At 43.7% G+C, this 72,089-nt stretch overlaps 2 protein-coding genes, 1 non-coding gene and 1 pseudogene across 3 annotated transcripts; 2 read left to right on the top strand and 2 right to left on the bottom strand.

The window, feature by feature from the left end:
• Positions 1 to 4,113: 4,113 nt before the first annotated feature.
• Positions 4,114 to 4,253, bottom strand: LOC124658535. Its single transcript, XR_006989260.1, has one exon. It is a non-coding gene; the product is annotated as a small nucleolar RNA Z247 (small nucleolar RNA).
• Positions 4,254 to 5,530: 1,277 nt separating this feature from the next.
• LOC124657385 (cytosolic sulfotransferase 5-like) lies at positions 5,531 to 6,827 on the top strand. The gene has a single exon (XM_047195945.1). It carries the CDS (start codon positions 5,558 to 5,560, stop codon positions 6,719 to 6,721), a length of 1,164 nt encoding a protein of 387 aa, XP_047051901.1. The 5' UTR covers positions 5,531 to 5,557; the 3' UTR covers positions 6,722 to 6,827.
• An 11,965-nt stretch (positions 6,828 to 18,792) lies between these two features.
• Positions 18,793 to 28,631, top strand: LOC124652816 (annotated as a pseudogene).
• A 1,539-nt stretch (positions 28,632 to 30,170) lies between these two features.
• LOC124655642 lies at positions 30,171 to 47,744 on the bottom strand. The gene is made up of 2 exons (XM_047194505.1): positions 45,925 to 47,744; positions 30,171 to 32,160 (listed from the first exon to the last, which is right to left on the bottom strand). The coding sequence occupies exons 1-2, from the start codon at positions 47,742 to 47,744 to the stop codon at positions 30,441 to 30,443; spliced, it is 3,540 nt and encodes a 1,179-aa protein (XP_047050461.1). The 3' UTR covers positions 30,171 to 30,440.
• Between the last annotated feature and the right edge of the window lie 24,345 nt (positions 47,745 to 72,089).

A 72,089-nucleotide genomic window follows, 5' to 3' on the forward strand; every position in this document is an offset into this window, starting at 1 on the left:
TTCTTTTCGGAAATTCAATCTCCCTTCTCTATTTACTTTGTTTGTGGCTTCCTCCTCAGAAACTTCTATTGAGCAGCAGCAGCAGATAAGAACAATTGGCGGGGCTTCAAAATTCTCATCTCTTTCTTTTCCATAGCTAGCGCCGATGAACCTCATCCGCACGTCCTCCTTGACCAGCAACAATTGATGGAAGATGGTAGCATGATGATGAGAGAGGCGCATGGTGGTGCTTGTAAAAACTGATTATGCGGCGGATACCTCAAACACGCCCGCGTGGTTTCCTTTTATATTGGACATAGGTTACAACGTTTCCTTGTTAGACAAGGACTTTACATATACCGACTATTACAGGAGATATAATACAATACGTTTTAACACTCCCCCTCAATCATAACTTATCTAAGTTAACACTACGTCTAAAAGCCTCTAACTTACTAGTAGAGAGTGACTTGGTATAAACCTTATGTCCAAAAGCTTCCGAGCTACTCTTTCACGAACAAAGTGATAATCGACTTCAATATGCTTCGTCCTTGCATGAAACACAGGATTAGCTGAAAGGTATGTAGCTCCAATATTATCACACCACAAACATGCAGCTCTTGACTGTGGTACTCCAAGTTCCTTCAACAAGGTTTGTACCCAAATAACTTCAGCAGTGGCGTTCGCTAAAACTTTATATTCAGTTTCTGTACTTGAGCGAGAAACTGTTTCTTGTTTCCTCGCACTCCATGAGATTAAATTTGACCCAAAGAAAACAGCAAAGCCACCTGTGGACCTTCGATCATCTGGACATCCTGCCCAATCTGCATCAGAAAATGCACTGACAAGAATTGATTCGGACTTACTCAACCGTAAGCCAACAGAGATGGTCCCTCTCAAATACCGCAGAATCCGCGTAACTGTCGTCTAGTAGGTGCATGCAAAAACTGACAGTCTTTATTTACTGAATAAGCAATATCAGGCCGTGTGAGAGTAATATACTATAATGCACCTACAATACTCCTGTAGCGAGTAGAATCTTCACTACTCAAAGCATCACCATCAATTAGGGACAACTTGTCAGAAGTTGACAGAGGAGTATCAACAGTTTTACACATCTTCATGTTCACACGAGCAAGTAAATCATTAGCATATTTTTCATGAGAAAGAATAATACCATCATGAACTTGTTTCACTTCAATGCCCCAAAAGAAGTTCAACTCGCCTAAATCCTTCAACGCAAAAGCCATACCAAGATCATGAAGGAGAGCATCAACAACTGTATCTAAGGAGCTAACTACAACAATATCGTCCACATAAATGAGCATAAAGATAGTTACTCCCCTTTGTTGTAGAAAAACAACGAAGTATCAGCTTTAGATGCAGAAAAACCAAGCTCATGTAATTTGGAGCTAAGACGAGCATACCAGGCACGAGGAGCCTGCTTTAATCCATAAAGTGCTTTATCAAGCTTGCGAATATAGTCTGATCGAGACTCATCAATGTAGCCAGGGGGTTGCCGCATATATACCTCTACTTCCAGAACACCATGCAAAAAAAACGTTCTTCACATCAAGTTGCCCGAGCTTCCAATTCCTTGACATCGCCAAAGAAAAAACGAGTCGAATAGTAGCATCCTTGACCACTGGACTAAAGGTATCCTCATAACCGATACCATAGGGCTGCTTAAAACCTTTCGCCACTAGCCGGGCCTTATATCTATCAAGAGTACCATCAGCTTTCCGCTTTACCTTATACACCCATTTGCAGTCAATAACATTTCTCCCAGAATCAACAAGAACAAGATGCCATGTATTATTACGCAAAAGAGCAGAAAACTCCTCATCCATAGCGGCCTTCCAACGAGGATCACCCAACGCCTCCTGAACATTATTTGGCTCACCAGTAGAGCACAAATTAGCAAACCAAATTTTATCATACACCCATTTGTACACGACTACAACATGGTAGGCATAGAAGATCCCGAACTGGGACTGTCAACAGCAGAAGGAGCAGACGCTGCCACAGAAGATCCCGTCGAGGATGGTGAACACGAATTCGACACAGACGATCCGGTCTCCAGGGAATATTCGCTCCTGGCCGCATAAACAGCAGGCCATCCCGTCGCTGGCTCGGAACCACGCACGCGCGCGGGAGAGGAACCTGAACCGCGCGGCGCCACGTGCGGAGAAGCCAGCAAATCAGCAGCCATGCCTGATTCAACCTGTGGCGCACGATCCGAAGACGATCGCGCGGCAGATACGTCCAGGCTGTCTCCAAAATCCCCACCAACCGAATCTGAAGCCAAAAAATCATCTGTTTCCTGCACCAAGGACTCATCAGCTGGATAATTAGTAGGATTAGCATCATCATTAGCCCGTTCATTAGTACCCCCAAACATAGGACGCAAATTGTAAGGGAGGAGAGATATTTCTGCACGTAATTGGGCACCGGCATTTGGATGAAGAGTAGCAAACGGAAAGACCGACTCATCGAAAACAACATCACGTGAGATGTAAACGCGACCAGTGGATATGTCAAGACAATGATAGCCTTTATGTTGACCACTATAACCAAGAAAACCACATTGCTTAGAGCGGAACTGTAGTTTGCGGGAATTATAAGGACGAAGGTTAGGCCAACAGGCACACCCAAAAATTCGTAAAAATGAATAATCACGCTTATTATTGAAGAGACGCTGGATAGGGGTCTGATTCGCAATAACCTTGATAGGAAGACGATTAATCAAAAAAACTGCCGTTTGAAATGCCTCATCCCAAAATTTAAAAGATAGACCAACCTCGACAATATGTCTATGTTTTCGTTCAACGGCTCCATTTTGTTGATGAGCATGAGGACATGAAACATGATGAGAGATACCCACACGTTGGAAAAAGGAGTTGTGTTTATGATACTCACCACCCCAATCAGATTGAAGAGCCAATATTTTCTTATCAAAGAGTCGTTCTACGTGATGCTGAAAATCATGGAATCTCTGAAACACATCAGATTATTTTTTAGCATATCCAAGTGAACTTGTTGTAATCATCAATAAAACTGACATAATATTTACTCCTTCCAACTGAGGCACAGGCAGGACCCCATACATCAGAAAACACAAGTTCTAAAGGAGCAGACGATGTACTAGAAGACTTAGGATAGGGTAACTGATGGCTCTTGGCCTTTTGACACGCATCACAAACTAACTCATTATTGGACTCACTAAAGGGAATTTTATTGTCTCGAAGAATTTGGTGAACGACAACGGAGGACGGATGTCCAAGATGCCTATGTCAATGTGACGAGGACTGGACACCAAAAGCTTGCTTCCTTGACGACCAGGATGGAGACGACATAGGATAGAGACCACCCACGCATCTACCTTGAAGAATAATTTTCCTCGTGTCCTGATCCTTAATAGAAAAAAATTTAGGCCAATATTCAAGGAATGCATGATTATCTTGTGCAAGATGATGAATAGAAACAAGACTTTTGGTGGCATCGGGAACATGTAGGATGTTATTGAGACGAAAATTATGTTTGGGGGTATAATATAACGAGTTACCAATGTGATGTATGTCCATACCTTTACCATTAGACCCATGAATTTGATCTTCACCATTGTAGCGATCTCGCATAGTTAATTTATCCAGCTCTCCCGTGATATGATTAGTGGCGCCCGTATCAGTGTACCAATTAGTATCCACGCCATATGATCCTGTTGCCGCATTAACAGAGCGTCCAAGACCTTGAATTTTTTTATTGAACCTCTTCCAGCAGCAATATGCAGGATGACCATCCCTGCCACAAATTTGTCAGGTAATCTGCGGTTGACGGTCATTGGTGCGGCCTCCACCTTGACGTTGTTGGTAGCCTCCTGAATTATTGCCTTAATAGCCACCATAATTACCGCCATAATTGCCGCCACCTCCTTGACCATTATTGTTGCCATAGTGGTTGTTTCCACCGTGATTTTGTGTACGGCCTCCACCACCATAATTTCCGCGCCCACCACCATAACTTCCCCAACCTCCCTTATTTCGGTTTCCATAATTACCGCGGGATGCAGCATTAACGGAAGATTCACCACCATTGCCGCTGCCAGGATTTTGGCTATCAAGGCGAGACTCATACGCAAGAAACTGCGAGTAAAGATCACCAAGACTCACGGTCTGATGAGCCTTGATCAAGGCCGTCGTGGCTGCCACAAAGCCATTGTATTCGTCGTCCAAACCAGCAAGCACGTAAGAGGCAACATCATCATCATCTTGACACTTGCCGGCTGTAGCCATCTCATCGGTGAGGGACCTGATGCGATCAAAATAAGCCGCACCTGAGGAGAAATTCTCTCTCTTGGTTTGATTGAGCTGGGTACGCAGATGTACTACGCGAGCTTTGGATTGTGACCAGAACATCTCTATCACCGCCTTCCACACGGCCGCGGAGCTGGTCAAGCCGACCAATTGTGTGAGCACCTCTCTCGTCATGTTCCGGAGGAGGTAGGCGAGCACGGACTGATCTTGAGCAATCCACCGTGCATATTCAGGGTTTGGGAACGGAACTTCCTTCCCGTCCTTATCCTTCGTCAAGATTTCCTTCGCCGGTTCCGCAGCAGACCCACCAAGGTATCCCATAAGTTGGGCACCTCGGATCTCCTGCAAGACCTGATATTGCCAGATCAAGTAGTTTTTCCTCGAAAGCTTCTCAGACACGATTCCGTTGAGAGAGCCGCCCATCATCGCCATGGGCATCGAGGAGGAAGACGAAGAGAAACTCATGGCGTTTGCAGATGCGATTTAGGAAGCCTCACTTCTGATACCATGTAAAAACTGATTATGCGGCGGATACCTCAAAAAGGCCCGCGGATACCTCAAAAAGGCCCGCGTGGTTTCCTTTTATATTGGACACAGGTTACAGCGTTTCGTTGTTAGACAAGGACTTTACATATACCGACTATTACAGGAGATATAATACAATACGTTTTAACAGTGCTCACAGCCTGACCAGGCGGCGGCCACGAGTGATCAGCTCCGGCGACAGCGGCCACCACGAGCGATCAGCTCCGGCGATGGTGGCCTGCAGGCCGCCATGAGTTACCAGCGCTCGAGCAACGTCGGCTGCCATGAGGTATCAGCTCCAGCGACGTCGGCATCACACGTTCGGAGAGACTAGACATGTATTTCTGCGGTATTTTTACGATTATTTTTTACCAATAAAAGGGATAAATGTGAAGGAAAGAAAAGGAGCCGTCCGATGGTTGTGAAACGGCACGGCGCACGGATGGGCGCAAGGCCGCGCGCGCAGGCAAGCCCCGTCCCGGTTAAATATGCTGTTACTAGGTAAATGTTGCTCGAGAAATTGTGTTAATCAGAGAGATCCCAGCTTCCAATTGGTGCAATCCACAGAATCTTATCCTTTCATGCATGAAATTACTAGTTCGACAGCTGCATGTGCAAGAAACGGACCAGCGACACTGGCCTGGATCTGAAATTCTGAATTGAAACAGGAACATATAACGGACCACGGTGCAGTACGTATTGGATCTGACATCTGATAGCTAGGCCTTAAATAACTCATTATGCAGAGGCAAGTTTCAAGAAGCCAGCTAGAGGAAGCAAACACCAACCGCGCGTGCACGGTAACAGACAGCAGCTTGCCACCGACGGCCATGGTTGGTGGTCTAGAAGAAGGCGTGTCTAGCTCCGGCCACGTCGGCCCCATGCCGTTCAAGGACTTGGCCGGCGTCCAGGAGCAGGACGACGAGCAGGACATGTCCACCCCACGTGAAGACGATGAGTACGCCGGAATCATCTCCGCACTGCCGAGCGCCACCAACCGATTCAGGGGGCTGTGTCAGTACCAGGGCGCGTGGATGCTCCACCGGACCGTTGCCGGCGTGATCTCCGTTCAGCGGCGCTTCGTCCCGCGCCCCGGCGGAGGCGACGTGCTCCTGGCCAGCCCGCCCAAGTGCGGCACCACCTGGGTGAAGGCGCTGTCCTTCGCCACCATGGCACGCGCCGCGTACCCGCCCTCCGCCGGCGACCACCCGCTCCTGCGCCTCAATCCGCACGACTGCGTCCCATCGATGGAGGACCTCTTCGGCGCCGGCCGAGAGGCACAGATGGAGGTCCTGCCGTCCCCGAGGCTCATGCACACGCACATGCACCACCCCCTCCTGCCGCCCTCCCTCGCCCACAACCCCGACTGCAAAATTGTATACGTGTGCAGGGAGCCCAAGGATATGATGGTTTCCCTGTGGCATTTCACCAAGGCCATAGTGACCTCGGGAGGCCGTACGTACTCGTTCTCCGACGTCTTGGAGTGGACATGCGAGGGCAAGAGCCCCTACGGCCCCTTCTGGGACCACCTCCTCGGCTACTGGAGAGCCAGCAAAGCCACTCCTGAGAGGGTTCTCTTCTTGAAGTACGAGGAGATGCTGGCCGATCAAGTCGGCACAATCCGGGAGCTCGCACGGTTCCTCGGGGTACCGTTCACCACAGCCGAGGAGGCCGCCGGCTTGCCGTTGGACATCGCCAAGCTGTGCAGCATCGATACCATGAGAGGCCTCGATGCAAACAAGACGGGGAAGAGCTGGCAGTTCTTCAAGTTCCCCAATGAATCTTTCTTCAGGAAAGGGGTCGTGGGGGACTGGGTGAACCATATGACGCCGGAGATGGCACGCAAAGTCGACGCCATCGTCGAGGAAAAGCTCCGGGGGTCGGGACTCACCTTCACGTCCTGATTCCATCCCACTTGGCAAACTCAGGGTGGTTATATCCACTTTCTATATATATGTATCGACTTTTCTTGGTTATTTCGGTAAGCTTATGGGTGACATCAGCCTTCTCTTATGTTTGCCGTGTTGGATTTTTACTCAGTTGGAAGAGAGAAAAAATAAATAAAGAAAGAAGGTTGTCTTCTCTAAGCTAAGGGTTGATGTCTTGTGAAATAAGTGAAGGTTGTTTCCTCCATTATACCATTTGTCTTCACTTAGCAACACAATTTCCTGCTAAATTTAATTATTCTTATTTATTGCTAGGGATGAGAATAAAAGATAATGTATTGTACATTTATACTTATTATTTTCTCTACATGATGTGGGCAGGTAAGAGAATGCATCATTTTCTACCATTATACATGCCCTTATGTCTTTCTGTTGCGTTGGACCTCACTTTCTCTTTGGCATGCTGGGAGGTGTCGTCAAGGTCTCTACCACAAACATTTGAGTGAGGTCAACAATGTTTAGAGGTATCCTAGCAAAGGATCCATGTATTTTCATTAAGTATATTTGCTCGGCTGCATGAATGTTGAACTTTTTTTCATCCTTAGTGGAAAATTAATGCTTGTTAGTAAAACTGCTGAAAAGGGATATAAAACTTCTCGTAAAAATATGGGTCATGCCCTAAATGCTTGTAAACTTATTGGTTTCTGTCCTGCTGCTTGAAAACGCTAGCTATCATGCGGGGATCGCGTCCTGCGCCTCCCCGCTCGCCACACGTGCGTGAGTCATTTTCTAGAGAACCAACGTTTATATATGCCCAACCGATTTTTCCTCCATACGTTCTTCCTCACTCCGTTCTCTTCTCCCCCCACGAACACTACCTCCAGTCCTCCATCGGCCAGGCACGCGCATAACCAAATCTTCTGGCGAACGTCCTTGTTCCACACCGCCACACTCCACCACGTGGTGCTCTGCTCCTCCACCCGGCGCATGCGCCAGGTATCTCCTTTTGACCTCTCTCTCTCTCTCTCTCTCTCTCTCTCTCGCTCTCTCATGGACGACAACATGGAGGTGCAACGCCTATTCCACCAGTGACGACACTGCATACTTGGAGCATCCACTAGTCTGCCCTGCCAGCGGCCGGTGAGGTGGCATGCAATCAATGTTTGAGGAGTGTCTACTTCAAAGGGGAGGCCTGCACATAATGAGGGTGAGCGCAAGCTTGCCACGCCGCTGCCGGCCGACTATGACCAAGAGATTGACACTTTGTATCCGATGAGGGAAAGCTTGAAGCTGAGCTTGGTACTGGAAAAAGCTCACCATGAATCGAGCAATGGGTGGAAACATATAGATACAAGTGAGCAGAAGCAAGCATTATGATAAATTTTTTTGGTACCACAAAGAGGATCGACCGCCGCTACACTGTTCTTCCCACCAGGCACGCACGCACACACTTCCTGAACTTACATATATATATTGCTCGAGCTAATAACATATTTGGTCCTACAACTTGCTCATCATGTGATGATTTGGTCCTACAACTTGCAAAACCTGCTGCCAATTCCTACAACTTGCTAGTCATGTGAAATTTTGTTCCTCAGTCAAACAAAAGCTGACACGTGGCATAACCGATTTTGCAGATACACCCCTAATATTCTTAACTAGCACATAGGGACCTTGGTGCCATCTTAGATGCGGGTCCCACCTGTCAGTGTAGACAGCGAAAATAAAATTTAATGTGTGCAATGGTGAGGGATCACACTCTTGACCACGGGCTAAGCATTAGCTCACGTTTGCCACTACACCATGGATAGTATACATGATATAACTAGGAGGCTGCTCTATTATACATAGAATGGATGATTTTTCACCTTTGACGAGAAATGAAACATCTCAATTTTTTTTCCTTTGGCAACACGCGTGTTTTTTTTGGCAAAATTGTACATTACTTAATTTAAGAAAAATGATGGATGCGTGTTGTCATTTTCTCTTTATAAGATGGATAGGTGTAGTAATTTTTCATGAAAGCTTTTGTGCATCTATGCTAGTCAATTTATGAACATAGAAAAAAATTATTTCATTAAATGATACTTGGGTAGAGAGTGAAGTACAAATGCATGACCCTTTGCGGAAATTCAATTTGGCTCACGGTACATATGCTACTTCGACCTAAAAATTGTATTTGGAAGTGTCAAAGTTTTTTACGAAATATTTTACATATACATCTTCATAATATATGTTTGTTCGCCAAGTCTCATGAAAACCCAATATTTTTTATGATCTACGTACAAAAAGACCCAAGCCCAGTGGAAGTAAATGAGCTATAGAGGTTCTAACCAAAGCTACCCCTAGTTGTGAATTAACCCACTACCAATGACTAGTGAAAAGAATTTATAAGTTCACCAATGAGATGACCACGATAATGATTTTGCAGAAAATTGTGCCCTCACATGGATTTTAAGTCCATATCACTAACCCCATCTTCATCCCGCTCGGATAGCCACATTACAAAAAAAAAAGGTACGCAGGATGCTGAGGCCGGGATGTCGACTTTCCCCCAATTTTAGAAATCCTACACACTCCAACATTTAGCTAGAGAAAAATAACAATTGACACAATGCAAACAAGATACATTGCTGATATCGTCTCCAGTGTTCCACCAATTGGCACGGTTTGAAAGATCGTGTACCCGAGGTAAAAAAAAAGCAGAAAGTGATATGGGTTTGACTAACACTGACTAATTAACGAGGCTGTATTTTTTGTGAAACTCAGTGAAATAGTCATGGAGTCAACAAATTTCCCCCGCTCTACCAACACGTTTTGTCCTTGAGGTACAAATTTTGCTCAAGAAGAGGAGCCTTCATTCGGGTGGCAATTATGCCACATATTGTTGGAAAACAAAAATATCAAAAGGTGTGTGCTTGAATATGCAATACAGTATAATAAAATATCCAAAATTTCCTTATTTCTATTTTACCTCCCAAGACTATGCCTTTTAACACCCCACCTTACTAATAAGATGGAATACCAGCACCACCTTTACAACACCAGCGGAAGGACGCAAGCCCACTGCAAGAAATCTGTGAGCGCTTAAACTAAAGCGATTTTTTTTCTAGCAGCGCCGTGACCTACCAGTCAAGTTTTCGCCGTCCATTTTTTCCTTGTGATTCGCGCTACAGAGGACCGCGCGATTAAGTTTCAATTTCTGTAACTTAGTTTGTAACTTAATAGTGCGCGGGTCTGGATGCACGAATCGCGACGTTGTTTGAGCGGTTGATGTTTGACCGGTAGGCCACAACACTATTAGAATTGCATTTCCGGCTCGCTACACAAGGCTACTACAAGTTGTGAACTAATCTACCACAGAGGACTATTGAAAATAACTTCTCAATCACAAAAAATAGTGGGCATGTGCATTGAATTAATCAAGTTCTAGTTTCATGAATCACATTTGCACGTGCAACCATCTTCTAAAACCTAAAACATCAACATTACAAAAGTGAGTTCAAAGTACATAAAGAGATAGAAAACAAGCATGATATCACATAAAATTTGTGACAATCACTATTTGCGTATCATACATCACTTACCATCATCACACTAGGTGATCTAATTAATATGGCTCTAAGGCTACAGATACATACTTCTCATGTCAACCATGTTCATACATGTCATGCCAAAGGAGATTACGGTACCACCACATGATATTGTGCATTATAGAGATGGTATTATATGCTTGATACTGCATTATGACTAGTCGCATGAGTGCTGGAGATGTTAAAAAGCTAAAATGATTGCATGCTTTCTTTACAAACACCTTAGAACATAGGGCACCTGACACGTAATACATAGTTAGCACAAGACTCACAAGTCCCGTTACCCGCCTGTTACCTAGCTTGTTTTAGGTGTAGTAACCACACATCTATGTCTCTTTACCAAATGAAATATGTCGCATGCCACGCTTCCTTAAGCTCTATATAGTCAGTGCTTTCTTCACCTATGACTTTGCTCCTAGCACATCTCCTTTTTACCCAAATATGTTGTCACTATTTGGTTCGCATCTTGGTTTATCATAGGAATGTGAGGTGTCGGGAAGTTTCTAAAAGCAGTATGTCTTTCTTGGGCAACTATGTTTCCGGCAACTTGATTATGTTTCAGATGAGGGGAAGCTCGCCGTCAAGATATCGAAGAGTGGGAGCTCCCCGCCAAGCTTCACACTAGAAGAACTCACCATGAGTTGAGCAATGGGTAGAAGTGGAAACACTCATATACAACATAGTCCAAGAAAGCATTATGATAATTTTTCTTAATACCACAAATAGAATCAACTCACGCTAAATTGTTCTTCTCACCACGACATGCATGCACGCAACACACTTCCAGAAGTCATGACTAAACAGAACCAGATGTTGATGTGTCATCATCTAAAGTTCATAGCCGATCTTCATGTCGGTCTAGGTCAATCCAAGGGCCACCACCCATCCGGCACTAGAAGCTCCAACCTGGAGCCGTCCGTGATGTTGTAGTCCGCCAGCGTGAATCCGTATCCTTGCACTTCAACCAGCTGCATCCCGCCATGGAAGAGGCGCTGCTGGTCGTCGACAGCCCGATTCGGTCCTGGATCTTGGCCATGACGACGTCGTCCACCGTGTCGCTGCTCTCCACGTCCAGAGCGACACTATCGCCCTTGCCATGGACCCAGTCGACTGGGTGGACGAAGGTCTGCATCCTCTCCAAGGATCGGCCGGCGGCCAATTGATCGATGGTGTCCCGAAGCTCCTAAAAATCTTTGCCAAAGGCACGTCGATGCCTTTCTATTCTCTCTATTATATTTCTAAGAATCTCAAATTGGTTGCATATATAAATACTAGGCGACCCTAACGTAGTATGCCACGAACAAGATATAGATATATCAACCGGACAGACTCAAGCTCCTAAACTAGTCGGACACAAACACAAGCACTCACCACTATGTATCCTGGCCGGGCTGAACATGCTACGTACGGTATATGCAAGCCAACTCCAACATAAACTCCTAGGTCTTTTTTTTTGTGTATGGAAAACTTTATTCCCCAGCCGGCTGTAGCTAGAACCGGTCTGGGAGGGAACGTGAACCTTTTTTTTTATTTATTACCTCGACGTCCCTGAACTGCACCACAGCATCCACATCATCACCTCCGGCCGGCGTCTTCCTGCCGCGAGCCGCCGCCTTGACCCGAGCTCCTCCACCATCACCAGATCGGGCTCTGAGTGCTTCATCCCAATGCCCTGCTCGGGGCCTCCATCCCACGACTTTGATCCCCATGGCCGCCGCAACAGTTCCGGTGAGCATGTGTCAGTGCGATGAGAGATGCACCGGCGGATCCATCATCAACAGAGGGGAAGCTGTAGTCCATGTAAGTGTGGGTTGTGTGTGGCCATGTAACAAGGCCGGGCTGTTAGACCCATGTATTCTGGATGTAGTGACTCAATGTGTGGTCGAGGAAGATTATCGTGGAGAAAACGAACCCCCTTCGTCCTCCCAAGTCTCGTGCTCTTCCCCGTCTAAACCTCTCTTCTCCAATTGTATCATGGCGATGTGATTCTCCGTCTCGCTGGGACATCATAAGTTGGTATCTGAGGCTCTTTGGAGCAACATGTTCTAGCATGTTCGAAATGGTCCGCATGAACAGGCCGCGCACGCTCCAGCGGCACGACCCAAACGGACCGACCCATCCGTGCATCAAATTTGGGTCATCGATGCGTCAGGCCGGACAACGCGCGTTTCCTCCCGGGCGCTCCCTCCAGTGGCCAGCGCGTCCTCCGTTTGGCCACCCTGGACCCTCCCGGAATGGTTAAAACAAAGTGAATAGGTCACGCCGTTGTGGGCACTGACCTAGGAGACCGGACAACAACACAATTTCTATCCGCGACACTACCCAAACAAACAGAATCAGACTATCCAGGTCATCATTTCTGTCTGGGGCGCTATCCAAATGCGACCTATTCTGGCCTGTTCGAAATGGTCCACGCGGACAACCTCCAACATATAGTGATCGACTCCCTGTAGAAGTTGACCAAATGCCACCAAGACAACACCATAAATCTATATTCTACAAAAGTGAGGTCTTTATGAAGGGAACAATGCACAAGCGCCGTGGTTGCCCTGATCATAGATCATAGGTTTTCACTACGAAGAAAGTCTGCACTCACAAAAATAATGTTTTCAACAAGATCATTGCCAGACACAACCAATTAAGGCCAAACCTTGTGTTTTCACCCTAGAGTTTAGACCATGAACATCTCCTGTGTTGTCGTTCCTACTTACCGATGCCACCGCTCCAAGTCACGAATCACCAAACCAATTCCTCGTCACAACCAGGACTCGAATCACCATTACTACTCTTCATATCTCGGCTTCCATGTCATTCGCCGCCCCTGACTTCACCATGGAACTAAAGACATGTCCCACGATGGCAACCGACTACAGAGCTTTGCATCGCTCCCACTGAAACCAAATGGCTAGAAAATTACGGCTACGCGCGACCAAATCCCATCTTATCTGGTAATCTCTAGGCATGAGTCCTAGTGAAGTTCGCCAGTGGAGCCTTCCGAAACTCAACAATCCGGCTAGAACAATGAAAACATGCATCAATCATATCTCATATCTTCGTCTTGGCGTGACAGAGATCCTATGACCGCATCCTTTATTGAAGCCGAGCCAGGCAACCTACATGATCCGCTACTCCCAACCCTACCAATAGCCCATGGGCTAGGTCAACAACGATAAAGGTGGCGACAAAGCAGGGTATGTGTGTGACTTCTTTAGCCCCTTGGTTGTAAGTCCGGACGGTTGGCAACAGTGCCCGGCGCTGTCCTCGAAAGAGATGTTTGCGATTTTATCGCCACCTTGGCTGTTGTCTACCCTGAATTCGCAGTTAATTGACGTATGTCTTTATCGACACAATGTTCGAGTGTCGTGTTTGAAGTACGTTCATGTCGTCTCGTGGTTCCTTGTGCTAGCTAGTGTGGATGTGATCCTGTTATTTGAATTTTTGTTAGACTTGGTTTGTGTTGTATTGGTGATGTTGTAGGTTCCGCTCGGTATTCTTTTAAAAATTGAGCACTCTCTTCTTAATTAACAGACGAGGCAAAGCTTTTGCCTTCATTAAAATAAAAAATCTTTAGCCTCCCATATATACCATATCTCATCTTATGGATTCTCCCGGTCTCATGCATCTCTACTTCTATCCAATAGCATCCCATATATTGTCCTTTGTTGCTTGGCTCCTAGGCTACTCTTAGGCATGGAAGGTTTCATGAAGTTGCACATCACAAACTTTCTCAGAATGTCAACCAGATTCATTAGTGGCATACCAAAGGAGTCATGTGATTTTATTAATTACAATTTCTTAGGTACGTGTGTGAGAAAGTTATCTGCAGCCTTTCTTGATACTGAGTTTGTTAAGGAATACTACTGACATAAACATTACAGTATAAATCTTCTTGTTGGTATCTGAGACATATCCTAGATGGTTGTAAAGTAATGAGTTCTGATTCTTAAGGATGTAAAATATTTATTTGTGCTGACCAGATCCATGTGTAATATCTTAAAGTAACAACAGTGTGCTGAGATTTATGTATCTTCTTGATTCTTGTACTATCCATCAAACCAGAAGTACTTTCTCCGTTTCTAAAAAAAAGTACTTTCTCCCTTCAATGAAACTTATCTTAACTTTATTAATTTTTAGACGTATCTGGATGCTAAATAATGTCTAGATACATCTAAATTTGGATAAAATTACGATAAGTTTTGTAGGATGGAGGGAATATATGATCTATTAAGACAAAATTTAGTTTAAACTACTCCGTGTATTTATGAGCAAGATTCCGAAAAATAAAGAAATGGAATTCGTTGTGTCTAGTGGCTGGCCGAACAAAAATATCTCTCTGTCGGGTAGTTCAGCTCGCCTCACCTACGCCGCCATGGCCGCCGCCGCCGCCGTCGCCCGATGCCTCCTGCTCCGGGCATCGGCCCCAGCGCCGGCGCTAAACCCGATGGACGGCGCTAAGGCCCCTGCCTCCATCCCCACCTCACTCCATGTCCGCGCAGCCGCCCCCCGGAGCTCGGCCCGCCGTCTCCGGCCGCCGCCGCTCCGGTGCACCTCCCCGTCCTCAGACGGCTCCGCCGAGCCGAAGATCGCCGTGCTTCTCGAAGGGTCAGGCCTCTAATAATCCCGCCCCCTTTTTGCTGTTTGGCTCTTGGATTCTCACACTACTCTGCTTCGGTAGCACTCCTTGGATCCCCAAGAGCAGACATATGAGTTTGCTCTGTAAATATAGAAGGATGCAGAGGTTGCTTTGTAAATATAGAAGGATGCAGAGGTTGCTCCGTAAATGTAGAAAGATGCAGAGATTCATATGCAAATGTAGAAATATGCAGCCATTAAAAATGAATGCGGTATCTGGTTATTGTGAATGTGCTATAAGTCGATTAAAAATGCGTCATGTTTCATTCTTTGTGCAAACTAGCACAGTGGCCCTCGCAAATGTGAGGGCATCATGTGTAGTTGGTTGAAAGTGTTCAAGAAAATAAAATATGGTTTCACTGATATCATATTATTTCCTATTGTGTAACCATAAACAAAATTGTTCTTCAATTATCATAAATATCTAGGTAAGAAAATATCACGTATGCGAGTAAAATCTTTGGCGATACAATTTTTTTGGGCAAATGATTGTCATGTCACATGTTAAAACACCTATGAAAGATATTCGATTTGAAAACTGAATTATAGTTCTACATGATGTTAGATCAGTGTGCGAGGATAGTTATCATTGATTTGAAAACCACTAAATTAGGATAAAACGGTTTATCCTCCTTAATATATAGGTAGGTCACATTTGAGTATTAAGAATTATGTTGTCATAATGTTTCTTCCTATCATTTACTCACTATATGTCACAATATGCAATGTTTTAGAAACATGCGCGAGGTGAAAATTTGGCCATTATCTTTTTATATCAATATATGTTAAAGATTGCGTCAATAGTGAAATTTAGAGAAGTATGACTCTAAGTTTCCAATCTTATGCGTTAATAGTGAAATTTAGATAAGTATGACTCTAATTTTCCACACTCTTATGCGTCAATTGTTCTTTTTGCATTTTTTTCTTATGCAAAATGACTATGCGTCTTGGAAACAATAGTTCGAGAATCTAAATTAATCGTGAATTTTACTATCAAATTTGAATGGCATGTGCTCTTATTTTTATTTTGTTGAATTATGGAAAGACATACACAATAGTCGAAATACGTCTACCATACAAACCAAGAAAATTCTACCAAAATAATTCATATGAATTAAGTGTACTGTTTTTAGGTCTTCTTATTAAAAAGTAGTATTGACGCATTGTGTGGATACTAATATAAAACATATTAAGCAGGAACCTGTGGTGACTTTACCCAGTCTATGTGTATAATTAAGAAAAAAAATTATGCCGAGTAATGTTGTATCTTCATCAAATTTGAAGGTTTGATGTTCTGTGTCTCAATTAGTCGGAGTATCCTCTAGTGGAGGGACTTTTGCATCCGCAAGAGAATATGTGTTGATTCAGCATTGTGTGTATCATTTTCTCGTTTTTTAAGTGTGAGGGACGTTCTTATTCATAGGGCTATTGATGTTGTGATTTCACTAATCTTAAAACTCCATGACTCCGAACTCGGAAACCCCTCATGTGTTTTGTGGAAGTGTTGGTCCGATGGCAGTCGAAAAAACTTCAATTATGCGTACTCAATCATCGAAATAATGTATAATGTATGTGACTAATGTCATGACTTCAATAATTTTAAAATTCCACGACTCTGAACTCTTGTGGAAATTTTGTTAGTGTGTTGATCTAATTGAATTCAAATAATATTTTCATTTTTATGTGTGCTCAGTTGTAGGAACAACATACTCCCTCCATTCTCCATTACCCTCCATTCTGAGTTTTAATCAGAACCAAACTTTCTAAAATTTGACCTAATGAATAACAAAAAAAATGGCAACATCTAAATCATAAAATAAGTATTTATTGTTAGAATCATCACAAAATAATCGCCAAAACAACATACATAGTGTTATTAATGTTGCGACTTTATTAATTTTAAAATTTCACGATTCTGAACAACCTCGAGCATTTTGTTAGTGTATTGGTCAGATGGTAGTTAAATAAATTTTCCATTATATGTACCCAACTATAGAAACAGCGTACTCCGTACATTTACAATTGACATATGTTCTGGATTTTAGTCAAAATAAAACATTATAAAGTTTGAACAAATCTATAGGGAAAATATCAACATTTAAAATGTAAAATCATTATTATTAAAATATTCATAAAATATATTTATATATTATAAATATTTGTTACTATGGATATCGTCATTAAGTGCTACTTTTTTTTGTTAAAATTTACAAAATTTGACTTTGATAAAATACAAAACGTAGGGTAAGTAAAAAAACAAAGAATGTGTGTAGTGATTATTTACAATTTATAAAATAATTCTAGACTTACAACCTAATCATTAAAATTCCACGACTCCAAATTTTCGAAGGCGTTTTTTAGTATGTTGGTCTAGTGGTGGTAAAAAAAAGTTATTATTTATGTGTACCAGTTGTAGAAACAACATACTCGCTACGTTTATAATTATACTTTTTTCTTGATTTGAGTCAAAATCAAACTTTATAACATTTGAACAAATATATAGGAAATAATATCAACATCTACAATATAAAATCATTACTATTAGAATCACCATAAAATATACTATCATATTGTATATATTTGGTATCATGAATGTCGATATTTATTGCCACATCTTTTCTGAGAGTGGATTTTGTACACCCACGCATGGGTGTGGGTGTTTCCGTCACCGTTCATTGTGCTTTAAGATTCGGATAAAAAGAGGAGAGAGAAAGGAATCTTTCTATCTACCATGGTGGGCACGAATCTCGAGGAATAAATGAACGGTGATAGAAACATCCACACCCATGCGTGGGTGTACAAAAGTATTTCCACATCTTTGATCAAACTTTACAAAATTCAACTTTATTTTTTTTAAACATTCAAAATTCAACTTTATAACTAAATAAAGAACGTAGGAAAATAATAATAGAGAGAGTGTGTACTAATTATTTACAAGTTACAAAAAAAAATCTAGACTCATATCTGGCCACCACATACGGAATATTGGTTACCTGGAAGTATCACGTTCCAGGCAAAAAAAAATCCGTGATTGCGGCTCTCACGATCCAATGAAGTGTTAGTCACGTAGATAGTTGGTATTGTGAAGGCACACAACTACGTTTTCCATTTAACTTGTGAAGTATTCCATACGTATATTAAATGGACTGCTTAATTAGGAAGTCCACCACGATTTCAGCTATATCCTTAATTTCGGAGGTGCAACGTGACCATGTTAACGTAAATAGTGTCAAATGTGTTACGTAACAACTATTTTTTTTTAAATCTCAGCCATCTATTTTAGATCTAACTATCAAAATTAATTTAGATGATGTGGATTAACGTGGCGTCTCTATTAAATCTCCCGTATTTTGCTTTTAGTATATAATAGATACTAGCGATTGCCGCACAGCTTGATTCTGTTGAGGAAATGCGCTTCCTGTAAATGCTGCGCTACTCCAATAGTGGCTCTGGTTGTTATCGGTGTTAATTTGACCAGCAAGTCATGCTGTGGTTGCTTGTTTGTGGTATGGAAGGAATTAACAGTGATAGAACTGCTCTGTAAATGTTGAAAGTGGCAGGGATTCGTAGTCATCCTGTTGCTAGAAATCGGTTCCTGCATCTGGTTGTTTTGGTTTTGCTATTACGTTGATTTAGAACACATTGGTCATGTCTCATTCTTTCGCGCAAATACTGGCGGTTGCTTCGTAGCTTTATTCTGTCGAGGAGAAGTGTTTCCTGTAGGGGAACACCTATTCCAGATAGCCACAAAGGTTGTGGCATTCCAATACTGGCTTTGGCTTTTATGTGGTTCTAACTTGTTTGCGGTTACTTGATGAGTACTGTTGTCTTCGCTTTTATCCTTTTGCAATTCTATATGGTTGGTCTTTCTGGTTGACGGATCTCTGTTTCTTTCTCCCTCCAGAGTTCTTGCAGATGTCTACCGCTTCGGCAGTCGCCAAGCTTTCAATGTAGGTGCGGACAATGTAAATATACATCTTTGCTTAATGTACTTACGAATCAATGTTCCATTTGTTTGATACTTCATTTTCTCTGGCTTATGCCATGCCAACATTTAAGTGAAAAAATATGAAATAGGTAGGCAATGTGGCAGCATTAGCGTGCATTATTTGCGTATGCAGTAAGTATTCTCTATAGAATCAAACATGTAGGAGGGGGAGTTCACCATAATACAAATGTAGCATGTGTAAGTTTGTATTACCCTTATTTGCCATCTTGTGTTAACACTGTCCAATTTTTTCTTTGCTCAGCATTTCAAAATCTTGGCCTAGATGCTGGTCCGTGGGGCAAGGCGGTTGAGCCTCAGGACGGGAGCTCTCATACCGTGAGTATAAGTCTTACTCGTGGGAGGCGATTTAGCGATCCCGAGAGACACGGGAAAAATCCTGACATGTTTGAGAGATCGAGCGAGTGTTCACAGCAGCCAGACAGGATCCCAGCCACCTATACCCAGATTAGAAACCCTATCCAGCGAAACAAGAGAGAAATTTAGGACCCTGCTCCTCAAATCCAAAAATCCCCAAAAAGCTTTAGGAAACCTACGGACCAAGATTCAATCCTTTATGGCGAAATCGACGCCGGTTGCCCAAGATCAACCAACTCTGATCCCATGCCATCAGATCGCCACCCCCCATCAACGCTCAATCAAGGTGGAAGTTTCGCAGGATCCCCAATTAACGGGGCTTGATGGTGGCCCGACAATTGGATTTGAAGGGGAAATCAATTGCATTCAGAAGGAGAAAGGAAGGGATGAGAACCAAGCGCACATCACGCTGCCAATTGGTAAGTTTTTTACTGACTTTAAGAGTGAGGAAGATTTACCGGTCATTAGGCATAGCATCTGTGATCGAATTGAAAATCAAGGGATATGGGGCGAAATTTGGGAGGAGAAGATAATCACTACAGATGCGGACTATATGTGCATCACGCTGCCAGATGGAAAGATATTTCCGGAATTTATGAGCGGCGTGAATTTCTCGGTCATCAGTCAGAGCCGTTGTGGTCAAATTCAAGATCAATTGATATGGGGAGAATTTTGGGAGGAGGCGTTTGCTTCTGTTCCCTGGGATCACGCCCGCAAAATTCAAGACCCAGGAGGCCAGTCTATATATTTGGGCTTGTTTTCATTGCCTCAACCACAGAATCTCTCACCCACACCACCACTGACGCAGAAACTAGTTTCCTGGTCAAGAAACATGAATCCAATAGAGAAAGTGCAGGTGTTGGTAGCAGCTGCAGGGGAGAAGAAGATTGCGAGCACTGATATGGTGGTGTTGGCGGGCGCCGGCAGTTCATCTCTTCAGCCAGCGGCCCAGGCCGTTACCAGGACTGAAGGTGTCGCTGCTGAAGCTGCCGGTGCAGTCAAGCATTGCCGTCGCAGCGGAAAGGAGTTGCTTCAAGAGATGGGTACTGAACGTGAGAAGAAGGCCATCGTCGTCAAGCTGAACAGGGCAAGGAACACCGCTCATCCTCGCCTTATGGTCGTGGGCGTCTTCCTGTCCATGGTCATGATCACCTCGAGGCAGCTCATCGACAACATGAAGAAAATCTGGCAGATCCGTGGCCGCATCAACTCGCACCAGCTTGCTGACAGGCGCTTTGTCCTGGAGTTCTCAGAAGAAGGTGATTATAATCATGTCACCAAAGGAGGGCCATGGAGTTTCAAGGAAGATGCTGTGTTGATTAGAGCTCTCGACGAAGGAGAAGATCCTGAGGAGGTCACCTTCACCACCATGCCAATCTGGGCACAGTTCAGGGACGTACCTTTCTATCTCCTCTCTAAAGAACTAGCAAGAGACCTAGGAGGTAAAATAGGGGAGCTTTTGTTCATTGATAATGATGCTCGTGGAGACTTGTGTGATAAGATTTTGAGAGCTAGAGTTCAGTTGCCTATTCACGAAGCTATCCAGAGATGGATCCCTCTGGTCGATGAGATTAAGGATGAGAATGTTGTTGTCTCTGTTTTCTATGAGAGGCTGCCAAATTTCTGTCTTTTTTGTGGCATCATAGGTCATAAAAAGGAGGCGTGCAACATTGATGCAGAACTGAAGATCGAAAGGTATAGCCCGGACCTGGGAGTGGCTCCAACTCCCAAAGAAGACATTAGGCGCTGGTTCCTACCAGAGATCCCGGGGCAGGATAAGAAGAAAAAACATCAAGATCTCCCATGGCACTTCAGTAAGAAACATCATGTGAAGCAAGCTCATGCGCCTGACCTGCAGCAACAAGCCATCATTGCTCACGTGGCTAATGAGGTGGGAAAGCTCTCTGTTGAAGACCGTATGCCAGAATCTGAGCTGAAGAACAAGGCCATCGCCGATAACACGGCTTCACCAAGCTCCTCTACAGCCTCGTTCCATGTCCTGCTAAATGATGAAACTGTTTCTGTTCTGGCAACAGCAGAAGTGAAGCGAAAGGCAGGTACTGATATACCTCATGAGAAAGGGGGATGTGAAGAAGAAAAGAGGGAGAGTGGGGGTAATAGGGTGATGGCGAGTGTCGGAAACATTCTGGTGAAGAAAGGAACCTGGAAGAGGGTGCCAAGGAATGAAGATAAAGAACAGAACACGCTGACAACTCAGGTGCTTAACCTGAGAAACACGCGTACTCGTGAGATGCTAGAAGAGGAGGAGGCTGAGGAACTACCATGGGCAAAGAGGGCCTTCCAGGTCCCAACACTGGAAGAATGTCTAGGTGCAGATAACCTTCGTCGCATGAGAGAAGAAGAAGCTGCTGCGTTCATAGAAGGAGTTTGTGCTAGTAAAGTTATGGTAACTGAGAATCAGGAAGATGATGGGAAGGATGATACCTTGGAGGCAACCAGCCATGGGGCCGCTGGTACCCTGACAGGCGCGAAGGAGCGCGCCTGTCAGGAGCCATGACGATCCTAGGATGGAACTGTCACGGACTTGGCCAATCCGCGACAGTTCAAGAGGTCGAGCGGCTAGTGCATACTCACCGCCCAAAGCTTCTTTTCCTCTCGGAGACAAAACAGAAGAAAGAATACGTAGAAGGGCTCCGCTGGAGACTAGGATTAAAGAACGTTGTAACCTTTAGTGAGGAAGGAAAGGGAGGAGGTTTAGCTTTATTTTGGGATGAAAGCATAGATGTCGAGTTATTTAAAATGAGTAGCCGGCACATTGATGTATCAGTTGTAAACCTTCCTCAAGGAAATAAATGGAGATGCACTTTCGTGTATGGAGAACCTCGCACAAATGAAAGATACCACATGTGGAACTTGTTGAAACGTATAAAACCTCTTTTACCGGGTCCCTGGTTTATGATGGGTGACTTTAACGAGTGCATGTGGCAACAGGAACATTTCTCTTTCACAAAACGAAATGAAAGGCAAATGTTGATCTTTCGTGAAGCCCTATCCTTTTGTGCTTTACATGATCTGGGCTTCAAAGGAACACCTTGGACTTTTGATAATAAACAGTGGGGTCAGAGAAATGTGAGAGTCAGGCTGGATAGAGCTGTAGCAGATAACAAATGGCAGAAGTTGTTTCCGAATTATCAAGTTCAGCACTTAACTTCTTCGAGATCTGACCATTGCCCTGTTCTAATTAAACTTGATCCTGGTTTGGTTGAAAGAAACAATGTCCCTGTAAGAAGATATGAGTGCTATTGGGAAAGGGAAGCAAGTCTGGGAGAAGAAATCGCTGCAGCGTGGACTATGCATAAAAGACCAAATGATTTAGGAGAGGTTGCTTGCAATCTGCAAGGGGTCATGTCGACCTTGCATGATTGGAGTGGACGCACAATTGGCTCCATCTCAAACCAGTTGAAAAAGAAAAGAAAACAACTAGAGAGATTAAATGTGAGACAAGATAACTGGAGTAGGAAAGAAGCAAGGAGGATTAGTACAGAAATTAATGAGCTTTTGGAAAAAGAAGAGATCAAATGGCGTCAGAGATCTCGTGTCGCCTGGCTGAAGGAAGGAGACCAAAACACAAGCTATTTTCACCGAACAGCAACCTGGAGACAAAAGAAGAATAAAATTGAGAAGTTGTTGTTGCCAGATGGTGAAGAACTGACGGATTCAAGAGCGATGGAGACTGAAGCGACAGATTTCTTCAAGAATTTGTACACTGCAGACCAAGCTGTTCAACCTAGTATCATTACGCAATTTCTGCAAAAAAGGATTGATGACCCATCAAATAATCTGCTATGTGCCCCCTTCACAGATGATGAGATTAGCTTTGCCCTCTTCCAAATCGGACCAACAAAAGCCCCAGGGCCTGATGGTTTCCCTGCTGCCTTTTTCCAACGGAATTGGGGCACAGTTAAACAAGATATAATAAAGGCAGTGAGGACATTCTTTCAGAATGGAGTGATGCCAGAGGGTGTAAATGACACGGCTATTGTGCTAATCCCAAAAATAAAAAATCCCCTATCTCTAAAGGATTTTAGGCCAATAAGCCTATGCAACGTGATTTACAAAGTTGTCTCCAAATGCTTGGTCAATAGAATGAGGCCTCTCCTCCAGGATATCATCTCAGAAACGCAGAGTGCTTTTATACCAGGTCGTATGATAACGGATAATGCTATCATCGCCTTTGAGTGTATCCATGCTTTACAAAATGGATCAAAAAATGTTGGCAAATTCTGTGCTTACAAACTTGATCTCATGAAAGCTTACGATAGAGTTGATTGGAACTACCTGGAGGAAGCCATGAGAAAAATTGGCTTCGCGGAGCAATGGATTATTTGGGTCATGACATGTGTTAAAACAGCGAAATTTTTGGTCAGATTTAATGGAAAGTTACTGGAAAGGTTTTCGCCAACTAGAGGCCTCCGCCAGGGTGATCCTTTATCACCGTACCTCTTCCTTTTTGTTGCTGAGGGTCTGTCCGCTCTGATCCAACAACAAATTGATACTAATATGATTCAAGATCTGAAGATTTCTAGGAAAAGCCCGGGTATTTCTCATCTGTTATTCGCAGATGACAGCCTTCTCTTTTTTAGTGCAACGGCTGAGCAAGCGAAAAAAATAGATGTGGCTCTCCGTAAGTATGAGAATGGTACAGGGCAATTGTTGAGCCAATCCAAATGTTCTATCATGTATGGACATACTGTAACGGAAGAAGATGAAATGACCGTCGCCTCAATCCTTGCTGTTGATAAAATGACCCTAGATGATAAATACTTGGGCCTGCCAATTCCGGAAGGTAAAATAAAGAATGGAAAACTGAAGTCTACAAAGGACAAACTGCTGAAGAAATGCTCGGATTGGAATGAGAAATTTATGTCTAGTGCGGCAAAGGAAACACTTATCAAATCTGTTGCACAGGCGGTATCCAACTATGCTATGAGTGTGTTTAAGTTCTCGGCCGGCCTATGTGATGATCTCACACAAATCATAAGAAACTTCTGGTGGGGAGATGAGGAGGATCAAAGAAAGGTTCATTGGCTTTCCTGGGAAAAAATGACTAAACCAAAAAGTCATGGAGGTTTAGGTTTCAAAGACTTAAGGATTTTTAATCAGGCGCTATTAGCAAAGCAAGCTTGGCGGCTAATTGAGCACCCGAATAGCCTTTGTGCAAGGCTCCTAAAGGCAAAATACTACCCTTCAGGAGACATCTTGGACACGTCGTTCAGTAAGAATTCTTCACCGTGTTGGCAAGGCATCGAGCATGGTCTTGAACTGCTTAAGCAAGGCATTATTTGGCGGATACACTCCGGGACAAAAATCAGAATATGGCGTGATAATTGGCTACCAAGAGGGAACCACAAAGTTATTGGCAAAGCTAGCAAATCAAGACTTCGTTGGGTTTCCGATCTGATTGATCCGGGTACCAAAACTTGGAAGGAAGACATAGTGAGATCTTTATTTTTCCCACCAGATGCTGAGGAGATTCTTCAAATCCCCATACCTTCTAATGAGGGAGAAGATTTTGTTGCGTGGTCACAAGAAAAGAGTGGCATCTTTTCTGTTCGTAGCGCATACAGATTGGGTGCGCAACTAAAGGAAAATGGTAACCAAACCTCAAATAGTAGCTACCCTGATGGAGATAGAAAATTATGGAAGTTAATCTGGAACACTAATGTCCCTCCCAAAATAAGAGTGTTTGGATGGAAACTAGCAACTAATTCTTTGGGGGTCCAGAGACATCGGCATAGAAGGAACATGGATGTCCTTCCCACTTGTAGCATTTGTGGCATGGAGCCCGAATCTGCTCATCATGCGATGATTGTGTGCACAAAGGCAGTAGCTTTGCGGAAAAAACTCAAGGAAGCTTGGGAGCTGCCAAATGAAAACATGTTTCGGTATTCAGGACAGGATTGGGTCCTAATCTTACTTAACAGTAGTAATCCTGAGATGCGCTCAAAACTCCTTTTTATGTGGTGGAGGATATGGCATCTGCGAAACAACATCATTTTTGGAGATGGTAAATGTACTATTGTACAATCAGCTAACTTTATCCAATCGTATTTAGCCTCCTTTTTGCAGATCTCCTCAAATAACAATGATCCAGATGTTAAAGGAAAGAAACCTGTGACTCTACTGGATGATGGTGAGACCAAACGAAAGAAAGAAGCCAAAGAAATATGGAGAAAACCAGATACTGGTTGGGTAAAATTAAATGTTGATGCAAGCTTTATTGAAGAGAAGAATCTGGGAGCTTGGGGAGCTGTCCTTCGTGATAAGGACGGTGTGGTCGTCCTCAGTGCCTGGGGTGTTATCCCCTACTGTAATTCGGCAGACATAGCTGAGGCTATTGCTTGCTTGGAAGGATTAAAAGCAAGCTTGTATTATGCTGCTGGTCCGCTCATCTTGGAGTGTGACAATGCTATGGTGGTCCAAGAACTAAAGGCCAACAGGAGCAGCAAATCTGCAATATCAGGGATCGTAGGCGACATAAAGAACTTGATGTCTTTCTTCATCGATCAAAATATTTGTAAGATCAACAGGTCTGCCAATTGTGTAGCGCATAATCTAGCTAGCTTTGGTAGAAGAGAGGGAAGTGAGGGTGTGTTAAAGAATGCTGTTCCTCCATGTGTGGTTCAAGCGGTTCAAGTAGATTGTGTCGGAGTTTGTAACAAACATTTTGTTATATGAGTAATACACACCCGTTTTCAAAAAAAAAATCTTGGCCTAGATTGTGCGAATTGGACAGAGCCAATATATGCTGATTTAGTGAGGTTGGTATTCAATTATTTAACCTTGCAGGTATCATAGATTTGAATATACTCCCTTCTATTTGTTCCATTTCGTGGCTTATATGTAATTCTTATCTGCTCCTTAAACGTATGTTTGGACTTGGCTGCATCAGATATTCACTCGATACTATTTATACTTCTCATTTTCCTAAACCTTCATAGTTTATTTTAGGAAAGCTAGCGGCGACGAGGAAAGGATGGTGGTGCTATTCTTTGACAGGGTACCCTCTATTTCTTCTCCCAACTGCCTTTGTTGGTCAAATATGATTGTCTATTTATTTCTTGTGTACAACATAACTGTTATTTATGTAAGGTAGTGGTCTGAGGTTTACTATTTGCATTTTCCTATGGATGGAAACATTAGAATTAAATTCATACTCATCTTCGTCGCCTTTTCTACGTTAACGCAGATTGGCTGGCCTACATCTTTGCCAACTAGTGAGAAAGGGTCATTTACAAAAAGTGTTCTTCGTGAGAAGGTATATATATATTCTGCCAACCATTTGTTAGAAGCTTTACTTCTACACATGCACTTACAATGAACTCAATTTGATGCTTGATTTCTAATTTAATATGGTTCTTGATTCAGTTTATGAGTTCATTTTCAACATTATTAAAGGTTTCTTAGAACTGAAATATCCTTACAGTGGTTTCTTTATGCACGATTCTTCTCTTAGTTGAAAGCTTTGGAAAAGCTCTCTTCTACTGATGCCTTACCGCTGCGGCCTGGAGTTGAGAAGTATGTTTGCTGTTTCCTGTTTATATCTATTTGTTGCAAACCTTTCCAGTGTAAGAATTCCAATATAGTTTGAGCTATGATTGATGATCATCATTAATTAATTGTAAGAAGTCATGATCATAGCAGCTGGTATGATAGGTAGCTCCTTTCCATCGTACAAAATTTGCAAGAAATGTGGGTTGTTGTATAAACTGAATTTATCATTGGTATCTTGTTTTTCTGTCGTACACATATTGCATGAAGTTATCTGCAATAGGATTATGGTCATAACGTATTTAATCAGAAGTTTCTACAATAGGATTGTGGCATGCTTTAATGTCAATAAGTAATATATGTCCTTATTACAATCTTATGTATCCATTTGATCAGTTAATTGTCTCTTTTCTGTACCCTGCGTTTGCTTTATGAATGACTCTATCCTTGACTCTAAGTTGCCTGATGTTTGATATGGTGTGTGAACTTATTGAATGGTTCGTTGATGATGCACTTAGTGAGGCTGTGCCTATAGCCATATTGGCAACATATGGCAGAAATGGAGAGAAGATTTCAAGGTTTGGTTTAATTATATTTTCTCTTTTTTGTCATATTCTTTTTGGAGTGGAAAAATTCCATGTGAACATTTCCATTTCATCTCAAAATAAGACTCACACTCTGATATATGCAGCAGTGTTCTGTCAAAACATAAGTTAATGTTGTAATGATGTCCAGCAAACAATGTATATGGGTTTCTTTCCCACTGCAGATCAATAGCTGAAAAATTAGGTCCCGGGAGAACATAAAAAATAAAGATTGTTGGTAAAGAGGAGGTCGAAAGAAGCTTTTATGGGCAGCTTGTTCTTGGAGAAGGAGTCGCTTCCAGTTTGGACGAACAACTTACCAAAGAAGCACAAAAGGCTGGTGAGCATTACTAATTTGTTCATATTTAATAGGGCTAATACCATCCAAGCTTATTTCCACATGCTCTGTTGTGACAGCTTCTGCAGAGAAGCAGAGGGTAGCTGAAGAGGTTGCATCACTTCTAAAACTCAGTGTGGACATCAGCACAGCATCCAAAAGGTTATTAGTATCTGCTGATTAAGCATTATTTATTGCACTGGACATAAATATCTGGAATTCACTTCTCAATCATGATTCTCAGGTCTGAGAAGATAATAGCCACATTGCGAGCTGGGTCTGAATATGTCGGACGCGATGTGCAAAACTGCATCCTTGTCACTGGTAGCCAACCAAGTGTCATCGCAGCTGAGCGTATTGGCATGCCGTGCATAGTCCTTCGAAGCAGGTAACGATTTCACCTTCTTTATACTTAGCCAATACCGAATAAAGCTGTTATCTACGTCTCTTGTTACCTTATTTCTGTTTGCCCCTGCCAGCCTAACTGCTAGGGCAGAATTTCACTCAGCGAAGGCCGTCATGGATGGATTTGGTGACACGGACCTAACCATATCAAAGCTACTGAGTAAGAGGTGGTCTTAATGTATATGCGAACTAGGCATCGAATATTAGTTGCCTGCCATGAATCTGTAACCGACCAACAATGTGATGATTTATGTAAACCTCCTCTACCGGAAAGAGGCTATATCGAAAGCTAAGTAAGAGGTGGTCTTAATATATATGTAATCTATTCATTGAATGTGATTTGCCCGCCTTGAATCTGTAACTGGCCAACTGTGTGATGTTTTGATGTTCAAAACGAGGCTTTATGTAAAACCTAGGCTACGGAAACAAGGCTGTATCTGAATTTGAGCTCACGGCATGAAGTTATATGAAGCACCAATTGATTTGTGCTGTTTTTTACTTATATTTTACATTTAATGTTTAATTAACTAGCACAGTGGCCTGGCAAATGTGGGGGCATCATCTTTATGATGTCAAAAATGATAAATATTTATTTTTGTCGTATCCATATTTATTTTCTCTTGTTCATTCCATTAATTCAAAATTACACATAGTTGATGTGGATATATTGTGAAAGATATAATTGACATTTATTTTATGAATATATTATGCTACGAATAAACATTGACCATGTTTGGCTGCATTTTTTTGACGGAATTTTTCAGATGGTAATTTGAAGATAGGCATGCCACATTTCTCAAGCCAGTCGACACAAATATATATGTTTCTACTGATTCGGAATGTGGGCCAGAGCGTACGACAAGGTAAAATAAAAATCAATTATATTTATATTTATGTTTTGTTCTTAGTTTTATTTTGTGTGGTATAATTTTTTTATCAAATAAAAACCTAAACGTTAATTTTTTATTTATATTTATTTTAGAATTAGTCTGATTTTCTAATTTCTAATTTAAACTTCATTGCTAGATTTTCAAAATCGTGCCCTAGACTCGTACTGTTTGTGCTGCCACCTGATATGTATTTATAAATGTAAGTACAATCCTAGTGTGCACGTAATAACAATAGGTCCAAGTGTAGTAGAGACGTAGAGTCCTTAATTTTAGTGTGACTTTTTAATTTGGAATACACGGATTGCTAGTCTTAGGCTAGTCTTAGCTAGCACGTCACGGTTTGGATTATTTTTTACAGCACACACGGTTTGGATCTCTACTGCCCTAGCACACCATAGTTTGTATATTTTCATGCTATTGCGTGATCTGGTCGGGTGTAGGATGTAGGACATGAATCAGACTATTTATTTGTATATGTACATAACTTTTAGATATTTTAATCTCATACACTAACAATTATATATCTAAGACATGAATCACACTATTTATTGGTATCTATGTTACTTTTTAATATTTCAATCTCGTCCATTAGTTATATATCTAATTGTTTTAAGTAATTAGTATGGAGATTACCGTGGTGGCTCTGTTAGACATTGTATATTACTTTTAGTATATATATTTTTTGCGAATATATTACTTTTAGTATATAATAGAATAGAACAGATATTTGAACTGTTGCTGGATTGAGTTTGCTCTGTCCAATTCAGTGGCCATATATATGTCGGCTGGAGTCGTTGCCATCAGTTGTATGGCTTCATTAAAGCTGAGGGTCTGGATCCTTATGCTCCTCCGATTATGCCGGCTATGCATTTACACAAAACATTTTGTCCTATATCATTATTCTACGTTTCTACTTGTTGTTTGATTACTTTTGAACATGGAAGATACTGGGAAGCTTACAACGACACTGGACTCATTATGTAGATTAGACCTTACATTGCTTATAGGATCTTGGCACCAGGTTAACACTCATAAGAGACACTAGATCGAGATGACATCATTCATGTCTCTCAAGCATCAGTTCAAGGACGGCTCAGTTGGCTCGGAAGAGGAGATCCAACGGCTATAAAGCACCAGTACATTTCATCCATCTCTCTCCGCACAATTGGCTTAGTGGCCAAAGCACAAGATGCATATACGTAGCACACGGCAATCCATATTGATAAAACAAATGTGCGTACAAGGCTACAAGCGACCGTGGCACTTATTATACATAGTAACTGGACACACATACACACACACAACTATCAATCTGTAGAGTAGCAGAGCAGACACAAACACACAATTATTAGCACACACGAGTGGAACCAAACCATGGGTAGGAGGGAGGAGGAATTGACCATGAAGTGAAGGGATGGCTGTCAGTTCCTCCAGAGCCAGCTCTTAGCCTTCCATAAGGACGGGCATCTTGCCATGGCGGCGCTGTCCGTCCCTCCTGCTGATTGGTCTCCATTCTTGTTGATGTCTTGTTCCACCTTATTAGGGACGGCTACACCATCCTGATCAATCTCCTTCAGTCCCACCATCTTCATACGCTTACTAGCATCTCGGTCTTCGAATTTAATTTTAGCTATGTTGGTGTCCTCAACGATAAAGGTGGAGAGACTCTTGAATCCCGCCACAAAGACTAGCTCGTGGCTGGTCTGGTCATGAATGCGCCGAAGCCTGACACAACTTAGGCTGGGAAACACAGCAAGGGTATTCATATCATCCTGCCTGAAACTGCCACTTATGGTTACCTTGGCAACTTTGATGGCCATCGTGGAAAACCATGTAAGAAGCTCCTTCTTTTGTGTGCTTCCCATGATACTTAGGCTCACAAGATGACTATCCTTTGGGTCCCACTCCGTTGTGCTTTTATCCTTGAACCATTGATCAGTTGGGGGAGTGAGCATGTTGAGAGTAATTGTCAGAGATCGGAGGCTCCTTTTCAGGTCCTTGGTAGCTACAAGCAATGCCCCGAGGTGACTCTCCTTTCTGATAACCACGCCAAGCTTCTTCAGCGTAAACCGACCTGCAATGTGGTCCAGATCACGATGGTTCCGCGGCTCCACATTGGACAGTACCTCCATACCCTCCATTTTGTCGATCTTCTCAGGGATATGGATGCTGGAAAATTGGGTATGCCTTGAACCGCCCAACACACGCTTCAGCTTCCGAAGCAGGATCTTTCTTGTTGCATGCATAGGAATCTCAGTCTCCCGGATATCTAGTACCTCCAGCTCATGAAGATTGTTGATTGCTTTGGGTAGGTGGTTCGCATCCGTGCTCCTTAGGCTTAGATACTTGAGCATTAGTATCTTACTGCATATGTCCCTCAGGTACCGCCGGTTCCCCTTGAAACAATTACATTGTTCCAGATCTAGCACCTTGATCTTGGAGAACTGAGATGACTTGGGTATGTTTTTCAAGAAATCCTCCACTTTCTGGGAACTGCGGAGACGCACATCGCTGAAAATAGAGAAGTGACGAGCCCAGCGACTTGACAGGCGTTTCTCCAGAATGCGCTGTTTCCTTGCAATCTTGTCAATGAATCCATGAACTGGTTGATTCACACGGCAGCTCTTGACATTTCCAGTAGCACCGATGGCAGCAGGAGAAAGAAGGCCCTGGTTAATTAGCGCCACAAAGCATTTCAAGGCTTCTTTCACTGAACTGGACCAACTCCAATCTGTCGTGGTTATCAGCCCTTCTGCAACCCATCGCCCTACCAAGGTTGACACCCTGACCTCTGTTTCAGCAGGGAAGATAGCAAGGTACAACAAGCAGGACCTGTACCCTTTAGGTAGATCCTTGTAGGAGAAGTTGAACATCTTCGCAGCAATGTCGGGCGATGAACTTTGCGTGGCACGCAAGTTGTTGAGTAACTTACGCAGCTCTTCATTGCTCCGCTTTGGTTTAGCGTGGAATGTGTGAGCGAAGAGCTTCATGGAGAACTCGTCTGGCTCACACTCGTACAAGATGCTCCGAAGAAGAATCTGGCGGCTGTCTTCTTCACGCAGGGGCTCTTTTGTGCTCTCGAGAATGGTGTCGAGGTAGCGCCCAACAAGAGGATATTCTAGAACCTCCAACCGAGGGTAGCAAAAATCTTCCTTATTCTTTTTTTTTCCAACCGGGCTTCCACCCCTTTCCATTGCAATAACGGAAATAACAGGTCTTACAAAGTCACTTATTTACAATGAAGAAAGGGGAGTAGGATGAAACGGGAAGCGAGTTGGTGCAGTATCAGGCTGCAAGTATTCGACATCGAATACCTGCCATGGGACAAAAACCTGATACCACAAACAACAAACTAGGGGTTTTTCAGGCGACAACACATAAACCTCCACATGGAAGGACAAGATCCAAAAACTACAGAAACTAGGGATATCAGAAACGACCACTACAACTCTGGAACAGAACCAAACCAACAGCCAAAAGCAGGGCGCGACTCCATCAAGCGCAAGATCAGGCTTCAGTAATCATCAGCAGCTGTCCTGGAGCGGCGGAGCTGGGGCGCGAAGCATAGATGGACGAGGCTGCTGTCATCATCTTCTGGGCGCCCATCGTCAGACGGTTTTTGTCCTCGGCCTTCAGTAACCCTGCCCAGTAGATCAACAAAGCAATAGAGGAGAAAGTGATTTCGCTGGGAGATCTCAACACATGATCATCAAAGGTTACTTTATTCCTTACTGTCCAAATGGCCCAGCAAGTGGCCGCAATTAGAGTCATAAAAAATCTCTCAAAACCAGGATTGAATCTATGGAACCAAGCCATCGCTTGCCAAAAATTAGGTGGAGCACAACTAGCCCCCATTGTCGATCCCAAGACCCCCCAGACCACTTTGGATGTATTGCAAGCAAAAAACAGATGATCACAAGTCTCAACCTGATTGCAAAAAGAACATAAAGGGGAACCCATCCAATTCCTTTTCCTCAAATTCTCTCTGGTAGGCAAGGCGTTTCTACAAAGTTGCCACATGAAAATCTTTATTTTCAGAGGTATTTTTGTTCTCCAAATCCATTTGTTATGAGAACCGGCAAGAGGTAATTCCAAGAACTTGTAAACTGATTTAGTCGAGAAGATGCCATTTCTATTTAGTTTCCATGAGATTCTATCAGAGGTGCTAGACAAGGGAAGATTCTCTAGCTTGGAGGTAATGCGGTTCCAGGTTTCAAGCAAGCTTCCATGAAGCCTTCGCCGAAAAGGGATGACATAATTACTGTCAACACACTGTTGGACAGTACAGTCTTGCATTTGACAAAGGTCAAAAAGAACAGGGTAAAGGTCACAAAGAGGAACATCATCCATGTAGGTATCTTTCCAAAGCCTACAAATGTTGCCTTGACCTAAGGAAATTTTCCTTCCCGCCAGATAGGTATCTTTTACTTTTATTAACGCCTTCCAACATGGAGAATCGTTAAATTTAGGTGTTACATTCGTTATTGTTTTCCTTCTCAAATATTTTGCTTTAACAATGGTTTGCCACAAGCCATCTTGCGTTTCAAGTTTCCACCACCACTTGCAAAGAAGGCTAATGTTTTGCTTACGGAGGTCTTTGACCCCAAGGCCACCTTTGTTTTTAGAGCGGCACACTCTAGACCACTTTACCATATAGTAACCCTTTTTTTCTTTTTTACCATGCCATAGGAAGCGTCTTCTATGTTTATCAAGCTTTTCAATGAACGTTTTGTTCAAAAGGAAGAGTGACATGATATAAGAAGGGAGACTTGAGAGGCAAGCATTCACCAACGACCAATCTGCCCCCAGAAGAGGAAGCGCTTTTCCAAGCATCCAGCTTCTTGACAAATTTTTCATCAATAAAAACGAGATCAGAATTTTTAAGATTGCGGAATGAAACAGGAACCCCTAAATATTTCATAGGCAAAGTACCAATTTGACAACCAAACATAGACGAGTAATGATCAGCAATGGTATTATCACCTCCAATGAGGAACAACTCGCTTTTTTGGAAGTTTATTTTCAGGCCTGACATTAGTTCAAAGATGTAAAGGAGGAGTTTGAGGTTTAAAGCTTTCTCCAGATCATGGGAAATACAAATGACCGTATCATCAGCGTATTGCATTATCGCCACCCCTTTATCAATCAGGTCAGGAGCCAGACCAGTCAACAAGCCATTAGCTTGGGCCTCCAAAACCATTTTTGTTAAGCATTGAACCGCAGAATTAAAAAGGAAGGGGGAGAGGGGATCGCCTTGTCGGACCCCTTTTGCACTTTGAAAATAGGGACCCAGCACATTATTAATCTTCACCGAAATAGTACCATTATGGAGGATTTGCTTGACCCTATTGCACCAGAAATCACCAAAGCCCATGGCTTTTTGACAATCAAGGAGAAACTCCCAATTCACTTTATCGAAAGCTTTCTCGAAATCAAGTTTGAGGATGATCCCCACATGTTTCTTAATGTGTGTATGGTGCATCAATTCATGAAGGGACATAATACCGTCAACAATATTACGGTTTTTTATGAAAGCATTTTGATGGGTACTAATGATTTTTTGCAAAAAAGGCTCCACCCTGATAGTAAGAACTTTGGTAAGCAACTTGTAAATGCATCTGAGAAGACATATAGGCCTATATTGAGTTATCTTCTCGGCATCCGAAATTTTAGGAAGGAGGGTAATGATACCATAGTTAAGCCTTTGAACATCCAAGGAACCCTCATGGAAGGCATAAAATAAATTCATGATGTCACCTTTAACAATGTCCCAACAATGTTGGTAAAACTCAATAGGAATATTATCGGGACCCGGGGCTTTATTCTTTTTCATAGAGAAAAGAGCATCCTTAACCTCTTCCATAGTAAAAGGTTTGCTAAGGATTTCATTGTCCACATCATTAATTTTCTCATGTGATTCCCACATATCATGATTGAACTTAAAGATATTGCCAGGTGCCGGACCAAATAAACTTTTATAGTAAGTTGTAGCATGCTCTAACAATTTATCTGTCCCTTCAATCACAATGTCATTATCTTTTAGAGAGAGCATGGTATTTTTCCTCTTGCGGCCATTAGCCACACGATGGAAATAACTCGTATTCGAGTCTCCCTCAAGGAGCCACTTCTCATGAGATTTTTGATACCACAAGAGCTCTTCATTAGCATATAACTCCATGAGTTCAACAGAAATAATGGTTTTCCGAATACAAAGAGAAGGAGGTAAATCAGAGTTTTCTTCAAGAGCCTCAAGATTTGCTAATTCCTCTTTAAGTTCCAATTTTCTTTTCTTGGCATGGCCATAAATATTTGAGCCCCAGCCTTTGAAGAATTTCTTAAAACGTTTCAGTTTTATGTTGATGACGTCGATAGGATCACTGCTGTACACTTTTTTCCTCCAAATCTCAGTTACTAAAGGAAGGAAATCATCCTTTTTGAACCAAGTCGTATCAAAACGAAATTCTCTACTCTTGACATTGCCAATTGGGATAGAGCCCGAGTCAAGCAAGAGAGCATTATGATCAGAGAGCTCTCTAACCAGCTTCCTAACCGAAACCAAAGGGAAAAGGTCCTCCCAATCAGGGGACATGAGAACTCTATCGAGCTTCTCCAAGGTAGGCGACGCTTGTTTGTTAGACCATGTAAACTTCCCTCCATGCATGTAAATTTCACGCAAACCAAGGGTATGGATAACAGAGTTGAAAAGATCTGAGGAGTGGTTGACTACGAAATTAGTGTTTGATGGCGTGTATTTCACACGTTCGTTGGGCAACCCCAAGAGGAAGGTATGATGCGCACAGCAGTAAGTTTTCCCTCAGAAAGAAACCAAGGTTTATCGAACCAGGAGGAGCCAAGAAGCACGTTGAAGGTTGATGGCGGCGAGATGTAGTGCGGCGCAACACCAGGGATTCCGGCGCCAACGTGGAACCTGCACAACACAAACAAAGTACTTTGCCCCAACGAAACGAGTGAGGTTGTCAATCTCACCGGCTTGCTGTAACAAAGGATTAACCGTATTGTGTGGAAGATGATTGTTTGCAGAAAACAAGTAGAACAAGTATTGCGAGTAGATTGTATTTCAAGTAAAGAGAATTGGACCGGGGTCCACAGTTCACTAGAGGTGTCTCTCCCATAAGACGAACAACATGTTGGGTGAACAAATTACGGTTGGGCAATTGACAAATAAAGAGAGCATGACAATGCACATACATATCATGATGAGTATAGTGAGATTTAATTGGGCATTACGACAAAGTACATAGACCGCCATCCAGCTGCATCTATGCCTAAAAAGTCCACCTTCAGAGTTATCATCCGAACCCCTCCGGTATTAAGTTGCAAAGCAACGGACAATTGCATTAAGTATGGTGCGTAATGTAACTAGTGACTACATCCTTGAACATAGCACTAATGTTTTATCCCTAGTGGCAACAAGCACAACACAACCTTAGAACTTTCTCGTCACTCGTCCTGGTGTCAATGCGGGCATGAACCCACTATCGAGCATAAGTACTCCCTCTTGGAGTTAAAAGCATCTACTTGGCCAGAGCATCTACTAGTAACGGAGAGCATGCAAGATCATAAATAACACATAGGTATAACTTTGATAATCAACATAACAAGTATTCTCTATTCATCGGATCCCAACAAACGCAACATATAGAATTACAGATAGATGATCTTGATCATGATAGGCAGCTCACAAGATCCGACAATGATAGCACAATGGGGAGAAGACAACCATCTAGCTACTGCTATGGACCCATAGTCCAGGGGTAGACTACTCACACATCACACCGGAGGCGACCATGGCGGCGTAGAGTCCTCCGGGAGATGATTCCCCTCTCCGGCAGGGTGCCGGAGGCGATCTCCTGGATCCCCCGAGATGGGATCGGCGGCGGCGGCGTCTCCGGAAGGTTTTCCGTATCGTGGCTCTCGCATCGGGGGTTTCGTCACGGAGGCTTTAAGTAGGCGAAAGGGCAAGTCGAGAGGCGGCACGGGGGACCCACACCATAGGCCAGCGCGGCCAGGGGTGGGGCCGCGCCGCCCTAGGGTTTGGCCACCCCGTGGCCCCTCTTCGTCTCGTCTTCGGACTTCTGGAAGCTTCGTGGAAAAATAGGCCCCTGGGCGTTGATTTCGTCCAATTTCGAGAATATTTCCTTACTAGGATTTCTGAAACCAAAAACAGCAGAAAACAGCAACTGGCACTTCGGCATCTTGTTAATAGGTTAGTTCCAGAAAATGCACGAATATGACATAAAGTGTGCATAAAACATGTAGATAACATCAATAATGTGGCATGGAACACAAGAAATTATCGATACGTCGGAGACGTATCAGCATCCCCAAGCTTAGTTCTCGCTCGTCCCGAGCAGGTAAAACGATAACACGGATAATTTCGGAGTGACATGCCATCATAATCTTGATCATACTATTTGTAAAGCATATGTAGTGAATGCAGCGATCAAAACAATATGTATGACATGAGTAAACAAGTGAATCATATAGCAAAGACTTTTCATGAATAGCACTTCAAGACAAGCATCAATAAGTCTTGCATAAGAGTTAACTCATAAAGCAATAATTCAAAGTAAAGGTATTGAAGCAACACAAAAGAAGATTAAGTTTCAGCGGTTGCTTTCAACTTGTAACATGTATATCTCATGGATATTGTCAACATAGAGTAATATAATAAGTGCAATAAGCAAGTATGTAGGAATCAATGCACAGTTCACACAAGTGTTTGCTTCTTGAGGTGGAGAGAAATAGGTGAACTGACTCAACATTGAAAGTAAAAGAATGGTCCTCACAGAGGAAAAGCATCGATTGCTATATTTGTGCTAGAGCTTTGATTTTGAAAACATGAAACAATTTTGTCAACGGTAGTAATAAAGCATATGCATCATGTAAATTATATCTTATAAGTTGCAAGCCTCATGCATAGTGTACCAATAGTGCCCGCACCTTGTCCTAATTAGCTTGGACTACCTGGATTATCACCGCAATACATATGCTTTAACCAAGTTTCACAAAGGGGTACCTCTATGCCGCCTGTACAAAGGTCTAAGGAGAAAGCTCGCATTTGGATTTCTCGCTTTTGATTATTCTCAACTTAGACATCCATACCGGGACAACATAGACAACAGATAATGGACTCCTCTTTTAATGCTTAAGCATTCAACAACAATTAATTCTTTTCTCATTAGAGATTTGAGGATGTTTGTCCAAAACTGAAACTTCCACCATGAATCATGGCTTTAGTTAGCGGCCCAATGTTCTTCTCTCACAATATGCATGCTCAAACCATTCAACTCAGTGTAGATCGCCCTTACTTCAGACAAGACGAACATGCATAGCAACTCACATGAAATTTAACAACGAGTTGATGGCGTTCCCCAGTAAACATGGTTATCGCACAACAAGCAACTTAATAAGAGATAAAGTGCATAATTACATATTCAATACCACAATAGTTTTTAAGCTATTTGTCCCATGAGCTATATATTGCAAAGGTGAATGATGGAATTTTAAAGGTAGCACTCAAGCAATTTACTTTGGAATGGCGGAAAATACCATGTAGTATAGGTAGGTATGGTGGACACAAATGGCATAGTGGTTGGCTCAAGTATTTTGGATGCATGAGAAGTATTCCCTCTCGATACAAGGTTTAGGCTAGCAAGGCTTATTTGAAACAAACACAAGGATGAACCGGTGCAGCAAAACTCACATAAAAGACATATTGAAAACATTATAAGACTCTACACCGTCTTCCTTGTTGTTCAAACTCAATACTAGAAATTATCTAGACTTTAGAGAAACCAAATATGCAAACCAAATTTTAGCATGCTCTATGTATTTCTTCATTAATGGGTGCAAAGCATATGATGCAAGAGCTTAAACATGAGCACAACAATTGCCAAGTATCACATTACCCAAGACATTTATAGCAATTACTACATGTATCATTTTCCAATTCCAACCATATAACAATTTAACGAAGAAGAAACTTCGCCATGAATACTATGAGTAGAAACCAAGGACATACTTGTCCATATGCTACAGCGGAGCGTGTATCTCTCCCATAAAGTGAATGCTAGGATCCATTTTATTCAAACAAAACAAAAACAAAAACAAACCGACGCTCCAAGAAAAAGCACATAAGATGTGATGGAATAAAAATATAGTTTCGGGGAGGAACCCGATAATGTTGTCGATGAAGAAGGGGATGCCTTGGGCATCCCCAAGCTTAGACGCTTGAGTCTTCTTGATATATGCAGGGGTGAACCACCGGGTGCATCCCCAAGCTTAGAGCTTTCACTCTCCTTGATCATGTTGCATCATACTCCTCTCTTGATCCTTGAAAACTTCCTCCACACCAAACTCGAAACAACTCATTAGAGGGTTAGTGCACAATATAAATTGACATATTCAGAGGTGACACAATCATTCTTAACACTTCTGGACATTGCATAATGCTACTGGACATTAGTGGATCAAAGAAATTCATCCAACATAGCGAAAGAGGCAATGCGAAATAAAAGGCAGAATCTGTCAAAACAGAACAGTTCGTATTGACGAATTTTAAAATGGCACCAGACTTGCTCAAATGAAAATGCTCAAATTGAATGAAAGTTGCATACATATCTGAGGATCATGCACGTAAATTGGCATAATTTTCTGAGTTACCTACAGGGAGGTGGACCCAGATTCGTGACAGCAAAGAAATCTGGAACTGTGCAGTAATCCAAATCTAGTACTTACTTTTCTATCAAAGACTTTACTTGGCACAACAAAACATAAAACTAAGATAAGGAGAGGTTGCTACAGTAGTAAACAACTTCCAAGACTCAAATATAAAACAAAGTACTGTAGCAAAATAACACATGGGTTATCTCCCAAGAAGTTCTTTCTTTATAGCCATTAAGATGGGCTCAGCAGTTTTAATGATGCACTCGCAAGAAATAGTATTTGAAGCAAAAGAGAGCATCAAGAGGCAAATTCAAAACACATTTAAGTCTAACATGCTTCCTATGCATAGGAATCTTGTAAATAAACAAGTTCATGAAGAGCAAAGTAACAAGCATAGGAAGATAAAACAAGTGTAGCTTCAAAAATTTCAGCACATAGAGAGGTGTTTTAGTAACATGAAAACTTCTACAACCATACTTTCCTCTCTCATAATAACTTTCAGTAGCAACATGAGCAAACTCAACAATATAACATAAAGCATTCTTATCATGAGTCTCATGCATAAAATTATTACTCTCCACATAGGCATAATCAATTTTATTAGTAGTAGTGGGAGCAAATTCAACAAAGTAGCTATCATTATATATAGGAGGCATATTGTAATCATAAAAGAAAATTTTCTCCTCAATGCTTGGGGGACTAAAAAGATCATGCTCATCAGAGCTAGCTTCCCCAAGCTTAGAATTTTCCATAGCATTAGCAACAATGGTGTTCAAAGCATCCATAGTAATAACATTCCCATTAGCATGCATATAAAGTTCCATGGGTTTTTTAATTCTCTCTTCAAACACATCATGTCCTAATTCAAGATAAAGTTCATAAAGATCTCTCATATTTTTGTTGTTTTCCATTATGCTTAACTAGTGAAATAAAAACATGCATGATATTAAGTAAAGTAAAACAAGTAACTAATTTTTTGTGTTTTTAATATAGCAAACAAGACAGTAAATAAAGTAAAGCTAGCAACTAATTTTTTTTGTGTTTTAATATAATGCAGCAAACAAAGTAGTAAATAAAATAAAGCAAGACAAAAACAAAGTAAAGAGATTGAGAAGTGGAGACTCCCCTTGCAGCGTGTCTTGATCTCCCCGGCAACGGCGCCAGAAAAAGAGCTTGATGGCGTGTATTTCACACGTTCGTTGGGCAACCCCAAGAGGAAGGTATGATGCGCACAGCAGCAAGTTTTCCCTCAGAAAGAAACCAAGGTTTATCGAACCAGGAGGAGCCAAGAAGCACGTTGAAGGTTGATGGCGGCGAGATGTAGTGCGGCGCAACACCAGGGATTCCGGTGCCAACGTGGAACCTGCACAACACAACCAAAGTACTTTGCCCCAACGAAACAGTGAGGTTGTCAATCTCACCGGCTTGCTGTAACAAAGGATTAACCGTATTGTGTGGAAGATGATTGTTTGCAGAAAACAGTAGAACAAGTATTGCAGTAGATTGTATTTCAGTAAAGAGAATTGGACCGGGGTTCACAGTTCACTAGAGGTGTCTCTCCCATAAGACGAACGAGCATGTTGGGTGAACAAATTACGAGTTGGGCAATTGACAAATAAAGAGAGCATGACAATGCACATACATATCATGATGAGTATAGTGAGATTTAATTGGGCATTACGACAAAGTACATAGACCGCCATCCAGCTGCATCTATGCCTAAAAAGTCCACCTTCGAGGTTATCATCCGAACCCCTCCAGTATTAAGTTGCAAAGCAACGGACAATTGCATTAAGTATGGTGCGTAATGTAACTAGTGACTACATCCTTGAACATAGCACTAATGTTTTATCCCTAGTGGCAACAAGCACAACACAACCTTAGAACTTTTCGTCACTCGTCCTGGTGTCAATGCAGGCATGAACCCACTATCGAGCATAAGTACTCCCTCTTGGAGTTAAAAGCATCTACTTGGCCAGAGCATCTACTAGTAACGGAGAGCATGCAAGATCATAAATAACACATAGGTATAACTTTGATAATCAACATAACAAGTATTCTCTATTCATCGGATCCCAACAAACGCAACATATAGAATTACAGATAGATGATCTTGATCATGATAGGCAGCTCACAAGATCCGACAATGATAGCACAATGGGGAGAAGACAACCATCTAGCTACTGCTATGGACCCATAGTCCAGGGGTAGACTACTCACACATCACACCGGAGGCGACCATGGCGGCGTAGAGTCCTCCGGGAGATGATTCCCCTCTCCGGCAGGGTGCCGGAGGCGATCTCCTGGATCCCCCGAGATGGGATCGGCGGCGGCGGCGTCTCTGGAAGGTTTTCCGTATCGTGGCTCTCGGTACTGGGGGTTTCATCACGGAGGCTTTAAGTAGGCGAAAGGGCAAGTCGAGAGGCGGCACGGGGGACCCACACCATAGGCCGGCGCGGCCAGGGGTGGGGCCGCGCCGCCCTAGGGTTTGGCCACCCCGTGGCCCCTCTTCGTCTCGTCTTCGGACTTCTGGAAGCTTCGTGGAAAAATAGGCCCCCGGGCGTTGATTTCGTCCAATTTCGAGAATATTTCCTTACTAGGATTTCTGAAACCAAAAACAACGAGAAAACGAAGAATCGGCACTTCGGCATCTTGTTAATAGGTTAGTTCCAGAAAATGCACGAATATGACATAAAGTGTGCATAAAACATGTAGATAACATCAACAATGTGGCATGGAACATAAGAAATTATCGATACGTCGGAGACGTATCAGTGTTCTTCTCTCCACTATGTCTTAAAATATTAAAGTCACCCCCTACAATGTAAGGCATAAGGAGACCATGGCAAAAAGAGGACATTTCAGTAAGGAAATCAGGTTTATCCTCCTCATGTGGAGCACCATAAACCACCATCAAGGCCCAATTACATTTTTTCGTTTTATCCCAAAGCACAAATTGAAGCATGAAACGACCAAGCTTAACCGCACTCACATCCAGGGAATCAGTTTTAACGCCACAAAGGATACCACCCGATTTACCCACAGAAGGAATCCACTTCCAGAAATAGTTATTGCTGGGGTCCAGCTTTCGGAAGAAACTCATCTTATACTCTTTTTTCATGGTTTCCTGGATACCAATGAAATCAAAGGAATAATCATGCATCATATCTTTGATGCAGGCCACAATACCTTTTTTTCCCACACTTCTACAATTCCAAAAGGCACCTTTCATTTAAAACGAGATGGTTTGTTTTTTGCTCTGACAACCCTGCCAGGATTCTGGGCAGATTTGTTGTCAGAGATAGTCTCAACATTGGATCTACTTCGAGTATTAGGCCTAGAGCAAACTACAACAGGTTTCTTCCTCGCAGATCTTTTTTTTCTACTTTCAACAATAACAAAAGCGTTTTCGTTGTCAGAATTATCTGCCCAGTCCATAGATAAAGGAGTTTTTTCGCCTGTGTTATCCTCAATGAAAAGGGTATTAGCATGTGAGGATTTATTAACATTTTTATTAGCCAAGTCACTTCTAGCATTTTCCAAATCTCTAAGCATATCAACCGAGGAGAAATTGTTATCAGCAATATGAACACCCAATTTGTGCGCACGCAACACTAGCTCATCATTGGAGAGGACAGCAAAGGAATTCTGGACAGGCAGGGATTAGTGAGTCGACATACCTTCAAGATCCCTTTTTCTTGCAGCCTCGGACACTTTCTCCATAATGTCCATGTTGACGTTGTCCGCAAGCCTGGTGCTGCACCTGGTGTCTTCAGGTATAGTTTTGTCCTCCTCCATAGATGCCGAGTCCGGAGACTGCACAATGTACGCCGGAGAACCAGCAGGTGGCGATGAAGAATTTTCTGCCATCTCGGTAATGGTGGGCAGAGGAGGCCAGGAACCAGCAGGCAGGTTTTGAGTATAAGGAAGAAGCAGATTTTGCAGTGGAACCTCCGTAGGAGACAGCGTCTTGTTTTCTTGGAGAATAGGACAGGGAATCAGCCACTTATTTGAAGTAATTGCCTGAGAAACTGCCGGGGGAGCAACTTGAGAAGCTGCCATCTTCGCCTCATGCTCTCTAGTCATAGACTCAATGAGCAACTCAGAGCTACCAGCCTCATCATCTTCCTGTGAGTCGGACTCGGTATTGGCATCAGGCACCACGACATCATCATTTTTCCTGGTGTGCCCAACTGTATCAGACTGGCTGCCAAGGTTTTGTTCTTCAGAACTTTCCTCATGGAGGTTGCTATTTTGATCATATCTAGCTCTTTTAGGGGAAGGAGCTCCCGAGTGGCCACCCACCGCCACAGAAGATTGAGTTTTAGGAGGGCCTCCCACAACAATTTTGTCAATCTCATAGAAGAAGTCATAGAAGTTATCTCCAAGACAGCCTTCCGCAGAAGCAGGGATCATCTCCACATCACGACAGCCAATAAGAACTCGGACATACTCAGGCTTGTGCAGGGTCGAAGGATCCAACTCCAGAGAGACACCAACCAACCCACCAGCATAGAAAACATTGGCATCACATCTTTTATCAAGGGGAATGTTGCTCACTTTGACCCAGGCCTTCTGTAGGACAGCTTTTGCCCCAATTGAGGCTGTCCAGGTAGATAACCTCACAGTCGCATCCACAGTCTTGAGATGCATCTTAGCCCCATAATAGACAGCACGCTCAACCTCCACAGCAGTAGGGAACCTCATAATGTACTGGTTAGGGCCCAGGGATCTTGCAGTGCATCTCCAACTATCACCAAAAGCCACATTGAACTCCTTCTCAAGCTCTCTATGAGTCACATCCCCCTCCAACACAGTAATCACTACACTACTGGCTCTCTCTTTGCTCTGCTTTGCAGAACTATGGTCCGGCATGTAGAAGAAACCACGCCCATGAGCCTGAAACCCACACATTGATGGGACACACTCCCAGGGTAGAATAGTTTGACAAATCTGAGCAACATGGCCCAATTTTTTGCACCGGTCACAACGAATGGTAGGGCAACGAGCAGTATAATGACCAGAAATGTTGCAATGGAGGCAGGGAGGGGGATCAGCGGCAACCATGGGACGATTGGGACCAGGCCCTTGAGCAAGCATGGTCTTACCAGAGGGGGCTGAGGAAATAGCTTCCTGCCGGCGCTGTTCCGACTCCCTCGCTGCCCTCTCCCATCGGTCATCCGATTGCAGCGAGCCGGAGCCCCTGGTGTTGTTGGAGGAAGTCTGAGGAACATCCTCCCTCTGCCAGACATGCCGGCCGCGCCCACGAGCTGCAGGCTGGTTTCGGCTTCCCCTGCCCGGGCCGAAACGCCCGCCGCCGCCATCACCCATGACACGCGGGGGAGAAGCCGCCACTTGAGCAAAGGACCGAGGATCGCCGGCTACTTTCCCACTCCACCAACAGTAGGATTCGGTAGTGGGGGACGGGGTGGAAGGAGGAACCCTAGCTTGTGACCAGAAATGGGCGAGGAGGGAGTCGAGATCTGATCCGGCGGCGGCGTTGGGGATGGGTATAAGAGGCGTAGGGTTACCTGTCCCTACCTGGCGGCGACCACCATTGTTGCGAGAAACAGAGGTCGTAGGATCAGGACACGTGCTCGGATCTCGCGTCGCCATGGCCGAGGGGGCTTTTGGGCCACAGACCAAGTCCAGCGACTGGGCTATCTCTGGTTCCTGTGACCATGGCGGCCCACCGAGAATTCCCGCCGCCGGCGAACGCGGGACGAGCCAATCCTTCCACCGCCCTGGATCGATGAGGTGGTCCTCCCTTGGACGCGACGGCTGCGCCACCGCGAACTGTTGATGAAGAGCCCGGGGACGCGGCATGATGAGCTCCTCAATAGAGGCTGGAAAAGGCGTCGGATCCGATCCCCGCGTCTGCGGAGCCGCATCTCCCCTGCCGACGAGCGACTCCGGCGGCAACGGCCGGGACGGGCTGCGAGCGTCGTGCCGGGGAAAAGCGATCGCGCCGCCGAGCTGGATTATCTCATTCGCACCGAGCGCCCTCGAATCGACGATGATTTCCTTGGAATCGAGAAGGAGGAGGCGCGCCCGGGCATGGTGAGCCACAAGGACTCCATCGAGGAAGGGGAAATTCCGGCGATCGCCGGGAATCGGGCGGACGGCGTAAGTCACGCGCCAGGACGAGACACGCGACGAGGACGCCATCCTACCGAACCACCGAGCCGTGAGGGTGTTGGCAAAGCTGGCAGCGACCAAAAATCTTCCTTATTCTGATGCTGAGTTGTTTTTGTGGCCACAATCATAGCACCAGCGATGGTGTTGCACCCCAGCCGGCATAGAATCTTCATGGTCTCTTCCCATACTGCTACATGCTTGTTATCATCGGTTTTGAGGATGATCAGGATCCTTTTAGTATTACCTCCTAATTGTTCATGAATCTTGTCCACGATTCCTCTTATCATCAGCTGAGCTAAAATCTTGTACTTGATTTCTAGTATCTTCTCCTCTGTTTTATCGTGAGAAATCTTCTCCTCTGTGGATTTTCCAAAATCAGCTTCCGAGCCTTGGGCTGCAGGTTCACTGCTCACTCCGCCAGAGTAGTTGTCTAGCTTCTTCAAGTCACGTAGCATTTCTTTAACCCCTTCTATAATTTCAATTATTTGTCCCTCGACGGGTGTGCTAGTAGTACTAATTGTATTTGTATGGCCATTGGTAGCGGCCGCGGTGGTTGGCTCCGGGAACACCTCCTGTAGGATGTCTTCATAATCGGGCACCTGCTTATCTGAGACGCCATGTATCTGCTGATCTGAGCTGCCATGTATTTTTGCTTTAAGCTTCTTGGCAGTTTCCTCTATGATCTTCTGGTATGAGGCTGCGAATTTCTTTTGGTCTTCTTTACTTGGTGTGGCAGTAGTTGATTGGGCGATGAGGAGCCGCATGAGGAGTTGGTCTAAGGATTTCTCGGGGATTGTTTTCTCATTAAAATCAACATCCTTCTTGGATCCCACTTGGCTGCGAATACTTCTGGTGATTTCTTCAAACTTGGGGTCAATCTCCATACACCTTTGATTAAATATTTCTTCAAGTATCCCAAGTTTTTCCCGGAACAAATTCCGTTTGTACATTCGATTGGTAGTAGGAGGAGTTGTGCCTTCTCGCTGCTGCTGCTGGGACTGCTTGAGCTGATGCCAGATGTAGTACAGAATGTCCCATTCATCTAGCGGTCCATAGTAATCATAGTGCACCTTGGGGACGTCGACGATGACGATGTTCCACTCGATTTGGTTCTTGGGAAGAACCTTATCGTGATGGTGCTCGCCTGCCGATCCCTTGATGGCCTGCTTGAGATGTGTGTTCGCCACATCCCTGGCATGGCTCATGAGAGTGTCGGCATCCTTGGCATCCTTGGTATCGGGTACTAGAATGACGACGGATGGTATTGAGCGCGTGGCATCCCGCACCACCGGTCCGATCCACTGGTGTAGCTTCTCCTTAAGGTAGGTTTCATCATCCATACTCATATGGGTCATGGACAAAGTGCCCCCCTTGTGTTGGTCGTCGTGGTCGTCGTCTTCTTCTTCTTCTTCTTCTTCATTGTCTGCCGTGGTCATTTCCAATAGTGGCTGTGTGGAAGAAGAAGGCCGATCGGGAGTTTTGACCTCCACGCCGTACCTCAGCCGGCGGTCGCCGATATCCCGCGCCCGTTCCTTGAGCACGCTGAGCTGGCCGGCGGCGCGGTGCTGCGCGTACAGCTTGCGCAGCAGCCAGGGAGCCCAACTGAGGTAGCGGCAGAGGCCCTCCGAGGGGAGGTTGAGGCTGGGGTCCCCCCGGTAGAGGTAGAGATCGATGCAGGTGTTGCAGTCGTTGGCGAGGATCCGGGCCTGGTTCATCCAGGTGCGGACCTGCTCGTCGTGCTCGCGGCCGGCGCTGGCCAGGTTCGCCAGGAAGCTGCTTATGCTCTCCATCTCCTCCTTGATGAACTGCACGTCCACCCGGACGCGCCCCAGCCTGAGCGCCTCGTTGCCGATCACACCCAGCAGCGTGCTGACGGCACCCGTCGCTAGCTCCGCCATGGCTCTCCTCTCTCTATCCTCACCTTGTTGTTGTGGTTGTTGTCCTTGTTCAGAAATACAAGTGAATTGAATGAAATGTAAGTGAATGGGATGGCAGCCCCTAGCCTAGCATATGGCAAAATGAAGCATCTGTTGTTTAAATAGTACCCAGGCTGCGAAGCACGTAAACCTATGCAGCCAAGTCATTCTTTACTTTACCTTTTTCCTTTCTCTAAATAACATTCTCTTTACTTTACTTTTTCCTTTCTCTAAATACCATTCTTTACTTGACTTTGTCCAAGGCTGCAGATGGTGCCTTACTTGAAGGGTGACAATCCGGTGTAGGGACACTTCTGCACAAGGATACGTCATTTATTCCTTTCCTGAAGAAACGTATAGATCACTACCATGCATGTATACAGTCCAACAAACGATCTCTCACCCTCTACCATGCCCTCTTATATTTCGATTTTTTTTATCAAGTTTCACTTTTGTTTCCTTCAAGAAAAGTGTGTCCCGCAAGCAAGGACATCGGTGCATATAATGGTCCGTTGCCCTCCGTTAGAATGGTGCGATGGTGCTTTTGGTACGTGTGATAAACCTGCCAACTGCTGATAATTCGATTATACTTGCCTGAAGAGTGACCTTCATTTCATTGCAATCCAGCCTTGGCCCTTCGGAATGAGATAGCATTTGGTGCTTCCTCCACCAATTCCGTTTTCTGCCGGGAACTTGCACACACGGAAGGGACGATCGTAAAGAAAAGCTTATGGCCCAAATAAAAACCCCCTGTTCGTTGTCAACCCGCACAGGAAGCCTAGGAGATCGCACATGATTGGCTATGAAAGTCTGTGTGCCATGTATGCATACGATTCAACTGTCCTAAGTGGCAGCAACCATATGAATAATCCCTCACGTTTTGAAATAGTAAAAACAAACTTTGTGATAATTTGGATACAATTAGGTTTGATTCTACTCGTGTTGGTTCCGCACTTTATTGACCCCCACATGACACGCGTTGCCTACGATGAAACTACCATTTGCACGTGCACGCCAATTGAAAGTGGTAAAAGTATGTATTTCCAACATGGCTCATGTGGAAAGAACTGTGGAGTTGTGGACTTTCACACAAAGTTCTTTAGGGTGTTTTCTTCCCCTCCTATTCCCGTCGTTTATAAATACTACGAGCGGCGTCGGCGGTGGCTGGAAATCCACATAATCAATATGCGTTCACACAAATACATTTTACTTGATGAGAATTGATGCTCTCAACAGAGCCGATCACGGAGGGCACTCCTAGGCAGGGGGTACCACCATCTCCCTCGCGCTGAGGAGCCGGAGCGGGAGCTCTCCAAAGCGCCACCTCGTCATGCAAGGTCCCTGACCTCCTGTTGCCCGGACACGTCGAGCCTTCTTCCTCATCCTCTTTCCCCGCCTCCCCATGGCCTCGTCTGGCTCCATCCCATCTGCAGAGGTGGTGGTCAACACTTATTCAGCAACTTCGGAGTTGTCCCTGAATCTCAATTATTTTGAGGTGCTAAATCAGAGGCAGGAGAATTCACTGGAGGAGCAGCAGCCGGTGGAGGTCTCCATCGCGATGTGGGGCCGACGCTAGTAGAATTCCCAGTGTTAGAGACACAAGCTGGAGTCTCATGTGTGGCACATCGTATCATCTCGTAATGAAATTGTTAACCATCAGAAGATTATATTCGATAGCCATCGTCGCACTCTAGGATTTTTTGGGCCCCATGTTAGTATGAGACTCATATCTTTGTGTCACTATTTACTTGTCGTTTGTACCTAGATAAATCCTAGCAATATACGGTTTAGATTGCGACATACAACATGAGAGATAATCAACAACTGTTATATCTTAACTCACATGTGTAGGAAGAGCAGAATTTAGGTCTACATCTTTGGCAAACAAGGTCGTTGGTGAACAAGATACGTTACGGTGTTTTAGGTTGTGTCATCTATACAATTTAGTCGCACATCACTGACCAAATTTTTAAGAGAATATTGAAGCATGGTTATATACCCTTTATAATCCAGTATGACAACTACACCGTCTTCATAACGTACCATTTCATCCTTGGTGATAGTACACCACGCTATGAAACATCTCTCTCTCTCTCTCTCTCTCTCTCTCTCTCTCTCTCTCTTCATTTGATTCAGTCACATGATTTACATATGGTCATTATTTTTCAGATATTTTCCATGCAAAATATCACGTGATAATCATTCAGAGGTAAATAGTGTAACAACCATAGCTTGCACGACTAGCTATTTATATACCACCCCCATCGGTCGAGTGTGTTCCCTGTAGGTTTCACAAATTAGTTCGTGCAGCAACACCCAATAATGCAATGAAGTATAATACGAATAATCTGATTGAGTCATTGGGATTCCAATGTTTATTCTCATACTCCGATTGAAACATTAGGGTTCGTATGTTTACTTTCATACTCCGATTGTTGGAACAAAACAATGCAAGAATGAGAAAAGAAACATGGCGATTACGTTTGGAACTGAGAATAGTAGACGTCAGGAAGAGAACAGGCAGCCTGTCCCGAATACTTGGTACTTCAAGATATCAGGATCCGGTGCCACACCATGGTACCTCGGATCAATAGACCAGCCACCTGCCCACCTGCAGTCGCGCTTCGACGAGCCGGCATGCATGCTAGCTGCCTACACCACCATGTAGCCAACACACCCTGTCAGCTAGCCATTCAACATCCACCTGGGCATGTACATCATAACAATGCTGAAGTGCAAATCTACCTAAGAGCAAGTCCAAGAGGCACCCTATAGCCTCCCCAATCCTAAATGTAGGGGAGAAAGAGGAGAAAACACCCTCCAACAGCCCCCCTACACATGCACCCAATAAATCCGAGTGCGCAATCCACCCCTCCTTCTTCCCTATACATTGGGGTGGTGGAAGCCTCCCCTATACAAGTAAAAATAGAGTTAATGCCTACCCAGGTCATTGATGCTCTATTATTTGTAAAGTTAGGTACACAATATTCTTAAAATATAGGTGAATGTGGTATAGGGAAGAGAGTATGGAGGAGCTGTTGGAAATGAACAAAATTTAGGGGAAGAATTTTTATAGGGGAAGCCCCTACAGGAAGATATAGGGGGAGAAATATTGGGGAGCTGTTGGACTTGCTCTAAGGGTGTCCCATTTCTAACAAGTGAACATATCAGCTAGGCATTTAACATCATCCAGGGCATCTTCTACAATCTGACTGATAAATCTATGGTTTACAAACGCATCCGAGCAAATCATAATAGTGGATAGAAATTATGCAACCTTGATGGATATTTTTAGATCTCGTGTGTACCTAGATAGTATTGACTGGGGATTCTCTTCTAGTCGTTGGATTGTTGTCGAGAAACCCTCGCCACAGCAGCGCTACTCATGGCCAAGCCGATGCTTCCGCTGGCAGCTGCTTCATGCATTCAAGCTCTGGACACGGCCACCTGTCAATGGCCCTCCTTGGTCAACCTTGGCACCTCGCCGCACATGCGCTCTCCTGCGGATTTCGCTGGAAACGGCCCAGATTTGAACTAAGCGTCCACTTTCGCCCGCTCCAGATTTTTTAGGAAAATCATTTTTAGGACTACGATTTACATGGATTTCGCCGCTCGCTCGCTCTAGTTATATCTTAACTCACATGTGTAGGAAGTGCACAATTTAGGTCTACATCTTTGGAAAACAAGGTCGTTGGTGAAAAAAATACGTTGCTGTGTTTTAGGTTGTGCCATATATACAATTTAGTCGTGCATCACCGGCCAAACTTTTAAGAGAATCTTGAAGCATGGTTATATACCCTTTATAATAAAATATGACAACTGCACCGTCTTAATAAATAATAACTTACCATTTCATCCTTGGTGATAGTACACCGCGCTAATGTAACATCCCAAGAATTTCAAAATAAAACAAATGAATTTCCCCTAGTTCCAAATTTTGGAACCAACAAAAACTTTTATTAAAGTAAGTATGATACATAGTGATCTTGCTTAATTCTTGTGTTATTGCTATGATTGCTTGTTATTAGTATTTGAAATAATCTTAAACCCTAAAGACTCACCCCTCTTCTCATCATTCTAGAGAAAATAAAATAAAAGGAAATTAAATAAGAAAAAGGCATATGTGCCTATGGCTAAAACTATAAATCTTTACTCTAGACTTTTCCACTTTAGTTAGAGGATTGGAAATGCTTCATAAACCTTATATAGTACTTCTTAAATCTTTTCCAAGTTGAAACCAAAGAAAATAAGAAGAATCTAAAAATGCCATAGAGGCATATGAGAGTAAAATAGCAAATTTGTGAATTTAAGAAAATTGACCCTAGGACTTGTTGGGAATGGTTGGATCACCTCCATATATCATTTCAACATTCAACAAAACCAATTGGGTCAAACCAAGTCAAATTAAAAATAAAATACCACATATGCATAAAAGCATATGTGACACATAGGCATTTCACTAAAACTTGACCTATGACTTCAAACCTTGACCAAATGGTGTGAAACCATCTATAAACCCCATATAACACTAAATGAACCCTAACACATGTTCAAGTGAAGCAAGAACAACCCTAGTACAAGTTATGAAAATTGGACACCTCATTCCTTATGTGTTAAGGCCAAATTTGCAAATCTTTGAGCAAGACCAAATGAATTGGATTCAATGCTCTTAAAATGTTTCTAAACTCATAAGAACCACATTAGATGTCAACCAAAGTCAAATCCAATAGAGAGAATTCAAATGGTGAAGAATTTCCATTTTTACTCACATACACCATATGCCAAAATGCAAATCCTTCACCAAGGCCATAATTGCTTGCTTCCTTGCTTCTAAAATACTTCAATATGATAAACTAACACAATTGCATCATTGGATCAAGAATCAAATCAAAGGAAATCAAGATTTCATCTTACATATGATAATGGTCATATGACCCATTTATAAAATCTTCACCACTTTACCCCCCTGCAATTCTCAAATCCTAAACTAAACTTGGTCAACTATGACCATGTCATCCAAGACCATGTCAAGGTCAACAACTTTCATGTTGACCATCTCTGCTAATATTGACTAGGTTGACCAGAAAGACAGGGACAAGTGGAGACTTTAAATCTATGTGAAGATGACCCCATTTTGGAATTCTTGTAAATCTTCACCAAAATGAGCACCACCACCACCATTCCATCACTCTAATTATATAAAAGAGATGCACCAAAAAGAATTTCAAAATTTGAATAAATTTCTCTTGCGGCCATTTTAACAAACACTTGGCGAGGCATAGTTTCTAAATTGAGTTACAACCTATTGTCCACTGGTTTCTTCACTAAACCACTTTAACCTTGTGATCATTAGCTATCTCTAGGACCCCTGCATCGAGTTGAGTACTTGCAAGGGTTTGGAAAAGTGGAAAAATAAGAAAAGCAAACCATGCCGTGGCCATGCCGGCCCCCATGGCACTCGAGCAACCTAAGCCTCTACTCTCCCCTACACCTTGTCATTGAGCATCTCTGGTACACCAGGACACTGCCGGTACACGCCCCAGCCACTCCCTTGCACGCCACTGGCCGAACGAGGCGTGCCCAGACACGCCCAGAACATGCCAGGCGCGCGGTGAGCACGCCCAGACACCGTCCTGGACGCCGCAGGACACGTCATCGCCTGGACTCGCTCGTCCTCCCCTCACCTTGCCCTCGTGCACGCACGCCCAACACCACACCCGAACCCTGTTAGACAACCGCATAGGCTCGCAGTAGCACCGTAGCCATCGCCATGATCGACGTCCTGCCGCTCCCGTACCGCGAGTACACCACCGTCGCCAGGGCGCCACGAGCCATCATTGGACGCGCCATCAAGCACGCTAGCACCGCCTAGACGTCGCCTACACGATGCTCGCCCTAGCTTGCCCCTTCGCGTCCTGGAAAGACCTCACCGTCGTCGACCCTTCTCGGCACACCGCGGCCACCATGCGACGCTATAAATAGAGATGATCGGCGCCTTCTCTCCGCATTCCATCCACTCCCCTCCTCTCACTGAGCCTTCCCCACCGATCAATTTCACCAAACCTCGCCGGAGCAGCCCCAATCGCAAGCTCACAGCCGCCGGAGCTCGCAGACCATCGCCATCGATTGGAGCAGCCCCGAGCCTCGCCACGGTGCCAGGAGCTTCTTCTGCCTCGCCAACGTCGCCTCGAACCTCGCCATCGACCTCCGGCGACCTCCTGCGCTCTCCGACCCCCTACCTCGCCGGCGCAGTGAGCTCCTCTCCCCGTCGACGACGACGCTCCACGATCGTCCGATCGAGCCCTAATCTAACGGCCGATATCACCGGGTACCGATTCGGTCGATTTAAGTCACCGACGTGTAGGCCCCACCTCGTCGGGGCAGCCCACACGCACCGGTTGCTAGCTGGGCTGTGCGGTGTTGGTTTAATCCGTTTCGGCCCAATAGTGTTTCCCGCCAAGCCCGGTAATTCAAATTCGGTTTAATCTATTTAGTTAAAAATCCAATACTTGCTGCTACTTCAAATTTAAATAGTTTAAATTCTACTAAACCAAACTTAGCAAATTTTATATATTTAGAAAGCCCATGAAATTATCTAAATAAAGGCACTGGCCTCATGTCCAAATTCGAAATAAAATATAAATGATAAAAATAACAAGACAGGGCCTTTTCCGACTTCAAATAAATATTAGAAATTATCTATAAATGATTTTGAGTTGATTCCAACTCTAATAAATCACAATTGATGTCCTCTAATTGATTATGCAATAATATAGACAGGTTGTTTGTATGATCATGGACTAGATCCAAATATTGGCTATGTAGTCAATACTAGTCCATTTAAACTATAGCAAATTTTAGGATTTTAAATCTATGAGGTGTAGCACCTCATTTAAATCATTCTCACAAGTGATATGAAGTAATGTGTTTACCTTTAAATGCTTAGGCTCATACTTGCTCACTTGTAGAATTTAAATCAACCTAGTATTTAAATTGCACTAGTTATTAAATCACATGAGATGATGAATCTCATTTAAATCACTTTTCTCAAATACTAAGTGTGAAGTGTTGACCTTGGTCAACATGGGATCATCCCTGGTTATTTGAGAAGATTAAATTTTAAGAAGATTCAATGAGAGGAAATTATTTCTCCAAACCAAAGAGAAACCCTAATTCCAAGTTTTAATGAGAGGAAATTATTCTCCTAATATTAAATAAGGAAACCCTAGAATAATTTTTGGATAAATGTTAAGTAGTGATGCTAAATCATTTGTGTGGGCCATTAAGGCTAATTAAGTTTACTTGAGTGTTGTTTGGTGATTGTATTCTCGTATTCGTTTTTAGACGCTAGTACCGGAGACTATCAAGAGGAGGAGGTATTCTACCAAGAGGAAGAAGAAGAAAACTTTGATCACATCACCACTCAAGGCAAGCTATTACCAATGCAAGCTAGACTAATGCATGCTAATATTCTTGCAAGCTAACACTCTTGCAAGGTTCCCTTGTGCAAAGCTCTTCAAGAGCAAGGCACAAATATTTTTACTTTACGCTTAATGCACCTATCCCAAGTTTTTACTTTACAAGCTTTTCTAATTTTTGTTTATCAAAGTTTACCTTTTTGATTCATGATTCACTTGGTTTAGATATAGAGTAGAACAAGAGCATCACAGTTAGCCTAGAGCAAGACAAGCTAGTTAGCACCCCTCATGACTAGTTGCTAGTGCTAAACAAATAGAATTGACTACTCTAGGTGGGATCATGTGAAATGAAATGACTTGAAAACCTTGGAATGATGCTTCATTCTATTGAAAGATTTTGAAGGTGAATATGACTTGTGAATGACTTGGTGAGTTTTACAAAACTGATGGTTGGGTTCGGATGCGATACCATTCCAATTTTGAAAGTACCCCCACAATACCCAATATGGGTAAGGGCTTAGCTAGAAATTTATGTGCTTTAGTATGGGTTCCCTCTAACAAGCGTCATCGGGGTTAGGCCGAGGGCTGCCTCCACAACAAACAAAACGATGCAATATGACGTGGAATGAGGTGAATGTCCGGCCCAAGCCCTGTGCAGTTCCCGGGTTGACTGCGGTTTTCACCGGGAGGCCAAGCTCATGGGGAGAGGTGCCTATACTAGAGTATGTAAGTGAAAGGTTATGGTTGGTAGTCCGCATACGGAGTATGGTAAATCGGGGCCGATTAACCCTGACGGATTATTGCAAATATTGTGGCACAAGTGTACGACCTCTGCAGAGTGTAGAACTATTCGAATAGCCGTGTCCACGGTTATGGACGGTTGGAAAGGCCATACTGTTCCGTCATCAGACCATTTTCAAAAATGTGACATACTTGTGACTTGATTTTTGAAAGGTGAATGGTGACTTTGAATTGAATCACAACAGAGTTGTGGGAATGACACTAATGTTCCCACTTGAGTTAGTTTAGCAAATGAAGAGTCTTTTCTAAATGTTTATGAAATAAACTTGGCTTTATGCAAATAAACCTAGAGCTTAGTATCCCCTTACAAAAATAGATAGTACTTACACTAGTATTAGTTTGCGAGTACTTTAAAGTACTCATGGCTTTGTCCCTGGCTATTCAAATGGCCAGACTATGAAGGTGAACAGCAGTACGAGGAAGATGGACAGCAGGACGTCTACGACAACTAGGACCGCTCCTGACGTCAAGCGTTGGCCTGTGGATTAGATAGCCACTACTACTTCGCTTCCGCTATTTGTGATGTTCGTTGATCGATAGATCAACTACTATTGTAATATTGGATCATGTGATCTACCTTTGTAAGACGATTATGTGTTGTAATAAATGATGACTCTATGATATTCAACTATTATGTCTCGCAACAACAATATTCCCGGGATTGCGATGTACGGCATAATAGGCATCCGGACTTAAAAATCCGGGTGTTGACAAGTTGGTATCGAGCCATTGTTTGACCTTAGGAGACCCTAGTTAGAATGGACGTCCGAAAAACTTAGTTTCAAAACAAAGAAAGTGAATATTTCTGAAAACTTATTCTCACCCTTATCTTAAGATCTTTTCAAAAGAATCAATCCATGCTCTACTTTTCTTTATAATTGTACATAAAATTTTGCACACGTGATCACTTCATTAACTTACTCATCCTCATTGCTCACGGATGGAGTACCAATGGGAGTTCTATCAGCTTGGTCACGGAGGAGAACTGCGGTTCGAAAAAGATTTGAAACAACTGGTTGACTATCTAGGACACCCGTATCCCGAATTCTTCGGAATACCCCTCAAAAACCACTCCGGAGAACCACCTCAGTGGGACGTTTCTACTGATCTACGAAGGAAGCTTGATGCCCCGGTATGGGAAACCATATGGTTTTCTGTAACGGGAAACACTTGGAAGGAAGGGCTAGACAAAGCTATGCAAGAAGCAATTTTCCGTCTGTGTGGACAAAATGAGGACAAGATCAAGAACACTCGTTTCATCTACTACCCAAGACATGACTCCATGGGAAGACCAATGACCATGCCACCGCCCACGGAGATGAACCCCTATGTAGCACACCAGGACTTCAGGAGGTACAAAACCCGCAGGGATTTGGACAACGCCCTCGCCTCTCGCTAAGCACATTACCCGTGAAGACGAAGAATTCCACCTGGAAGAGTAGTATCACCCCAGCACTTAAGTAGGTGTGAGTTGTATCAGGATCCCCTTGTATCGTAGAGCGATGAATGGTTCTTCAAACCAACGGTGTGTTAGCTTTGTAATATGTGATGCTTGGTATGAATGAAAAAGTGTTGTCGGTTTTACCCCTGCAACACTACTCAAAATTTTAAGTTATGAATTTTTTTTTAATTTACCAAAACAAACCCTAGAAATTTCCCTCTTATCTTATCATATACCTCAATGTTCAGATGGCCCCACCAACCCGCAACGCCACCCAGGATGCCATGATGCAACTGTTGCAGACAATGATGGCAGACCGAGAAGTCGAGAGAGCTGAACGCCAAGCCAACATCGCTGCGCTACAACAGATCGCTCAGAACAATCAAGGCCACGGAAACCACGATCACCCTGGATCGAAGCTGAAGAACTTTCAGCACACCAACCCACCGGTATTCAACAAGACTGAAGAGCCCCTTGATGCTGATGACTGGCTCCAGACCATGGAGAACAACCTCGAAGTTGCGGGAGTTGAAGCCGCAGAAAAAGTACTGTTCGCCACCCACTACCTGTCAGGACCTGCCGCAGCCCGGTGGACAAGTGCCCGTGCAATGAATGCGGGACAGATGATGACTCGGGAAGACTTCAAGCTGAAGTTTAGCAAATATCATGTGCCCCAAGGACTGATCAAGAAAATGAGAGACGAGTTCCGTGAACTCAAACAAGGCAGGATGTCCGTGGTGGAATACCGCGACAGGTTTCTCACTCGTCAAGGTACGCCCGGATGAGACCGACACCAACGAGAAGAGGAAGGAAAGATTTCTGAACGGACCGCATGACGAGATGCAAACCGTGTTAGTGAACATTCCGTTCGCCGACCTCGAAGCCCTCGTAGACTCAGCCATACGGATGGAAGGAAAGCTGCATCGAGGCCAATGAGAACCGCAAACGCAGAATGATGAACCAGAGTGGACCCCACCATACCCGAAGTACCGCAATAACTCCTCCGGAGGATTCACCCCCGAAACAACGAGGCCACCTGCTCGGACTTATCGCCCCAACTACGCCAACAACAACGGAGGACCCCCGAAGCCCGGAGGCAACAACAACAACAACAACAACAATAGCCACCACAACAACAACAACCCCAACAACAGAAACAACAATGGGAACAACACCAACGTCAACACTGCCCCAATAACTGGAAGCAATACTGCTCCCGTCAACCCCAAGGACAAGTCCACGATCAACTGCTATGAATGTGGAGTTGTGGGCCACTACTCCAATGAGTGCCCCAAGAAGCTTGCCAAGATTGCCGCCAACACCACTGCACCTGCCCAGCAACAGCGTCGCTTCGCCGGTAGAAGGAACCGAGAACAACAACAACGGCCGCCTCTACCACATGACTGCCATCGAAGCTCGGGAAGCACCCCGGACCATGCCAAGTATGTCTTCCTGTTAATAAAATGCTCAATCTCTCTTAGGAACCTAACTTTTCTTAAAATCTCGGGACGAGATTTGTTTAAGGGGGAAGGGTTTGTAACATCCCAAGAATTTCAAAATAAAACAAATGAATTTCCCCTAGTTCCAAATTTTGGAACCAACAAAAACTTTTATTAAAGTAAGTATGATACATAGTGATCTTGCTTAATTCTTGTGTTATTGCTATGATTGCTTGTTATTAGTATTTGAAATAATCTTAAACCCTAAAGACTCACCCCTCTTCTCATCATTCTAGAGAAAATAAAATAAAAGGAAATTAAATAAGAAAAAGGCATATGTGCCTATGGCTAAAACTATAAATCTTTACTCTAGACTTTTCCACTTTAGTTAGAGGATTGGAAATGCTTCATAAACCTTATATAGTACTTCTTAAATCTTTTCCAAGTTGAAACCAAAGAAAATAAGAAGAATCTAAAAATGCCATAGAGGCATATGAGAGTAAAATAGCAAATTTGTGAATTTAAGAAAATTGACCCTAGGACTTGTTGGGAATGGTTGGATCACCTCCATATATCATTTCAACATTCAACAAAACCAATTGGGTCAAACCAAGTCAAATTAAAAATAAAATACCACATATGCATAAAAGCATATGTGACACATAGGCATTTCACTAAAACTTGACCTATGACTTCAAACCTTGACCAAATGGTGTGAAACCATCTATAAACCCCATATAACACTAAATGAACCCTAACACATGTTCAAGTGAAGCAAGAACAACCCTAGTACAAGTTATGAAAATTGGACACCTCATTCCTTATGTGTTAAGGCCAAATTTGCAAATCTTTGAGCAAGACCAAATGAATTGGATTCAATGCTCTTAAAATGTTTCTAAACTCATAAGAACCACATTAGATGTCAACCAAAGTCAAATCCAATAGAGAGAATTCAAATGGTGAAGAATTTCCATTTTTACTCACATACACCATATGCCAAAATGCAAATCCTTCACCAAGGCCATAATTGCTTGCTTCCTTGCTTCTAAAATACTTCAATATGATAAACTAACACAATTGCATCATTGGATCAAGAATCAAATCAAAGGAAATCAAGATTTCATCTTACATATGATAATGGTCATATGACCCATTTATAAAATCTTCACCACTTTACCCCCTGCAATTCTCAAATCCTAAACTAAACTTGGTCAACTATGACCATGTCATCCAAGACCATGTCAAGGTCAACAACTTTCATGTTGACCATCTCTGCTAATATTGACTAGGTTGACCGGAAAGACAGGGACAAGTGGAGACTTTAAATCTATGTGAAGATGACCCCATTTTGGAATTCTTGTAAATCTTCACCAAAATGAGCACCACCACCACCATTCCATCACTCTAATTATATAAAAGAGATGCACCAAAAAGAATTTCAAAATTTGAATAAATTTCTCTTGCGGCCATTTTAACAAACACTTGGCAGGCATAGTTTCTAAATTGAGTTACAACCTATTGTCCATCTGGTTTCTTCACTAAACCACTTTAACCTTGTGATCATTAGCTATCTCTAGGACCCCTGCATCGAGTTGAGTACTTGCAAGGGTTTGGAAAAGTGGAAAAATAAGAAAAGCAAACCATGCCGTGGCCATGCCGGCCCCCATGGCACTCGAGCAACCTAAGCCTCTACTCTCCCCTACACCTTGTCATTGAGCATCTCTGGTACACCAGGACACTGCCGGTACACGCCCCAGCCCACTCCCTTGCACGCCACCGGCCGAACGAGGCGTGCCCGGACACGCCCGGAACATGCCGGGCGCGCGGTGAGCACGCCCGGACACCGTCCCGGACGCCGCGAGGACACGTCATCGCCCGGACTCGCTCGTCCTCCCCTCACCTTGCCCTCGTGCACGCACGCCCAACACCACACCCGAACCCCGTTAGACAACCGCATAGGCTCGCGGTAGCACCGTAGCCATCGCCATGATCGACGTCCTGCCGCTCCCGTACCGCGAGTACACCACCGTCGCCAGGGCGCCACGAGCCATCATTGGACGCGCCATCAAGCACGCTAGCACCGCCTAGACGTCGCCTACACGATGCTCGCCCTAGCTTGCCCCTTCGCGTCCTGGAAAGACCTCACCGTCGTCGACCCTTCTCAGCACACCGCGGCCACCATGCGACGCTATAAATAGAGATGATCGGCGCCTTCTCTCTGCATTCCATCCACTCCCCTCCTCTCACTGAGCCTTCCCCACCGATCAATTTCACCAAACCTCGCCGGAGCAGCCCCAATCGCAAGCTCACAGCCGCCGGAGCTCGCAGACCATCGCCATCGATTGGAGCAGCCCCGAGCCTCGCCACGGTGCCAGGAGCTTCTTCTGCCTCGCCAACGTCGCCTCGAACCTCGCCATCGACCTCCGGCGACCTCCTGCGCTCTCCGACCCCCTACCTCGCCGGCGCAGTGAGCTCCTCTCCCCCGTCGACGACGACGCTCCACGATCGTCCGATCGAGCCCTAATCTAACGGCCGATATCACCAGGTACCGATTCGGTCGATTTAAGTCACTGACGTGTAGGCCCCACCTCGTCAGGGCAGCCCACACGCACCGGTTGCTAGCTGGGCTGTGCAGTGTTGGTTTAATCCGTTTCGGCCCAATAGTGTTTCCCGCCAAGCCCAGTAATTCAAATTCGGTTTAATCTATTTAGTTAAAAATCCAATACTGCTGCTACTTCAAATTTAAATAGTTTAAATTCTACTAAACCAAACTTAGCAAATTTTATATATTTAGAAAGCCCATGAAATTATCTAAATAAAGGCACTGGCCTCATGTCCAAATTCGAAATAAAATATAAATGATAAAAATAACAAGACAGGGCCTTTTCCGACTTCAAATAAATATTAGAAATTATCTATAAATGATTTTGAGTTGATTCCAACTCTAATAAATCACAATTGATGTCCTCTAATTGATTATGCAATAATATAGACAGGTTGTTTGTATGATCATGGACTAGATCCAAATATTGGCTATGTAGTCAATACTAGTCCATTTAAACTATAGCAAATTTTAGGATTTTAAATCTATGAGGTGTAGCACCTCATTTAAATCATTCTCACAAGTGATATGAAGTAATGTGTTTACCTTTAAATGCTTAGGCTCATACTTGCTCACTTGTAGAATTTAAATCAACCTAGTATTTAAATTGCACTAGTTATTAAATCACATGAGATGATGAATCTCATTTAAATCACTTTTCTCAAATACTAAGTGTGAAGTGTTGACCTTGGTCAACATGGGATCATCCCTGGTTATTTGAGAAGATTAAATTTTAAGAAGATTCAATGAGAGGAAATTATTTCTCCAAACCAAAGAGAAACCCTAATTCCAAGTTTTAATGAGAGGAAATTATTCTCCTAATATTAAATAAGGAAACCCTAGAATAATTTTTGGATAAATGTTAAGTAGTGATGCTAAATCATTTGTGTGGGCCATTAAGGCTAATTAAGTTTACTTGAGTGTTGTTTGGTGATTGTATTCTCGTATTCGTTTTTAGACGCTAGTACCGGAGACTATCAAGAGGAGGAGGTATTCTACCAAGAGGAAGAAGAAGAAAACTTTGATCACATCACCACTCAAGGCAAGCTATTACCAATGCAAGCTAGACTAATGCATGCTAATATTCTTGCAAGCTAACACTCTTGCAAGGTTCCCTTGTGCAAAGCTCTTCAAGAGCAAGGCACAAATATTTTTACTTTACGCTTAATGCACCTATCCCAAGTTTTTACTTTACAAGCTTTTCTAATTTTTGTTTATCAAAGTTTACCTTTTTGATTCATGATTCACTTGGTTTAGATATAGAGTAGAACAAGAGCATCACAGTTAGCCTAGAGCAAGACAAGCTAGTTAGCACCCCTCATGACTAGTTGCTAGTGCTAAACAAATAGAATTGACTACTCTAGGTGGGATCATGTGAAATGAAATGACTTGAAAACCTTGGAATGATGCTTCATTCTATTGAAAGATTTTGAAGGTGAATATGACTTGTGAATGACTTGGTGAGTTTTACAAAACTGATGGTTGGGTTCGGATGCGATACCATTCCAATTTTGAAAGTACCCCCACAATACCCAATATGGGTAAGGGCTTAGCTAGAAATTTATGTGCTTTAGTATGGGTTCCCTCTAACAAGCGTCATCGGGGTTAGGCCGAGGGCTGCCTCCACAACAAACAAAACGATGCAATATGACGTGGAATGAGGTGAATGTCCGGCCCAAGCCCTGTGCAGTTCCCGGGTTGACTGCGGTTTTCACCGGGAGGCCAAGCTCATGGGGAGAGGTGCCTATACTAGAGTATGTAAGTGAAAGGTTATGGTTGGTAGTCCGCATACGGAGTATGGTAAATCAGGGCCGATTAACCCCGACGGATTATTGCAAATATTGTGGCACAAGTGTACGACCTCCGAGAGTGTAGAACTATTCGAATAGCCGTGTCCACGGTTATGGACGGTTGGAAAGGCCATACTGTTCCGTCATCAGACCATTTTCAAAAATGTGACATACTTGTGACTTGATTTTTGAAAGGTGAATGGTGACTTTGAATTGAATCACAACAGAGTTGTGGGAATGACACTAATGTTCCCACTTGAGTTAGTTTAGCAAATGAAGAGTCTTTTCTAAATGTTTATGAAATAAACTTGGCTTTATGCAAATAAACCTAGAGCTTAGTATCCCCTTACAAAAATAGATAGTACTTACACTAGTATTAGTTTGCGAGTACTTTAAAGTACTCATGGCTTTGTCCCTGGCTATTCAAATGGCCAGACTATGAAGGTGAACAGCGAGTACGAGGAAGATGGACAGCAGGACGTCTACGACAACTAGGACCGCTCCGACGTCAAGCGTTGGCCTGTGGATTAGATAGCCACTACTACTTCGCTTCCGCTATTTGTGATGTTCGTTGATCGATAGATCAACTACTATTGTAATATTGGATCATGTGATCTACCTTTGTAAGACGATTATGTGTTGTAATAAATGATGACTCTATGATATTCAACTATTATGTCTCGCAACAACAATATTCCTGGGATTGCGATGTACGGCATAATAGGCATCTGGACTTAAAAATCCGGGTGTTGACAGCTAAGAAACCACATCTCTCTCTCTCTCTGTCCATTTAATTCAGTAACATGATTTACATATGATCATTATTTTTCAGATATTTTTCATGCAAAATATCACGTGATAATCATTCAGAGGTAAATAGTGTAACAACCACAGCTTGCACGAGTAGCTATTTATATACCATCCCCATCGGTCGAGTGTGTTCCCTGCAGGTTTCCCAAATTAGTTGGTGCAGCAACACTCAATAATGCAATGAAGTATACTACGAATAATCTGATTGAGTCATTGAGATTCCAATGTTTATTACCATACTCCGATTGAGCCATTAGGGTTCCTATGTTTACTTTCATACTCCGATTGTTGGAACAAAACAATGCAAGAACGAGAAAAGGAACATGGCGATTACGTTTGGAACTGAGAATAGTAGACGTCAGGAAGAGAACAGTCAGCCTGTCTCGAATACTTGGTGCTTCTTGTATTTGATTTTTGGTTCTTCTTGAGTAGACACTGCTACCGAGTAGTTCGAGCAGGAGTACGAGTACCACCCTGAGGACGATACCGCTTGTACCAGTACCGCTGATCTGAGAGGTGAACCCACCTTCTTCACCTATTTTTATAGTTTGTATCTCATTTCTCTATTTCTATATATATGTTACGTTTCTGTTCGAGTCTCGTGTCCTATTCCACCTATTGCCATAAATGAAATGTGTTACCTATCCGCTACCTATTACCCATTGTTTGTTGTTTGGCAAGCGTTGCGAGTCATAGCGCAACTATAGGGCTTCTTGTTGTTATATCGATATGTTCGTGATATGTTGGGTTTGTTACATGTTACATCTGTTGGATAATGTTGGTGAAGCTAATCATGATAACTTGTAAAACAAAACTTGATGGGGGTTTTCTTAACAAATGTTTTCTTAAGAAGTGGCATCGCTAACCACTCGCGGGAGGTTTTGCGGGACCCCCTTGACTCATTACCTTTTCTCATGACTGTTGAAATGGGGGCCACAACCTTTGGATTTATTTGCTTATGCCATGTAGCGTGTCTCCGGACGTTTACTTCCTATTTTCTCTTGACAGTCCTTATATTTTGTACTGTACCCTGCTAGATGAGTTATCTAGTGTCGGGCTCTTATTGTCTGCCTAGATGCCTACACAACCCTGGGTCAATTTCAGAGTACGGACGAACTTTGTTTCGGGTAGCTTAGTGAGGTGGCCCCCCTAGACTTTCTTGCAGAACTGAGAACGGTCTTGTCGTGATACCACGAGAGTATTCCTATTATAGTTGGTTTCTCAAACGGTTGAGCGTGCGTATATGGGACCAGTAGTACACCCCTGCAGGGTAATGTTTTCGATAAGTCACGTCCGCAGTTATGGACGACTTGGAGATGTTTAACTCGATCATAGAACAACTTGCACACCTTATATATGTTGCTAATAACTTGAGAATGAAAAAATCATTTTAACAACGTGTGTGCCTTCGTACAACTTCTCTTGCAGAGGGGGAACACTTCGGCTGGGTTATATTTGCAGAGTATAGAATTGTTAGCTTATGCGCTCTCTCGCCTTCTCTGCTTAGACGAATGTTGTAGCGTGTCTCTTATGTCAGTACAGCTTTGCAGCCGCTAAACTCCACCATATAGCCCGACAAGCATAGCCTAGTTCTAGTCTCGCTGAGTGCATGTGCCTTCGGTACTCACGCTCTGCTTTCTTTTACCTATGTCGGCAACCCTCGTCCCCGACACCTTGCAGGCACGACAGATGAGCAGTTCTCAGATGGATACTTCGTTGAGTTCACGGACGACGACCTCGTCGAGTAGCGAGTGCGCTCCAAGGCAGCAGCATGTGGTTGTTGGTTAATGACTCGTTTATGCTTTATCTCTGGTCTCTTAGTCCGATGGTTCTTGTCTCTACTCAGACGTTTCGCTTCCGCTTATTTTGTAATGTGATGTTGGACATGTGTCCATTGAGTGCTATTTGTACCTTGCTCTATATAGCTTTTGGATATATATTTATTTCCATCTTTTGTGACATAGATTTGAGTTGTGATCCATTCTGTGTTGTATTGCCCTTGTATTATGTGCACAGTGTGTGTATGTTGGGAAGTGTACAGAAAGGGAGACACCTAGGACTGGATGCGATTTCACGAGGGGTAATAGTCCCGCATTCGTATTCCTACTTGTAGGTTCAACAACTAGGTGTCGTGAGGCGTATCTAGCTTCGGGGGCTAACATCAAAGGTCTCAAAAACCTTGCTCATGATTCAGTCAAACGCGATGTGAGAATTTTATTTGTTGCTACTATCAATTACTCATGTCCAAGTAGTGTTGCCATACACTAGTAACATATGGGTCTTCAATGACGGTTTGATACTAACGGTTTGGAAATCCATCAGCGAATGTCTTTTTCTATGACGATACGGCGTTTTCGCGTCACAGATGGCGTTTTGGGCCGCTCGGCCTAAAAAATTAGTGATGGGCAAGGTCTATATGTCAACGATTGTGCAGAAATAAGCGTCGCGGGTGGTGGGCGGCCCGAACTGCGGAGTCAGCAGGGGGGGAGGGGGCGTCACAACAACTGGGCTTCGGGCCGGTGGACACACTCTGCATGCTTCTGTTCACGTACTTTTCTGTCTGCCCGCACAACAGTCCAAGGCCTGCAGCACTGGGACCCATATTTGTAAGGGGAGACAACCACTGTCTGCATACATGTACCTGGCCTGCAGCACTCGGGCCCGCCCGTTCCGACAGCCTCCAGGCATGCGAAGTGGACCAGAACTGTCAGTACCACCAACATGGGTTCCACATGTCAGTTGCCATGCCAAATTTTTTTGCGCATGTGCCAGCACAAGTGTCTGCCTGCCGTCAATTCTGGACGTATGGCCCCGCAGGTCAGAGCTTGGTGGGCCTACATAATATTTTGGTCCTACCTGGGTCCCACGTGCCATTCCCGTCGAGCCCACATGGGGATGTGGCGTGGTCCCGCATGTCAGAGCGTTGGTGCGCCCGCGTGCCAGAGATTGGTGGCCCCCGCTTGTCAGGTAGATACGGCCTTCCTACAGAGCTTGGTGGGCCGCCCGTTCTGACAGCCTCCCAGCCAGCGAAGTGGACCCGTCCTGTCAGTGGGACCAACCAGGGCTCCACATGTCAGTTTTATTGCCATTTTTTTTGCGCACGTGCGATCACAAGTTTGTTACGCATCCAGGTGTCTTTGGGCCAAATTGGGTGAGTAAAGTCAAAGGCCTATTTAGTAGGTTCGAAACAAGCCTACAAAGGAGCTCAGCTTATATCCAAAGCTAGACTGGGGGCCTAGATCAATTCGTAGAAATTTATATTCCGGCCAAGATCGATTACCCATAGCTCCGCTGCTCCAGTTCGCCTCATGGGCCCTTTTTTTATGGGAGGGATTATATAACTGCCGGCCTGCCATTGCTGGCACCTGAGCAGGTCCATCACCGTCGTCCACCATTGCTTGGAGCCTGGCCAGCTTTTCTGGCCCGAATAACCACTTCTTCAGGTCGGCAGGTTGCAGGCACGGTAAGACTCTGACATGTTTTTCGATAAAAGTCCCTGGCATATACTATTACTATCTCCGTCCTAAAATAATTCTCTCCGAATAAGTGGGGATGTGCCTATGAGATAGACCGCAGCCCAAAGCTGATGTAGGGAATGCAAATGCACGGTCGATAGATGCACATTCTTTTTTTTACATGAAGATATATTAACCTTAACGATCACAGTACAAGATTTACATAGATCATCAAAGAGGAAGAGCCAGCAGTAATAGGCTGCACATAACAGAATATACACGACCATGATATGCATAGAAGATACCGATGTTTTCAGCTCAAGTTTTCATCAATGATAGATGCACCTTCGATGACTAGTAGGAGTCTAATTCACACTTTCCAGTTAATTGTCTTTTCTCATATGTTCATTGATGTAAAAGACATAATGCAAAATATAATTAACCTGATCTTGCATTGCCAGTAAGATCAGTTCATGGGTCTAGTAAGTCTCAGATACAATTTAAACAAGAACAGTTCACCACAAAAGGGCTACCAATTACAATTACACCATTACATCAGAGGATACTTAAGGGCAGCTGGTGGTGAGCAGTACACACGCTTCATCTTTTGGCATGGCAATACCAGCTTTAGGATTGGGGTGTCCACCAGCTGCAAGATCAGGTAGCAACAGATCTAAATCTTTTAGCATGGCAATACCAGCTTCAGGATTAAGGTGTCCACCAGCTGCAATATCAGGTAGATGCCCATGGGATACCTTCCACTGCCGCACAAGTTCGTTCCAATCTGCATTGCTAATTGAACTGACATGACTTTCTTTTTTGGCATGGTAGTACCACCTTCAGGGTTGAAGGTTCCACGAGCGGCAAGGTCATAGAGAAGCAGACCATCCTTTGGGGTTAATTTCCAAGCCTTCACAAGTGCCTCCCAATCAGCATGGCTTATCGATCTGATAGGAATTTTTGATGGCTTGGCGGCACAAAGAGGAAATTCCATTGGAAACGTATGAGCAATATCACACACAATTCTTCTGTTGCTTGTTGCATATCCAACACCTGATCTTAATGCTTCTGCAGCCGTCTTGGGCGAGGATACACCTGGAGGCATCAGGTTAGCCCCCTGGTTAGAATGACAACATGGATCAATCAAAGAGCATGATGACAATTAACTATATATGAGTAAATGTCGACAACCGGATTTTTAAGTCCAGATGCCTATTATGCCATACATCGCAATCCTAGGAATATTGTTTTTGCGAGACATAATAGATTGATATCACAGAACATCATTCATTACAAACCATAATTGTCTTACAACAAAGGATCACATGATCCAGTCTTACAATAACAGTTGATCCAATGATCAATTACAAAACACATAGCGGAAGAAACGTAGTAGCGGTCCATCTGTTCCACAGGCAACGGTTGACGTCAGGAGTAGTCCTAGTTATCGTAGACGTCCTGCTGTCCATCATCCTGGTATTGGGGCTCATCTTCATAGTCTGGCCATTTGAATAGCCAGGGACACAGCCATGAGTAATTTAAAGTACTCGCAAACTAATAGTAATGTAAGCACTATCAACTATATCAATGGAATTCTAAGCTCTAGGTTCATTTGCATAAAGCCAGTTTTATTTCATAAGCATTTAGTAACCAAAGACTCTTCATTGGCCTAACTTAACTCAAGTGGGAACATTAGTGTCATTCTTACAACTCTGTTGTGATTCAAGTCAAAGTCACCCTTCAAGTTCAATTCACAAGTCACCCATCACATGTCACCTTTTTGGAAAAGTTCTGATGACGGAACAGTATGGCCTTTCCAACTGTCCATGACCGCGGACGCGGCTATTCGAATAGGTTTGCACTCTGCAGAGGTTGCGCACTTGTGCCACAACATTTGATTACATCCGTCAGGGATAACCCTGAATAATCATAACTCAGTATGCGGATCATCAACCATTAACCTTTCACTTACACATCCTAGTATAGGCACCTCCCCCATGAGCTTGGCCTCCCAGTGATGCCAATCTGCCATCCTGGGAACTGCACAGGGCTTGGGTAGGACAGTCACCTCATTTTCACGTCATTTCACATTCCACGGAGGCAGCCTCGGCATAACCCCTATGACGCTTGTTTAGAGGGAACCCATACTAAGACACATAAATTTCCAGCTAAAGCCTTACCCATAATCAGGTATTGTGGGGGTACTCAAGAATCGGAATGGTACAATCATCAGTTTTTATCAAAATCACCAAGTCATTCAAGTCACAATCACCTTCAAAATCTTTCAATGGAATGACTCATCATTCCAAGGTTTTCAAATTCAACAGTTTCACATGTTCCCAGCTAGAGTAGTCATTTTTAGTTTAGCTCTAGCAACTAGTCATGAGGGGTGCTAACTAGCTTGTAGCTCTTCTAGGCTAACTTTGATGCTCTTGCACTACTTCATATCTAGACTCAAGTTAACTATAGAAGTAAGACTTGGAAATCAAAGTAAAAGCTTTGAGAGATAAAAACTGGGACTTGTAAAGTAAAACACAAGTAGTATGGTATGAGTGCTTTGCTCAAGTTGAGCTTGCACTAGGGTAACTTGCAAGAGTTTAGCTTGCCTTGATTGGTACAGTGATCAAAGTTCTCTTCTTCTTCCTGGTAGTAGACCTCCTCCTCCTGGTATTCCTCGGTACTAGCGTCTATAAATGGATACGAAGTATACAATCACCAAACAAATCTTAAGGCTAGACTAAGCACACAAATGGTTCACACAAGCTATTCTAGCATCACAACATTATTCACATGTTGGTTGACTTTGTTTTCTTTTTAAGAAAAAATAATTTCCTCTCATTGAAATAATTATTAGGGTTGCTATTTATGTTCTTTGAGAAATAATTTCCTCTCATTGAATCTTGTTAGGATTTAATCTCCTCAAATAATAAGGTATGAACACATGTTGACCAAGGTCAACACTTCATAATTATCATTTGGGAAAATGATTTAATTGAGGTGTTACACCTCATGCAATTTAATTACTATTTGGAAAAGATTTAATATTCCCAAGTAATCAAAAGATGAGGTTTGGTAGACCAAGGTCATTACCTCACATTCACTTACTTGGAAAAGTGATTTAAATGAGAGGCTACCCCTCATTGTATTTAACTATTATTCTTAATTCATTTAAATGGGCTAGAAATAGCCATATAGCCATTATTTGAATCTAGCCCATGATCATGGTAAACACCACTGTAATATTTTTGCATAATCAATTAAACAACAAGAAATGTGATTTATGAGAGTTGGAATCAACTCAAAATTCTTTCTGGTTTATTTTACAAAATTGTTTGAGTTTGGAAAAGTTACTGACTTGTCATTTTTGTGGCCAGTGATCTATGAAGATTCTAGGGTTGAGACCAGTGGGGTTGGATATAGCTATTCATCTACTTTCATACAAAATTGGAATCAACTCATTTGGATTTGTAGATTTGTTTTTATTCAAATTTTAGCAAAGCATTAGTATGGAAATTCAGTTAAAACGAATAAATAAAATTTGAAATCGTGGGCTCGCGCGGGAAACGAAAATGGGCCGGCCCAGCTACGCTTCAGCATGCAGCAGGCCGCCTGACAGGGGGCTCCACCTGTCAGTGGGTCTTAATCGCCGAAGCGGTACGCGTGAATGGGGGCCGTTGGATTAAAAGTAAGATCGACGGCTCGGGGTCGTCACCTTCCTCGATAGGGCTCGACGGTGAGCTAACCCTACTGGCGGCAGTGAGGGTGGCTGGGGGCTTACCGGCGCTCCGGCGAGGCTCGGCGAGGCGGGCAATCGAACGAGGAGACGACGGCGAGTCGAGGGAGGGTCGAGGGAGCGGTGGAGGTGGACGGGAGCGTCTCCTCCGTCTGGCTACTGCCGCGGCAGTCTCCGACTAAATTGGGGCAGCTCCGGCGATAATGTGGAGGGGGAAGTGGTCGAGGAGAGCGAGAGGAAGGAGGGGAGCAAGGTGGGTGAAGAAATCGTCCAGGGGCGGCCTCCTTTTATAGTGGCGAGAGGTGGCCGAGGCGCGCGGGGCAGTTGAGTGGTGACGACGGCGATAGAGGGCGCTAGAGGTCAGTGGGGTGGTTGCGTCCTGTAGGCAACGTCGAGGCGGTCCTAACGCGCGTCATGGTGCAGCAAATGGAGGACGGAGGCGGTCGTCATCGTCGTGCGGCCGTGCGGTACCGTGGCGGAGGAGCGTGACGATGGCATCGGTGATAGGGCTCGAGCGGGCCAATGAGGATGTCTGGGAGGTTGGTAGCATCGTGGCGGAGCTGTGGGCGAGAGGAGAGGTCGCGAGGTGGTCAGAGTCAGCGGGGCGCGTGCGTGTACTGACGCGTCCAGAGCGTCGCCGTGCGCGCTCTGGCGCGTCCAGTCGTCGTGGGCGCGTCATGTTCTGAGCGTTGGCGTGCTCTCCTTGGCCAGGGCTCGCGCCAGTGGGGTCAGGGGAGTGAGGTCAACTTATCTGACAAGGTTAGAGAGAGAGAGGAGGAGAGGGGAGCAGGGGTGTGTGACATAGGCATGCCAATGGCATGGCCTGGCTAGGGCTCTT

This window comes from Lolium rigidum, chromosome 5 (genome assembly GCF_022539505.1).
Source record: "Lolium rigidum isolate FL_2022 chromosome 5, APGP_CSIRO_Lrig_0.1, whole genome shotgun sequence".
NCBI lineage: Eukaryota > Viridiplantae > Streptophyta > Magnoliopsida > Poales > Poaceae > Lolium > Lolium rigidum.

Coding starts and splice junctions, on each gene's coding strand:
- LOC124657385 (XM_047195945.1), top strand. CDS start 5,558: ATGCAGAGGCAAGTTTCAAGAAGCCAGCTAGAGGAAGCAAACACCAAC.
- LOC124655642 (XM_047194505.1), bottom strand. CDS start 47,744: ATGGCGGAGCTAGCGACGGGTGCCGTCAGCACGCTGCTGGGTGTGATC. Junction 32,161..45,924: donor CAGAATAAGGAAGATTTTTG/GTCGCTGCCAGC, acceptor GGAAGATTTTTG/CTACCCTCGGTTGGAGGTTC.